At 50.0% G+C, this 72,089-nt stretch overlaps 1 protein-coding gene across 1 annotated transcript; it reads left to right on the top strand.

Moving 5' to 3' along the window:
* Nucleotides 1-37,172: 37,172 nt before the first annotated feature.
* LOC144735650 (P2Y purinoceptor 1-like) lies at nt 37,173-60,347 on the top strand. Its single transcript, XM_078618101.1, has 4 exons — nt 37,173-37,947; nt 48,641-49,500; nt 57,164-57,479; nt 58,730-60,347. Exons 2-4 carry the CDS (start codon nt 48,749-48,751, stop codon nt 59,057-59,059), a joined length of 1,398 nt encoding a protein of 465 aa, XP_078474227.1. The 5' UTR covers nt 37,173-37,947; nt 48,641-48,748; the 3' UTR covers nt 59,060-60,347.
* The last annotated feature ends 11,742 nt before the right edge of the window (nt 60,348-72,089 follow it).

Below are 72,089 nucleotides of genomic sequence, written 5' to 3'. Positions count from 1 at the left end.
GAGTGACAAACAGTGACTCACCAGTGACTCACGGCCTACCCGTACCCGGCCGCACCAGGGTCGCAAACGGGTACCCGTACCCGGCCGGGTACGGGTAGCCAGGTATCGGGTAGGGTACGGGTATCGGGTACCCAGTTGCAACCTCTGGGATGGGGCCATTGAGTAAACACGAAGAGACACACAGAGATGTCATAGAGATAAGTTAAAGATAATCGGTGGTGAGATATCATCTCCCTCGTCTGTGTATGCAAGCAGCCGTCCTCAGGTGGAGAGCAGGACCTGTTCTCCACCTGAGGACGGCTGCTTGCGTTGTGGCCGAAACGTCGTGAGAATTATTTTATTACGTTTTATTTTTATCATTTTATTATTTCCATTCTACGTGACTTTACCGAAAGAACCAAGAATATGGCTATGGCTGTTCCATCATATTTACCGGGCACTAGAGTATTCTGCCGAGTTAATACAGGTAGGAACAACAGGTTCCACACTGCCCGCCAGGGATGATTTGTCTGTCTGCCTGTCCGTCGTGCATGGCCCTGCCCCACCACAGCCGGTGAGGAATCAGCCCAGAACTACACGGGAGGATCTTGTCAATGATCTCAAGGCAGCTGGGACCATAGTCCCCCATATAGCCTTGACAGACTGTAGGGGCAAGTGCTGTTAGCGAGCACCTATGAAGGCCGGCACGGCACACGAGGGGGTGGGTGGCCAACACCACGCCCGGCCGCCTTTGTCTCCCCAGCGGCGATGTTTACTACACACCGCACCAGGTACTCATTTGAGGCTGAGTCGACCTAGGGGAGGCCCAGGACCGGTTCAGATAATCGTCACTTGTGTTAGCCGTGAGCGGGAATCGAACTCGGGTCGCCGGGTTCATAGCGCAGCGTAGCGCTAACCGCTGCACCACCGCTCCAAACCACCAGCACCATCACCCGCCCCCCGCCTCATCCGACCACCACGCGACACGATGGGAACAATGCCAAACCACTGTGGGATGTGTGTTGTGTGTGGTGTGTGTATGTGTGGTGTGTATGGTGTGTGTGTGGTGTGTGTATGTGGTGTGGTGTGGTGTGTGTGGTGTGTATTGTGTGTGGTGTGGTGTGTGTGTTGTGTGTATGTGGTGTGTGTGGTGTGTGTGTGGTATGTGTGTGTGGTGTGTGTATGTGGTGTGTGTGTATGGTGTGTGTATGTGTGGTGTGTGTGTTGTGTGGGGTGGTTTCTGTGTTGTGTGTGTGTGGTGTGTGTGTGGTGTGTGTGTGTGGTGTATGTGTGTGGGTTGTGTGTGTGTGGTGTGTGTGGTGTGAGTTGTGTGTGTGGTGTGGGTTGTGTGTGTGTGGTGTGTGTGTTGTGTGTATGTGGTGTGTGTGGTGTGAGTTGTGTGTGTGGTGTGTGTGTGTGGTGTGTGAGTGTGGTGTGTGTGTGTGGTGTATGTGGTGTGTGTGGTGTGTGTGTGGGATCGAACCCACGACCTCCTGTACACCGGGCGAGGTAGTCAACATCTCCTAGCCACCGTGATGATGAGAGAAACACGCAAACTCAAAATATACATCAGCAAGCGTCAGGGATGGGATCAAACCCACGACCTCCTGTACACCAGGCGAGGTAGTCAACATCTCCTAGCCACCGTGATGATGATGATGAGAGAAAGACACGCAAACTCCAAATATACAGATGCAGGCGTCAGGGTCGGGATCAAACCAAGGACCTCCTCCGTGCCAGGCGAGGTAATAAACATCTCCAAGCCACCGTGATGATGATGATGAGAGAGAGACACGCAGACTCCAAATATTCATCAGCAAGCGTCAGGGATGGGATCAAACCCACGACCTCCTGTACACCAGGCGAGGTAGTCAACATCTCCTAGCCACCGTGATGATGATGATGAGAGAGAGAGACACGCAGACTCCAAATATACATCAGCAAGCGTCAGGGATGGGATCAAACCCACGACCTCATGTACACCAGGCGAGGTAGTCAACATCTCCTAGCCACCGTGATGATGATGATGAGAGAGAGACACGCAAAATCCAAATATACAGCAGCAGGCGTCAGGGTCGGGATCAAACCCACGACGTCCTGCGTACCAGGCGAGGTAGTCAACATCTCCTAGCCACCGTGATGATGATGAGAGAGAGAGACACGCAAACTCCAAATATACAGCAGCAGGCATTGCCAGGGTCGGGATCGAACCCACGACCTCCTGCGTACCAGGCGATGTAGTCAACATCTCCTAGCCACCGTGATGATGATGAGAGAGAGAGACACGCAAACTACATTGTCAGGGTCGGGATCGAACCCACGACCTCCTGCGTACCAGGCGAGGTAGTCAACATCTCCTAGCCACCGTGATGATGATGTGAGAGAGAGAGACACGCAAACTACATTGTCAGCGTCGGGATCGAACCCACGACCTCCTGCGTACCAGGCGAGGTAGTCAACATCTCCTAGCCACCGCAAAACTAGAAACCAACCCTCGTGTTCGCGATAACGGAACGGAATGAGGGTGGGCGGTGGGGGGGGGGATGGGGGCCGCGGCGTTTTGGGAAGTGGCGAGAAAACGAGAGTCTCATCGGGAACTCGGCTGCCTCAATGAAAGTGGCGGTGGGAGATCAACACGCGGGGAAGTTTCACACGACCCCTCGTGTTGCCCACAACCCGGAGCTCTCACGAGATCGGAGCCACATTCCAGAGGGACAGGTCTCCACTCCAGTCCCAGGTTTTCACTCCAGATCCAGGTCTCCACTCCAGATCCAGGTCTCCACTCCAGCCACAGGTCTTCAGACCCAGGTCTCCATTCCAGTTCCAGTCTCCACTCCAGTCCCAGGTCTCCATTCCAGTTCCAGTCTCCACTCCAGTCCCAGGTCTCCACTCCAGTTCCAGGTCTCCACTCCAGTCCCAGGTCTTCACTCCAGTCCCAGGTCTCAACTCCAGATCCAGGTCTTCACTCCAGTCCCAGGTCTCCATTCCAGTTGCAGGTCTCCACTCCAGTCCCAGGTCTTCACTCCAGTTCCAGGTCTCCACTCCAGATCTAGGTCTTCACTCCAGTTCCAGGTCTTCACTCCAGCTCCAGGTCTCAACTCCAGTCCCAGGTCTTCACTCCAGTTCCAGGTCTCTACTCCAGTCCCAGGTCTTCACTCCAGCTCTCTACTCCAGTTCCAGGTCTTCACTCCAGTTCCAGGTATTCACTCCAGTTCCAGGTCTCCACTCCAGTTCCAGGTCTCCAGTTCCAGGTCTCTACTTCAGTCCCAGGTCTTGACTCCAGTTCCAGGTCTTGACTCCAGTTCCAGGTCTTGACTCCAGTTCCAGGTCTTGACTCCAGATCCAGGTCTTCACTTCAGTTCCAGGTCTCCACTCCAGCTCCAGGTCTTCACTCCAGCTCCAGGTCTTCACTCCAGCTCCAGGTCTTCACTCCAGCCCCAGGTCTTCACTCTAGTTCCAGGTCTCGAGTCTAGCCCCAAGTCTCCACTCCAGTTCCAGGTCTCCACTCCAGTCCCAGGTCTCCAACTCCAGCTCTAGGCTCCACTCCAGTTCCAGGTCTCCACTCCAGCTCCAGGTCTTCACTCTAGCCCAAATCAACATCCTTAAATGTCAAATACCCCCCCGATCATCACAGAAACGCAGTTTAGGCTGGAAATCCACAAGTTAAATAGACACCGCGCTCGGCCTCTGTGCATAACGTGAAGACGAACACCGAATCCAGTTAAATATGTGTGCGTCTTCTTCTTGGTTCTTTCGGTAAAGTCACGTAGAATGGAAATAATAAAACAATAAAAATCGATCACAATAAAATAATTCTCACGACGTTTCGGTCACAACGCAAGCAGCCGCCCTCAGGTGAAGAACAGGTCTGTCGAGAAGACAGAGTGTGAATGAAACACCACCAAGCTTGGAGCGACTATTTAAGCTGGGTTGGAGGGGGAAGAGCGCCTTGACAAAAGAATTTGCATATCATGACAGACCTGTTCTTCACCTGAGGACGGCTGCTTGCGTTGTGGCCGAAACGTCGTGAGAATTATTTTATTATGTTTTATTTTTATTATTTTATTATTTCCATTCTACGTGATTACTGTACCGAAAGAACCAAGAAGATGAATCCCTGCAGTCACGAAAGCTTTACATCGAAATTTTATTATGTTTTATTTTTATTATTTTATTATTTCCCTTCTACGTGACTTTACCGAAAGAACCAAGAAGATGAATCCCTGCAGTCACGAAAGCTTTACATCGAAATGTGTGTGTCTGTCTCTCATTGAGGCAAAACGCTTCCTGCCTAAGCTGCGGTTTATTTTGCAGATGTGGTCTTGGGCCTAACCTGCGCAAACGACAGCACCTAGCAACTGCTTGAACCACAGCCACAAACATCGCCCGCTTCCTCTTGAAGGGGGGAAGACGCCGACCCAGTCTGATGGTGGCGATGAGTGGGGAGTGACACCGGCGGTACGATGGAAGCAACAGGAGGCTGCGTGGGTGACGAGCCTGATGGGCAGTGGATCAGATCAGCTCGCTGGTTCCTGTCGTCAATGGCATGGGTTATTACATCACGGTCCCATCACTCTGTAATCCATCGGATACATACTCGTAGGTTTTTTCGGTAAAGTCACGTAGGTAAAAAATGAAATTAAAAGTTAATAATGGAAATAAAATAATAAGAATCACGACGTTTCGGAGGCAACACAAGTCTCCGTCATCAGGTGGGACCGTCACAGCCAGATTAGCTGCATCAAGATGTAGTCATTTTAGCTCAAGTGATGCAGTAAATCTATCTGTGACGGTCCCACCTGATGACGGAGACTTGTGTTGCCTCCGAAACGTCGTGATTTATTATTTTATTTTATTTCCATTATTAACTTTACATTTTTTTTTTTACCTACATGGTGACTTTACGGAAACAACATAAGAGTATGAATCCTTGCAGTCACGAAAGCTTCAAATCTAGAATTAATCCATCGGATGTTCCAGCTTGGACCATGTCGCGTGGACGTGCCGATGTCGGAACAGCGTCTTGGCAATTGCGCAGCTGGTAACTTCCAACTGTTATTGCTCATATTCTTAGTTCTTTCGGTAAAGTCACGTAGGTAAAAAATTAAATTTAAATTAATACAAATAAAACAATAAAATCACGACGTTTCGGAGGCAACACAAGTCTCCGTCATCAGGTGGGACCGTCACAGCCATATTTGCTGTATCAAGTGTTGTTGCTCATCTGCTCAGATCCATGCCTTCGAATAACTCCAGCCCATGTGCCTGTGTCAGGACCCGTTCGGGCATGGCAGTCACGCTTACAGGATGACTCCATCCCGAGGGGCCACTTTAGCCAGCACCTGGGACAGGAATGAGGTCATGGTAGGCGTCTGACTCATCAGCCTTTGCCCGCATCCCTCCGCTGACTTTCATCTTCGGTGGGGGGAGTAAGACGCCACCACCACCGTTTCCCACACATTGCCGCCACGCTCCCACGCTCTGATTAGCACGGTTAGGCTACGTGCGGTGTGAAGGAAGATCAACACACATACATGGTATGCTGTTCAAAAGAAGAGCTGCTCCCCGCTTGCTGTTCGATGTTATTCTGTCCCGGGTGAAGGACTTTCAAACCCTCTTGCCTAGGAGATGTTAACTATCTCACCCGGCGCACAGGAGGTCGTGGGTTCGATCCCGACCCCTTGACGCCCGTTGTATATTTCGAGTTGGCGTGTCTCCCTCTCTCTCTCACCGCTCCAACGGAACCTCCTGTTAACTATCTCACCCGGCGCACAGGAGGTCGTGGGTTCGATCCCGACCCCTTGACGCCTGTTGTATATTTCGAGTTGGCGTGTCTCTCTCTCTCTCTCACCGCTCCAACGGGGACCTCCTGTGTTCCACAGAGACATATGGTACTAGTCCAGCTCCTGACAAGGGAATGGAAGCCTCTCCCCTCGCCCGTCCCAGCGTATGGACGTTCCAAGCGGAGGGAATCTCAGTCTTCTTTTGTGTTGCATTGTTTCTCCTGGAGGGCTTAGCGGAAGTGGTTCTCTAGCCTTCACTGCAGCCTTGCACCCCTTTGGTTCTCAATCGTAATTTTTAAAAAAAAAATTATGAAAATAACTATGTAATAAAGGTCGTGGAAGCGACTTCTGGAATCCGGTCTTTATTTGTCTTTTGTTCACAACACTCCCGTCTTACTCCTTCACGCTGCTGACAGACAGCATGAGGGAGAGAGAGAGAGACACGCGCGGCCACGTGGCAGCCTGGACCACGTGGCAGCCTGGACCACGTGGCAGCCTGGACCACGTGGCAGCCTGGACCACGTGGCAGCCTGGACCACGTGGCAGCCTGGACCACGTGGCAGCCTGGACCACGTGGCAGCCTGGACCCCGCTCCAGCGTGGTCTCACCCTCCGTTCGTTCCAGATCTGACCACGTGTTGTCCGTCTCCACCCCTTTTAACACCCGGGTCACATGGTACCTTTCCACCAATCCTGGTTAACCTCCATGGAATCTTCTAGACTCCATCGTACGATCCCAGGACCACGCCCCTGACTCGTCCCCCCATTGGCTGTGGCTAAAGCCAGCAGAACCAATCCTCTACTTGCAGATGTCACCTTCCCATTACGTCAGGGCCACGCCCCTAGGCTTCCCCCCATTGGCTATGGGGCAGGACCGGTAGAACCAATCATCACAACGAGGTGTGATCCATCAACCACCCGGATATATTCTCACATTACAACTACATAGGGCTTATATTTCGATTTAAAGCTTTCGTGACTGCAGGGATTAATCTTCTTGGTTTTTTCGGTAAAGTCACGTAGAATGGAAATAATAAAATAATAAAAATAAAACATTATTAAATAATTCTCACGACGTTTCAGCCACAACGCAAGCAGCCGTCCTCAGGTGAAGAACAGGTCTGTCAGAAAGACAGCGTCTGAATGAACACCACCAGGCTTGGCAAAATTCCTCTTGATATGCAAATTCATTTGTCAAGGCGCTCTTCCCCCTCCAACCCAGCTTAAGTATACGCTGCCAAGCCTGGTGGTGTTCATTCAGACGCTGTCTTTCTGACAGACCTGTTCTTCACCTGAGGACGGCTGCTTGCGTTGTGGCCGAAACTTCGTGAGAATTATTTTATTATGTTTTATTGACATAGGGCTTGATGAAGTTTTCGATGATTTACCTTCTTAACAAAAAATCTCGCCGTGTCTCGCACCCCACCGGCAAGGACCATCTCGCACCGCCAGGGGCTTGCGTGCACCCCCCAGAGGTTAAGTAGAAGAACCACAGGCTCAGGAGGAACCCCGTGAGAGGTTCCGATTGGCACTCACCACAGACGCTAGCTGCGGATGGGAATCAAGTTCAAGTTCATTGATTAGGTATAGCCCTGTGAGCCATTCGGCTCTTGAATCGGGTGCAACCGCAACAAACAAAAAACAAAAACATGAACAAGAAAACATCTTTAAGTGAATATGTGACCGAGTGCAAACAGAAAATCCAAGAAAAGGCAGCAAAATATTGCAGAAAAAAACACCGTACACCAACGCTGTGTGCAAAAATCCCAGTGGGATGCAAGTCAAACAACAACAACAACAACCACGAGACAACTTAGATTAAGGCCATCAGTCTAACTCCGTACTACAACAAACAAACATGGCCAAACCAATACACTTTTAGAAATCACCAAAATAAAGCGATGAAAGCAATGAAACAGTGATCATATGAACTGTGATGGAATTTTCACAATAAATGACAAACAACATGTACTACCAAAATCGAACTTGGCTCGCCGGGATCGGAGCGGGACACTTCGCTTACGCACGCACACACTCGTACGTTTGCAAGCGAAGCCAATGCACGCTGTTACTTCTGAGCCTTTATTTAAGACGCAATGCAAACTCCAAGGGCTACGTCCTTGATGCGTGGAACTCACCACTCTCTCCCAACGCAACCCTCCCCTCGCACCTTCCGAGCCCCCTCCCCCTTCTCTAGAAGCTTCGCTCGCTCTACTCCCTTCATCCAATCCTCCTCCTCCTCCAACGATTGTCAATCGGTCCTCCCTGCAGTCCACCCTCGCATCCCGCACCCTTTTATTCGCGTTTTGAAATCTCTCCTCCAATCCCGTTGAACTTCGCCTCCCTGCCCACCAATCACTCTCGAGGCCTCCCTGCCCACCAATCACTTTGAGGCCTCCCTGCGCACCAATCACTTTGAGGCCTCCCTGCGCACCAATCACTTTGAGGCCTCCCTGTGCACCAATCACTTTGAGGCCTCCCTGCGCACCAATCACTTTGAGGCCTCCCTGTGCACCAATCACTTTGAGGCCTCCTGCCCACCAATCACTCTCGAGGCCTCCTGCCCACCAATCACTTTGAGGCCTCCCTGCGCACCAATCACTTTGAGACCTCCCTGCCCACCAATCACTTTGAGGCCTCCCTGTGCACCAATCACTTTGAGGCCTCCCTGTCCACCAATCACTTTGAGGCCTCCCTGTGCACCAATCACTTTGAGGCCTCCCTGTGCACCAATCACTTTGAGGCCTCCCTGTGCACCAATCACTTTGAGGCCTCCCTGCCCACCAATCACTTTGAGGCCTCCCTGCCCACCAATCACTTTGAGGCCTCCCTGTGCACCAATCACTTTGAGGCCTCCCTGTGCACCAATCACTTTGAGGCCTCCCTGCCCACCAATCACTTTGAGGCCTCCCTGTGCACCAATCACTTTGAGGCCTCCCTGCCCACCAATCACTTTGAGGCCTCCCTGCCCACCAATCACTTTGAGGCCTCCCTGTGCACCAATCACTTTGAGGCCTCCCTGCCCACCAATCACTTTGAGGCCTCCCTGTGCACCAATCACTTTGAGGCCTCCCTGTGCACCAATCACTTTGAGGCCTCCCTGTGCACCAATCACTTTGAGGCCTCCCTGTGCACCAATCACTTTGAGGCCTCCCTGTGCACCAATCACTTTGAGGCCTCCCTGCCCACCAATCACTTTGAGGCCTCCCTGTGCACCAATCACTTTGAGACCTCCCTGTGCACCAATCACTTTGAGGCCTCCCTGTGCACCAATCACTTTGAGGCCTCCCTGCGCACCAATCACTTTGAGGCCTCCCTGTGCACCAATCACTTTGAGGCCTCCCTGTGCACCAATCACTTTGAGACCTCCCTGTGCACCAATCACTTTGAGACCTCCCTGTGCACCAATCACTTTGAGGCCTCCCTGTGCACCAATCACTTTGAGACCTCCCTGTGCACCAATCACTTTGAGACCTCCCTGTGCACCAATCACTTTGAGGCCTCCCTGTGCACCAATCACTTTGAGACCTCCCTGTGCACCAATCACTTTGAGGCCTCCCTGTGCACCAATCACTTTGAGACCTCCCTGTGCACCAATCGGAGACCTTGGTTGACGGGCTGAGCATCCGTTTGCACGCACGCTCGTGTGTTGGGTGAGTGGTCTGTCTGACTCGGGGTCATGGCACCTTCGCCGCATTTCTAGAGGCCCGCAGTGCCGGATTATTCTCCTCGTAGCAAAAGTAGCTGCACGTGTAGTAGCTGCACGTGTAGTAGCTGCACGTGTAGTAGCTGCACGTGTAGTAGCTGCACGTGTAGTAGCTGCACGTGTAGTAGCTGCACGTGTAGTAGCTACTACATGTGTAGTAGCTGCATGTGTAGTAGCTACTACACGTGTAGTAGCTACACGTGTAGTAGCTACATGTGTAGTAGCTACGGGCCCCGCACTTTCAAGGGCCCCGCGCTGAACGCTTTCAAGCTATCAATTTCGGTTCAGTGATTCTGCACTTGCTCTATTACTATAGTACTATACTGCCTTAAACTTTTATGAACGACTGGGTGTTTAAAGGCTAGCGATTTGTCTATTATCTAGCTGTATAGCAAATGAAAAAATACTTTACTGTGCAAGTTAAAAATGTGTGTTTTAATATTCATGTTTTTTTTTTTATTTAGGGCCTCTTTATAATATAAATATGCTACAGAACCCGCACTAGCTTCGTCCGGCACTGGAGGCGACAGAGTTGACAGCCGGCAGACCCCCACCAATGTAGCAGTTCCACACCCGACCACGATCCCCGCCAACTGCTCACATTGTTTCGAGTATTGAGAAGCCCTTGACTTGAAGCTTTCGTGACTGCGGGAATTCATATTCTTTGGGTCTTTCGGTAAAGTCACGTAGATAGAAAACAGGTCCCTGCGGGGTGGGCTGGTAGGAACGAACAAATGAATGGCTATAATAAAATGAAATGGCGGGGGTACGATACGAAGGGAGAGTTTGAGGCCTAGTTCTAGGCTTTAGGCCTAGCTGTAGGCTTTAGGCCGCAGTGAGTTAATTTTGAATTTAAATGTTTTAATTAAAAACTATCTCAGGGAATTAGAAGGGTATGTTACACTTGTTTAGCCAGGAAAGCCTCACTGAGTCTAAAGGTTTTTGTAGGGTCCTGCCAAGTGTTTGCAGTAGGGGGCGATGTTGCTACACCTAATCGGACATCGGACGGACGGACGATATAATCTATTGTAGGCTGGTTCACTTCGTTCCTACCAGTAAAATAACGAAGAGATCACGACGTTTCGATAGCAACACACTAGGGATGGAATTTGCAAGTGAATGTAAGATCGCAGGGAGGGTAGGGGTGGGTGACCTCAGCTAATCCGAGGAGGGGGGAGGGGAGGCTGCCGCAACGGGCGAGAGGGTGGGGGGTGAAATTAACAGAGGGAACAAAGTGAGAGAGAGACTGACTTTACCGAAAGAACCAAAGAGTATGAATTCCTGCATTCACGAAAGCTTCAAATCACGTAGATAGGTTCAAAGAACACATTGTCCTGCGGAGGGAGCTGGTAGGGACGTTGGGTTGCTCGGTCAATGGCCTGCAGGGTCAACGGCGGCGTGGTGTATTCCGCAAATATGGCCGACTGTGAGGGTGGGCACAAGTGGGGGGGGGGGGGGTGGGGGATGGGGGGGTGGGGAGGGAAGAATCCGGGACTGACTTCTGCAAACCACATGAACTGTCCCGGTCAAACTCGGACGTTTGTTCGACGTAACGTACACAGCGCAAGCCGCCGTTCGCGACGCTTGTGCCAGGCTAGGTGCACGTTGAGGCGGCCAAGTGAAAGTGTGGCAGGAGGTGACGGGACAGACCCAGATGTTATGCATACCTGTCAACCCTCTTGTCAGCGCCTGATCTTGTTACAGACACATTCCGACCTTATTGGTCACCTGGTGCCTTCATAAATCTCAACGTTCATCCTACACAGTCCCAGCACAAGGGAGAAACACAAACAAATAGACAACAACAACATTGTTGTTGTTGTTGTCTATTTGGTTGTGTTGTTGCTGTTGTTGCCCGTATTGAAACTGCTTTGCGCCGTATGGGCCTGAAAACTCAATGTCCGCTGTACAATAATCCGGGGTGGACGCGGTGAATAATGAACGAGTGAAGTGAATTTTGAACGAGTGAAGTAAATTATGAACGAGGTGAATTATGAACGAGTGAAGTGAATTATGAACGAGTGGAGTGAATTATGAACGAGTGAATTATGAACGAGTGAAGTGAATTATGAACGAGTGGAGTGAATTATGAACGAGTGAATTATGAACGAGTGAAGTGAATTATGAACGAGTGGAGTGAATTATGAACGAGTGAATTATGAACGAGTGAAGTGAAGTGTGAACGAGTGGAGTGAATTATGAACGAGTGAATTATGAACGAGTGAAGTGAATTATGAACGAGTTAAGTGAATTATGAACGAGTGAAGTGAATTATGAACGAGTGAAGTGAATTATGAACGAGTGAAGTTAATTATGAACGAGTGAAGTGAATTATGAACGAAGTGAATTATGAACGAGTGAAGTGAATTATGAACGAGTTAAGTGAATTATGAACGAGTGAGGTGAATTATGAACGAGTGAAGTGAAATATGAACGAGTGAATTATAAACGAGTGAAGTGAATTATGAACGAGTGAGGTGAATTATGAACGAGTGAATTATGAACGAGTGAGGTGAATTATGAACGAGTGAATTATAAACGAGTGAGGTGATTATGAACGAGTGAAGTGAAATATGAACGAGTGAATTATAAACGAGTGAAGTGAATTATGAACGAGTGAAGTGAATTATGAACGAGTGAGGTGAATTATGAACGAGTGAATTATGAACGAGTGAGGTGAATTATGAACGAGTGAATTATAAACGAGTGAGGTGAATTATGAACGAGTGAAGTGAAATATGAACGAGTGAATTATAAACGAGTGAAGTGAATTATGAACGAGTGAAGTGAATTATGAACGAGTGAGGTGAATTATGAACGAGTGAATTATGAACGAGTGAAGTGAATTATGAACGAGTGAATTATGAACGAGTGAAGTGAATTATGAACGAGTGAGGTGAATTATGAACGAGTGAATTATGAACGAGTGAAGTGAAATATTAACGAGTGAATTATGAACGAGTGAAGTGAATTATGAACGAGGTGAATTATGAACGAGTGATGTGAATTATGAACGAGTGAATTAGGAACGAGTGAGGTGAAATATGAACGAGTGAATTATGAACGAGTGAGGTGAAATATGAAGGAGTGAATTATAAACGAGTGAAGTGAATTATGAACGAGTGAAGTGAATTATGAACGAGTGAATTGTAAACGAGTGAAGTGAATTATGAACGAGTGAAGTGAATTATGAACGAGTGAATTGTAAACGAGTGAAATGAATTATGAACGAGTGAAGTGAATTATGAACGAGTGAAGTGAAATATGAACGAGTGAATTATAAACGAGTGAAGTGAATTATGAACGAGTGAATTATAAACGAGTGAAGTGAATTATGAACGAGTGAATTATAAACGAGTGAAGTGAATTATGAACGAGTGAATTATAAACGAGTGAAATAAATTATGAACGAGTGAATTATGAACGAGTGAAGTGAATTATGAACGAGTGAAGTGAATTATGAACGAGTGAATTATGAAGGAGTGAGGTGAAATATGAACGAGTGAATTATAAACGAGTGAAGTGAATTATGAATGAGTGAATTATGAACGAGTGAAGTGAAATATGAACGAGTGAATTATAAACGAGTGAAGTGAATTATGAACGAGTGAGGTGAATTATGAACGAGAACGAGTAAATTATGAACGAGTGAATTATGAACGAGTGAATTATGAACGAGTGAAGTGAATTATGAACGAGTGAAGTGAATTATGAACAAGTGAATTATGAACGAGTGAATTATGAACGAGTGAAGTGAATTATGAACGAGTGAAGTGAATTATGAACGAGTGAATTATGAACGAGTGAAGTGAATTATGAACGAGTGAATTATAAACAAGTGAAATGAATTATGAACGAGTGAATTATGAACGAGTGAAGTGAATTATGAACGAGTGAGGTGAATTATGAACGAGTGAAGTGAATTATGAACGAGTGAAGTGAATTATGAACGAGTGAATTATGAAGGAGTGAAGTGAATTATGAACGAGTGAAGTGAATTATGAACGAGTGAATTATGAACGAGTGAAGTGAATTATGAACGAGTGAATTATGAACGAGTGAAGTGAATTATGAACGAGTGAATTATGAACGAGTGAATTATGAACGAGTGAAGTGAATTATGAACGAGTGAAGTGAATTATGAACGAGTGAAGTGAATTATGAACGAGTGAATTATGAACGAGTGAATTATGAACGAGTGAATTATGAACGAGTGAAGTGAATTATGAACGAGTGAATTATGAACGAGTGAAGTGAATTATGAACGAGTGAATTATGAACGAGTGAAGTGAATTATGAACGAGTGAAGTGAATTATGAACGAGTGAAGTGAATTATGAACGAGTGAAGTGAATTATGAACGAGTGAGGTGAATTATGAACGAGTGAATTGTAAACGAGTGAAGTGAATTATGAACGAGTGAAGTGAAATATGAACGAGTGAATTATGAACGAGTGAAGTGAATTATGAACGAGTGAAGTGAATTATGAACGAGCGAGGTGAATTATGAACGAGTGAATTATGAACGAGTGAATTATGAACGAGTGAATTATGAACGAGTGAAGTGAATTATGAACGAGTGAATTATGAACGAGTGAATTATGAACGAGTGAAGTGAATTATGAACGAGTGAAGTGAATTATGAACGACTGAATTACGAACGAGTGAAGTGAATTATGAACGAGTGAATTATAAACAAGTGAAGTGAATTATGAACGAGTGAATTATGAACGAGTGAAGTGAATTATGAACGAGTGAGGTGAATTATGAACGAGTGAAGTGAATTATGAACGAATGAAGTGAATTATGAACGAGTGAATTATGAACGAGTGAATTATGAACGAGTGAAGTGAATTATGAACGAGTGAAGTGAATTATGAACGGGTGAATTATGAACGAGTGAAGTGAATTATGAACGAGTGAATTATGAACGAGTGAAGTGAATTATGAACGAGTGAATTATGAACGAGTGAATTATGAACGAGTGAAGTGAATTATGAACGAGTGAAGTCAATTATGAACGAGTGAAGTGAATTATGAACGAGTGAGGTGAATTATGAACGAGTGAATTATGAACGAGTGAATTATGAACGAGTGAATTATGAACGAGTGAAGTGAATCATGAACGAGTGAATTATGAACGAGTGAATTATGAACGAGTGAAGTGAATTATGAACGAGTGAAGTGAATTATGAACGAGTGAATTATGAACGAGTGAATTATGAACGAGTGAATTATGAACGAGTGAAGTGAATCATGAACGAGTGAATTATGAACGAGTGAATTATGAACGAGTGAATTATGAACGAGTGAAGTGAATTATGAACGAGTGAATTATGAACGAGTGAAGTGAATTATGAACGAGTGAAGTGAATTATGAACGAGTGAATTATGAACGAGGTGAATTATGAACGAGTGAAGTGAATTATGAACGAGTGAATTATGAACGAGGTGAATTATGAACGAGTGAAGTGAATTATGAACGAGTGAAGTGAATTATGAACGAGTGAATTATGAACGAGGTGAATTATGAACGAGTGAAGTGAATTGCAAACGAGTGAATTATGAACGAGTGAAGTGAATAATAAACGACACACTCCCTCTCACCCACTCCCAGTGCCCTCCCCATTCGCCACTAAGTGACGGTGATGTCACCACGGCCGCCCGTGCCAGGCTAGGTGCACTTTGAAGCTGCCACATGAGGGTGGTCGAAGGCTCGCTGCTGGCAGGAGCAGGAGGTCACGGGACAGACCCAACAGGCGGTGCCGTGGGTTGGGGGCCGGCCATAAATGACGTCACGCACCTGGGGGGGGGGGGGGTCAGACACATGTGGTGACCACGCTTCTGCGCTCTTATATATTTACGCGATCTAACAAACCCCCCAAAAGCCCCTCTAGCATGGATGATAGTGGTAGCAAAAGCCTTGCTACGTGTTAAACCGAGCTTAGTAAACAAACGCTTTGGGCCAAAATTGTAATTTGGTTGAGAAACACAACTGGGATATAGAGTGGCCACTCATTGTTGACGATGCCGTTGACGATGATGATGATGATGGTGGTGGTGATGATGGTGATGATGGTGGTGATGATGGTGGTGATGGTGGTGATGATGGTGGTGATGGTGGTGGTGATGGTGGTGATGATGGTGGTGATGATGGTGGTGATGATGGTGGTGATGGTGGTGATGATGGTGGTGATGATGGTGGTGATGATGGTGGTGATGATGGTGGTGATGATGATGATGATGGTGGTGATGGTGGTGATGATGGTGGTGATGGTGGTGATGATGGTGGTGATGATGGTGGTGATGATGGTGGTGATGATGATGGTGGTGATGGTGGTGATGGTGGTGATGATGGTGGTGATGATGATGATGATGGTGGTGATGGTGGTGATGATGGTGGTGATGATGGTGGTGATGATAGTGGTGATGGTGGTGGTGATGATGGCGGTGATGGTGGTGATGGTGGTGATGATGGTGGTGATGATGATGATGGTGGTGATGGTGGTGATGATGGTGGTGATGGTGGTGATGATGGTGGTGATGATGGTGGTGATGGTGGTGGTGATGATGGTGGTGATGGTGGTGATGGTGGTGATGATGGTGGTGGTGATGATGATGGTGGTGATGGTGGTGATGATGGTGGTGATGATGGTGGTGATGGTGGTGATGGTGGTGATGATGATGATGGTGGTGATGGTGGTGATGATGGTGGTGGTGATGGTGGTGATGGTGGTGATGATGGTGGTGATGATGATGGTGATGATGGTGGTGATGGTGGTGATGGTGGTGGTGATGGTGGTGATGATGGTGGTGATGATGATGATGGTGGTGATGGTGGTGATGATGGTGGTGATGGTGGTGATGGTGGCGATGATGGTGGTGATGATGGTGGTGATGGTGGTGATGATGGTGGTGATGATGGTGGTGATGATGGTGATGATGGTGGTGATGATGGTGGTGATGATGGTGATGATGGTGGTGATGGTGGTGATGATGGTGGTGATGATGATGATGGTGGTGATGGTGGTGATAATGGTGGTGGTGATGGTGGTGATGATGGTGGTGATGGTGGTGATGGTGGCGATGATGGTGGTGATGATGATGATGATGGTGGTGATGGTGGTGATGGTGGTGATGATGGTGGTGATGATGGTGGTGATGATGGTGATGATGATGGTGGTGATGATGATGATGATGATGGTGGATTAAGGTGAACTCCCCGCACCAGGTGAGAGGGAGAGGGAGGGGGGGTTGAGGTAGGTGCCTCGATCTGGATGGGAAACCACCCCCAGGTGATTTCCCAGGTGACGGGACGAAAACCGGTCCGGCCAAGGCGTGCGTGACGCTCAGGTAGCCGTGGCAACGCGCACACACACGTGTACACACACACACACGTGTACACACACACACACGTGTACACACACACACACGTGTACACACACACACACGTGTACACACACACACACGTGTACACACACACACGTGTACACACACACACGTGTACACACACACACACACACAAAGATCCCCCGTGTAGCCTTAGCCAGGCTGTTGGGGCAAGGTGCTGTTAGCGAGTAGCACCTATGAAGACCACGCGCGTGTGTGTGTGTACACGTGTGTGTGTGTACACGTGTGTGTGTGTACACGTGTGTGTGTGTACACGTGTGTGTGTGTACACGTGTGTGTGTGTACACGTGTGTGTGTGTACACGTGTGTGTGTGTGTACACGTGTGTGTGTGTGTACACACAACGATCCCCCGTATAGAGTTAACAGACTGTAGGGGCAAGTGCTGCTAGCGAGCACCTATAAAGGCCGGCACGGCACACGAGGGGGTGGGTGGCCAACACCACGCCCGGCCGCCTTTGTCTCCCCAGTGGCGATGTTTACACATCGCACCATGTACTCATTTGAGGCTGAGTCGACCTAGGGGAGGCCAAGGACCGGTTCACATAATCGTCACTGATGTTGGCCGTGAGCGGGAATCGAACCCGTGTCGCCGAGTTCATAGTGTGCACACACACACACGTGTATACACACACAACAACAACCGCCATTCGCCACTAAGTGGCGGTGACGTCACCACGACGCTTGTGCCAGGCCATGTGCACCTTGAGGCTGCCACGTGAAGTGTCGAACGCCCGCTGGCAGGAGGTCACGGGGCAGACCCAGCAGGTGCCACGGGTCGACTGACCGAGATGACCGAGATGACTGGCTGATGCACCTCACCACCACTACTCACCCTCACCACTCACCAGTGGCGGCTCCTGCAAAATCTCTCAGGGGGGGCAAATGTCTGGATGATTTATAAGGATAAGGTCCACCCATGCAAAGGATAAATTAACATCTTAAGCATGTAAAGGCAACTTCACTTCTTTAATATTAATGAAAAATAAAGTGACTCTTACAATACATCTTGTTTGTTTCTATACTCACTATAAATACAATCCACTCAAGTTTCTTTTATTAAAGATTCCACGAGGTGGCGACAAATTATATTGTTGGATGAAACGTGCTTACGTATGATGACGTAAGCACGTTAGTGCGAGCCCTCCCGGAAGCCATAGAGAATGCATTGCAGCGCCCCCCGTTCGAAAAAAAACATCTTTGAATGTAAGTCTATGGGACCACACGGGGCGATTCTCAGCCGGAGTGAAATCGCCCAAAAAGAGGCGGTACTCCACAGAACGTGACATGACGCTGATTGGACTATATCCAGAGGCACAGTGACGGCGAGCGTGACTCTGTGGTTGAATGACATTGGTGGTGCGTCGCCCAATCGCCCTAATGAAGAAACCGCCCCTGCCACTCACCACTCTTCCTCACCACTGACCACTCTTCCTCACCACTCACCCCTCTCCCTCACCACTCACCCTCACCACTCTTCCTCACCACTCACCCCTCTCCCTCACCCCTCTCCCTCACCACTCACCACTCACCCTCACCACTCTTCCTCACTCCTCACCACTCACGCTCACCACTCACCCTCACCACTCACCCTCACCACTCACCACTCTTCCTCACCGCTCACCACTGTTCCTCACCACTCACCCCTTTCCCTCACCACTCACCCTCACCACTCTTCCTCACTCCTCACCACTCACGCTCACCACTCACCCTCACCACCACTACTCACCCTCACTACTCACTAATCACCCTCACCACTCTCCCTCACCACTCTCCCTCACCACACTACTCACCCTCACCACTCTTCCTCACTCCTCACCACTCACGCTCACCACTCACCACTCACCCTCACCACCACTACTCACCCTCACCACTCTCCCTCATCACTCACCCTCACCACTCACGCTCACCACTCACCACTCACCCTCACTACTCACTAATCACCCTCACCTCTCATCCTCACCACACTACTCACCCTCACCACCACTACTCTCCCTCACCACTCACCCTCACCACTCACCCTCACCACTCACCCCTTTCCCCCAATGAACAAGCGAATGCACACTCGATGCTCGTGTATGGGCAGGATCACAAGTCGAAAAAGTAACAGATCACGACGTTTCGATCGCAACACAAGCAACCTGTGTTTATTTCACACCTGATGACGGTCGATTGTGTCGCGATCGAAACGTCGGGATCGAACTTAATTTGGAACTTTCGTGACTGCAGGAATTACTCTTTGGTTCTTTCGATAGTCACGTATAAAGATAAAATAATAAATTAAATACTAGCATACGCCGTTTCGATTGCAACACAAGCAATCATCATCTATGTATCTCTGTGATATCTGTCTCTGCTTAAATGTCTGTCTATATGTCTCTGGTTCTGTGTTTGTCTCTCTCTCAAATTTAGCATTCTCAGGAAGAACGTAATCAACCAGGTAGGTTGTTGACTGTTATGTTATCCGACTCTCTGTTGTAGTAGTGTATAGTGTAGTGTAGTAGTGTGTAGTGTAGTGTATAGTAGTGTAGTATATAGTGTAGTAGTGTAGTGTATAGTGTAGTAGTGTAGTGTATAGTGTAGTGTGTAGTGTAGTGTAGTAGTGTATAGGTAGGTTGTTGACTGTTATGTTATCCGACTCTCTGTTGTAGTAGTGTATAGTGTAGTGTAGTAGTGTGTAGTGTAGTGTACAGTAGTGTAGTATATAGTGTAGTAGTGTAGTGTATAGTGTAGTAGTGTAGTGTATAGTGTAGTGTGTAGTGTAGTGTAGTAGTGTATAGGTAGGTTGTTGACTGTTATGTTATCCGACTCTCTGTTGTAGTAGTGTATAGTGTAGTGTAGTAGTGTGTAGTGTAGTGTATAGTAGTGTAGTATATAGTGTAGTAGTGTAGTGTATAGTGTAGTAGTGTAGTGTATAGTGTAGTGTGTAGTGTAGTGTAGTAGTGTATAGGTAGGGTGTTGACTGTTATGTTATCCGACTCTCTGTTGTAGTAGTGTATAGTGTAGTGTAGTAGTGTGTAGTGTAGTGTATAGTAGTGTAGTATATAGTGTAGTAGTGTAGTGTATAGTGTAGTAGTGTAGTGTATAGTGTGTAGTGTAGTGTAGTAGTGTATAGGTAGGGTGTTGACTGTTATGTTATCCGACTTTCTGTTGTATTACATTACATTTCTAAGTATACTAGATTTGTGATTCTATTTCATATATACCTGATGATGATTGCTTGTGTTGCAATCGAAACGTCGTATGCTAGTATTTAATGTATTATTTTATCTTTATACGTGACTTTACCGAAAGAACCAAAGATGTCGTGATCTGTTATGTGATCTGTTGAATTATTGCCTCACTTGATGCAGCTAATCTGGCTGTGATGGTCCCCCCTGATGACGGAGACTTGTGTTGCCTCCGAAACGTCGTGATTTTTATTTAATTTTATTTTTATGAATTTTGATGTTTTACCTACGTGACTTTACCGAAAAAACCTAATAATATGAATCCTTGCAGTCACGAAAGCTTCAAATCTAGAATGTTATGTTTTTCTCTACTCTACGTGACTTTACCAAATAGAACCAAAGCGTATTGGATTCCTTGCAGTCACGAAAGCTTCAAATCGAGATAGGATCAAAAGTTTTGACCAAGGCTGCTCAAACTGCCGACACGACTTTATTCATTTATTCGTCATCACGTCATGCGTGACACAGTGAAACTGCTCTCTTATCTTCATCATACTGGTAGGAACCTCCTGGTTACACCAGCCCACAGGGGATTATTGTGTCCGTCCGTCGTGAAGGGAGGGGCTGGGTGGGGAGGGAGGGGCTGGGTGGGGAGGGTGGGGTTGGGTGAAGAGGGGAGGGTGGGGAGGGGCTGGGTGGGGAGGGTGGGGAGGGGCTGGATAGGGAGGGTGGGGCTGGGTGGGGTGTAGGAGGGGTGGGGCTGGGTGGGGAGAGTGGGGAAGGGCTGGGTGGGGAGGGGCTGGGTGGGGAGGGGCTGGGTGGGGAGGGTGGGGAAGGGCTGGGTGGGGAGGGGCTGGGTGGGGAGGGGCTGGGTGGGGAGGGTGGGGAAGGGCTGGGTGGGGAGGGGCTGGGTGGGGAGGGGAGGGTGGGGAGGGTGGGGCTGGGTGGGGGGTAGGAGGGGAGGGGCTGGGTGGGGAGGGGCTGGTCACCCCGTGGTGCCCTTATAAAACTCAACGTTTAACCTACTCACGCCGGCTTGTGCCCGCCCTCACAGTCGGGCATATTTGCGGAATACACCACGCCGCCGTTGACCCTGGCCATTGACCGAGCAACCCAACGTTTCGATGTAAAGCTTTCGTGACTGCAGAGATTCATCTTCTTGGTTCTTTCGGTAAAGTCACGTAGAAGAGAAATAATAAAATAATAAAAATAAAACATAATAAAATAATTCTCACGACGCTTCGGCAACAACGCAAGCAGCCGTCCTCAGGTGAAGAACTGGTCTGTCGAGAAGACAGCGTCTGAAGGACCTGTTCTTCACCTGAGGACGGCTGCTTGCGTTGTGGCCGAAACGTCGTGAGAATTATTTTATTATGTTTTTTTTTTATTTCCCTTCTACATGACTTTACCGAAAGAACCAAGAAGAGCAACCCAACGTTCCTACCAGCTCCCTCCGCAGGAATGTGTTTAACAGATGAGATGCGTTTCACCGCTCATTGATAATACTTATCTTGCCCGTGTGCATCTGTGCAGATAGTTTTTTTTTGCGGTTAAGTGCCCACATACCGCTCGTTTCAAGCTGATAAGAGGAGCGGCGACCCACTACTCTGCAAAGTAACATCGGTATAAACGCCTGTTACAATATGAACAGCGCATTGAAAACGCGTACTATTTTACGTACCGTTTACAAAGTGTGTTCACAAATCCACACTCAGAAACACGATGACTGGCAGAGGGGTGTAATTCATTTTTTCGATCGTGTATTTAAATAGAGGTACTGCGGGTAAATAGTTTTAAGTTTTAAAGGCAAAGTTTAATAAATAAAAAAAACACTTGCCACCATCCTTCAAACCCGTTGGTGAAAAAGTGCAACGTTTTTTGTTGATTCTAGATTTGAAGCCTTCGTGACTGCAAGGATTCATATTCTTAGGTTTGTTTCGGTAAAGTCACGTAAAAAAAACGTCGTGATTTTTATTTTTATTTTACTTTTATTAATTTTAATTTTTAATTTTTTACCTACGTGACTTTACCGAAAAAACCTAAGAATATGTTTTTTTGTTGACATTAGAATATAATTTTTATATGCACACACCCATATAAAACACGTTCCTTCGGAGTGGGCAGCTAGGAACTTGGTTGGACAGAGCATTCGTGCACGACAGACATATATGCACGACAGACAGACAAATAATCCCTGGTGGGCAGCAGTGTGGAACCTGTTGTTTCTACCTGTATAGAAGATAACTTGACTTGAGGGAGCCAGGCAGCCAGCCAGGCAGCCAGCCCCCTTGACTGTCGGCCCCTCCCCCTTGCTTAGGCACCTCCGCTTACCCCCCTCCCACCGCAGATTGAATAGCCCACCGTCAAAACGGTTCTGGAATGAGTCTTGCAGCATGGCAGAAAACACCACGCTGAAGAGCGTTGGTGCTAGAACGCAGCCTTGCTTCACCCCGTTTGTGATTGGGAACGGATCAGAGAGTTATTTCTGGTCTCTGACGCTGGCCATCATGCCATCATGGAGTTTGTGCACGATGCCATTGAACTTGTCTGGACACCCAAACTTGGCCATGATCTTCCATAGGCCCTCCCAGCTGACTGTGTCGAATGCTTTCGTTAGATCAACGAAAGCCATATATAGATCAGCATTTTGTACTTGGCATTTCTCCTGTAACTGCCGGGCAGTAAATACCGTGTCAGTGGTTCCGTGGTCTTTTCTGAAACCACACTGACTCTGGTCTAGGTGGACAATTAGGCGGTTCAGAAGGATTATTGCCAATATTTTGCCAGCGATTGATAGTGTGCAGATGCCTCTTAGGTTGTCGCAGGCCTGCCGATTGCCTTTCCTCTTATAGAGATGGATTACAGAGGCATCCTTGAACTCCTGGGGAACTGCTTCTAATTTCCACAGAGACTGGAAGAGGTCGGTCAGTTTCTCGACTAAGCGAGGCCCTCCAGCCTTGTAGATTTCCGCTGGAATGGCATCGGACCCTGGAGCTTTGCCTGATGAGAGGAGGCTTATGGCTTTGCTGGTTTCCTCAATGGATGGTAGAACAGCAAGGGACTGGTTTATTTCAACTTGAGGCAGTCTCGCAATTGCCTCCTCATCTACGCACGATGGCCGGTTGAGGACTGCGCTGAAGTGTTCGGCCCACCTTGCAAGTATTTTGTCCTTCTCTGCGAGGAGTGTTGTTCCATCTGCATTCAGGAGAGCTGAAGTTCCTGAGTGTTGCGGACCATAGACCTGCTTGAGTGCATCATAGAGGCACTTGGTGTTGTCACTGTCAGTGTATTGTGAGGATATATCCGGGTCGTTGACGGATCACAACTCGTCACGATGATTGGCTCTGCCGGTCCTGGTCCATAGCCAATGGGGGGAAGCCTAGGGGCGTGGCCCTGACGTAATGGGAAGGTGACAGCTGTAAGTAGAGGATTGGTTCTGCTGGCTTGGGCCACAGCCAATGGGGAGACGAGTCAGGGGCGTGGTTCCGGGAGCCTACGGTGGAGCCTGGAATATTCCATAGAGGCTAACCAGGATTGGTGGAAACGTACCATGTGACCCGGGTATTAAATAGGGGTGGATACGAACAACACGTGGTCAGAACTGGAACGAACGGAGGGGAGAGGCCACGCTGGAGCGGGGTCCAGGCTGCCACGTGGTCCAGGCTGCCACGTGGTCCAGGCTGCCACGTGGTCCAGGCTGCCACGTGGTCCAGGCTGCCACGTGGTCCAGGCTGCCACGTGGTCCAGGCTGCCACGTGGCTGCGCGCGTCTCTCTCTTTCTATCCCTCTCACGCTGTCTGTCAGCAGCGTGGAGGAGTGTTGTAATGAAATACGAATAAAGACCGGATTCCAAAAGTCACTTCAACGACCTTTATTACATCAGCGTAGGACTGAATCTCCTCGGCTTTTGTGCACAGCCAGGTGTCTTGCACGACTCTGAGTCTCTGCTGGACAACCCTGCGAATGTTGAGGAAGGCAGTTTTCTTTAAGCTTGAGCTGCTGTCATTCAGATAGGCTTCATGCAGGCGATGTTTTTTGTCAAGGAGTGCTTGGATTTCTGCATCGTTCTCATCAAACCAATCTTGACGTGCACGTATGGGAACACCAAGTGACTCAAGGGCTGTAGAATGCAGCACGGTCTCGAGAGCAGTCCAGTCTGCCTCAGCGTCTGTATGCCCGAAGCTTAGAGACTCCAGTTGATGGTCTAGAGCCTCAACAAAGGCCAGTCTGGTGTATGTTCCTGTTGTAGGCGAGTGATGTTAAGACGCTTGACACGTCTCTTTCCTTGTGGGCGTCTGGGAGGCTTAATCCGGATGTTAAGTTTGGAGATGATGAGACGATGGTCAGTCCAACGTTCAGCACCGCACATCGCCTTGGTCACCCTGACATCGTGGCGGTCGCTCCTTCTCATGACGACGTAGTCAATCAAGTGCAAGTGGTGTGTGAACGTGGATGCATCCATGATGTTTTCTTGTGCTTTGGTAGTTGGAATATTGTGTTGGTGATGAGTAGGTCAAATTCAGAGCATGTTTTCAGCAGCAGAAGGCCGTTGCTGTTACATTTTCCAATGCCACGTGCACCGATGACTCCATTCCATAAATGACGGTCACTTCCAACTCTGACATTGAAGTCACCAAGTATCAGGAGATTGTCAGAGCTGACTGTGGCAGCAATAATGACTTCCAGGTCATTATAAAGCTTGGTTTTGATCTCGTCAGAGTCGGTCATGGTAGGGGCATAGGCACTGATGATGGTGGCCTAATTTTTACCCAATACGTGGAGCTTTAGGGTCATTAAACAGTCGTTTATCCCCTTGGGTTGGCTTGCCAGTCGGTTGACCAGGTGTTTTTTTTTACTGCAAAACCAACACCAGCATCACGTCTCTCCTCCTGGCCTCGTCCGCTCCAGAAGAATGTGTCACCTGCACCCACTTCAGTCACCTGTCCAGTATTGGCCAGTCGGGTCTCACTAAGGGCAGCAACATCCACGTTGTATCTGGCCGGCTCTCTGCCCACGAGGGCAGTGCGTCTCTCAAAGTGCGCACATTCCAGGCGCCAAAAGTGAGTGGTGGTATCACTTTGGTCTTTTTCATTTTATTCGTTTTTCGACCGCAGGTATGGGATCCCGACAGCTGCGTTAGGCTGGCCAGGATGTTTTGAAGCAGGCAGTGTTTAGGGTACATTTTCTAACCCTTTCCTCACTACGGAGGTGAGCAGCGTGACCCTGAATAGGGCTACTCAGTCACTCAGGGTAGGCTGCCGGACTTCACTGCTGCTTCGGTCCAGTGAGGTAACGACCAATATCCTGAGCCGCCTGCGTGCTGCTTTGCGGCAACAGCCTCCAGCATATCCGTGCCTGCTGCTTCGTCGCTCGCCCATCGCCACGGGACTTGGATATGACGATGGTAAAAGTGCCATGACTTGGGTTGAAGCGAGGGTGATTTGCGCAAGCGTCAATCCCGCTCTCTCGACCAGCCAACATCTGTACCGAGTGGCGAGACGTAGTCAAGACGACTGGAGATGGTCCTGGTTGCAGTGTAAGGTCCAAAGACCCTTTTGGTGGAATTTCCTCCACCAAGGGTTCCACACGCCAGGGCTCAGACAAGCTGAGTTTGCCGGGTTAGGGAACTGCCGTCCAGGGTTCGGCGTTGGCAGCTGCTGACCAGAGGTCGCAAACGGGTTTTGATTCCTTACCCGTACCCGGTCGCACCAGGGTCACAAACGGGTACCAGTACGGGTAGCCGGGTATCGGGTAGGGTATGGGTATCAGGTAGGGTATGGGTATCGTGTACGGGTAGCCGGGTATCGGGTAGGGTACGGGTATCGGGTAGGGTACGGGTATCGGGTAGGGTATGGGTATCGGGTAGGGTACGGGTATCGGGTAGGGTACGGGTATCGGGTAGGGTATGGGTATCGGGTAGGGTACGGGTATCGGGTAGGGTACGGGTATCGGGTACGGGTAGCCGGGTATCGGGTAGGGTACGGGTATCGGGTAGGGTACGGGTATCGGGTAGGGTACGGGTATCGGGTACGGGTAGCCGGGTATCGGGTAGGGTACGGGTATCGGGTAGGGTACGGGTATCGGGTAGGGTACGGGTATCGGGTACCCGGTTGCGACCTCTGCTGCTGACTGTACCGACTCACCAGGGATGCTGAGCCTGGTGTGCGCCTACGGTATGAATATCTACATACAGTACTAGTGTACACATGACTACTACTATGACCAATATAATGAGACAGTTTGTGTGTAACGCGCGTGACGTCACTCTACATGTCGCACCCCCCCCCCCCCCGTCATGAATATTCACGAGCGGATGACGTCACCCCACATGCCCCCCGTCATGAATATTCACGAGCGGATGACGTCACCCCACATGCCCCCCGTCATTAATATTCACGAGCGGATGACGTCACCCCACATGCCCCCGTCATGAATATTCATGAGTGGATGACGTCACCCCACATGCCCCCGTCATGAATATTCATGAGCGGGTGGATTTTTACATTCATGCAGCAGAAGGTCGAGAATTGTCAATCTCATAAATAAATAATTCTCGACAGCAACAAAGTGGATTTGGTGTCTTGATTTATTTCTTCTGCGCTTGACGCAAACGGCAAGTCTAATTTATGATTCTACCTTATGGTAAAATAGACACTTTGTCGGTGATTTTTACAGATTTTCTATCGAATTCCAATTGATTTCAACCCCAGCGACCGAAAGCAGGAGATAATAAAGTATCAGAGCGGTGAATTTGAACGAATTGAAGGTCACTTATTTACAGTGCAGCAGTGAACTGCAGTGAAATGCCACTAAACTTACACAAGCTACAATTATGCTCAATTGTTTCGTAAATATTACAGCTTCCTTCCTAGGACGGCCAAACAAGCTAGATATAAATAAACCCGTACGTTTCGATTTAAAGTTTTCGTGACTGCAGGGATTCATCTTCATGGTTCTTTCGGTAAAGTCACGTAGAAGGGAAATAATAAAATAATAAAACATAATAAAATACAATTCTCACGACGTTTCGGCCACAACGCAAGCAGCCGTCCTCACCTGCGTTGTGGCCGAAACGTCGTGAGAATCATTTTATTATGTTTTATTTTTATTATTGTATTACTTCCCTTCTACGTGACTTTACCGAAATAACCAAGAAGATAAACCCGTACGTGCTGTATGTATATATTACAACACAATTACTCTATTAATTCACAGATATCTAGACACAAACATTAATAAACACAGACAAACAGAAATATACACCCACGTACTGTACTGTAGAAATAACACAAAGATCCCCCGTGTAGCCTTAACAGACTGTAGGGGCAAGTGCTGTTAGCGAGTAGCACCTATGAAGGCCGGAACGGCACACGAGGGCATGGGTGGCTAGTGCCACGCCTGAACACGTGACACAACACACACCACGTCACACGTCACACACCACGTGACACACCTTCACACGTCACACACCACGTGCACACCTTCACACGTGGCACAACACACACATGCGGGTCGTTGAAACCGCTGTTTTACATTTACCGGTAACCGCATGATAAAACCCACACACGCGTGTATTTATGTACTAACTAGCTGTACTACCCGGCTTCGCCCGGGACTTGGATTCTTGTCTTGGATGAATACACGGCAGAGGTCGCAACCGGGTACCCGATACCCGTACCCTACCCGATACGCGGCTACCCGTACCCGGCCAGGTACGGGTACCCGTTTGCGACCCTGGTACGGCCGGGTAGGCCGTGAGTCACCGGTGAGTCACCGTTTGTCACTCATTTCGGGTAGGGTACGGGTAGGGAACGGGTAGCGTACGGGTACCCGTACCCGGCCGGGTACGGGTACCCGTTTGCGACCCTGGTGCGGCCGGGTACGGGTAAGGAATCAAAACCCGTTTGCGACCTCTGATACACGGCCTACGCGGAGGGTGGGGGAGGGGGATGCGTGACGTCAGCAGGCACACTGCGTGACGCTGCCCCGTGCGGTTGACGTCACAGATGTGACGTCACCGCTCACTTGCCGTGCAAAATATATGCGTTATGGCGCCCACCCCCACCCAAAAAAAATACAAAAGTCTATTTTTATACATTTTCCATGGTGTACAGTCTGGAAAGTACCCACATGGCAAATGTCAAGTGTGTTGCATGTCGGGAAGCATGCTAAACATTTCGAACAGAGAAACATATTCAAAAATGTCCTTTTTCTATATATAGATAAATAATAAAAATATTATAACGTGACCTGGAAAAATCCCAAGCAGCCAATGTGGTGGTGGTGGTGTGTGTGTGTGAACAACTCATCTCGTTTTGCAGGGGGGGTTACATTTTATACGTACGACGTATCTGACAATGCACGGCATTGTCTTCCATTTGTTCGTTGAGTGTAACAACTCGGAACCAGATGGCACCGATTTGATTGACGATCTCCAGGCGTGGCAGCTGTTGATGCAGTGCCCAGCCGTGGGTTTACACCGCAGTTGAACACGCCGTGGTAGTTCGTAGGCTTTCGCAACCCAGTATTAAATTTCGATTTAAAGCTTTCGTGACTGCAGGGATTCGTCTTCTTGGTTCTTTCGGTAAAGTCACGTAGAAGGGAAGTAATAAAATAATAAAAATAAAACATAATAAAACAATTCTCACGACGTTTCGGCCACAACGCAAGTAGCCGTCCTCAGGTGAAAACCAGGTCTGTCGAGGCGACAGCGTCTGAATGAAACAGCACACGTGCTTGGAGCATATATATAAGCTGGGTTGGAAGGGGGGGAAAGAGCGCCTTGACAAAACAATATGCATATCAAGAGGCATTTTATTCATACTTTATGAAGATTTGGTGGTTGGGGAGGGGGGTCGGTAAGGTGGCATGAATATAAATGTGTCGTTGAACCCTCCACCACCCGACACAGCCAACGAGTTAAGGGGCTGCCGCGTCAACAGAGCGTGCCAATTGCTATGCGGTAGTTACTACTAAATAGACGCACACACACAGGTCAAATACACACCGTGACACACACAGGTTACATACACACAATGACACACACAGGTTACATACACACCATGACACACAAACATAACAACCGCCATTCGCCACTAAGTGGCGGTGACGTCACCACGACACTTGTGCCAGGCTATGTGCACCTTGAGGCCACGTGAAGTGTCGAACGCCCGCTGGCAGGAGGTCACGGGGCAGACCCAGCAGGTGCCACGGGTCGACTGACTGAGATGAGTGGCTGATGCACCACCTGTGCCCCCTACTGTGCCAACTTGCTGTGCTTTAGCCACCCGGCGCTCCGCTCGTTGTTGTGAGCGTCGCTCCTCCACCCTCCGTTGTTGTTGGAGGGCGACTGCCTCCAACTGCCCAGTAGCGTCCTTCACGAGCCTCCTCCACTGAGGCCGATCTTGACACCGCTGGTACCAGTCATCGGCAAGTCCACTCAGCTCCACGTCCTCCTGTACCACATCACTCAATCTCTTCTCTAGCCCGTGCCGCGCCTGTTTAGCCCCCTCGATCCGGCCGAACAAAAGCTGTTGAGGCATGCGGTGGCTGGGCATGCGGGCTACATGGCCCAGCCAACGCAGCCTTGCCTGCCGGAGGAGCTCACCGATGGGACTTTGCCCAGACCTTTCAAAGATTTGTGAGCTCCTCACACAATCCAGCCTGGTTAAACCCAGGACGGATCGTAGGCAGGCCAGCCTAAATGTTTCTAACCAGCGAAGATGTTCCATTAGGGGGGTCCACGTTTCGCAAGCGTAGAGAAGGGAGGGAATGACTGTGGCCGAGAAGACCTGAAGCTTCGTGCGGAGCGACAGACCAGGTAGCTTTCAAACAGCGTTACGCAACCGATGAAAAGATAATGCCGCTTGGCTGATTCGGAGTGAGACCTCTGCTGTTAAACCGGAGCCGGTCATAAGCACACTGCCCAGATATGGGAAATTCTCCACTCTTTCCACAACTGCCCCATCACCAATTGTGTTGGCAGGTGCTTAGTTTTGGTGGGGCTGATGGTAAGGCCCCACCTCTTAGTGGCAAGCTCCAATTTTAGCAGCAGCGCCTCCAACTCCTCCTCTGAGTGAGCAGCAATTACCAGATCATCGGCATACATAACATGGTTGAGCAATAGGGAGCCATCCCTTGACCGCACCCGGGCATCGATCAGCCTCCGTACAGCTATTGAAAGTTTCACAAACTACGTGGTCAAAATAGATGTTAAATAATGTGGGAGCCAGAGGATATCCCTGTCGCACCCCAAGGTGTACAGGGAATGGCTCCGACTCCCGGCCACGTAGTTTTACCTGGGCCTGCTCACCATCACGAAGGTCCTTAATGATCGTGAGCAGAGGGTCAGGGACTCCGAAAGCACGAATAACAACCCAGAGCCCAGGCCTACTGATGGTATCATAGGCCTTGACCAGGTCAATAAAACAGAGATGGCATCTGTGCAGGACCGCCCTTTCCTGAAACCGCATTGGTGCTCCGCAAGCCTCTCCTCAGCGTGCCTAGCAAGGCGATGCTGAATAATCCTTGCCAGGACCTTTCCCGGCACACTGAGGAGTGAGATGCCCCTGTAGTTGTTACAGTCTGTGCGGTCCCCCTTCTTAAAGAGGGGGACCACCAGGGCATCCTTCCAGTCCTGCGGAACCCGTCCAGTGGTTCACACTGGTGTTATGATGTCATGTAGGGCAGTCTGTGCACAAACGCCACCCTCCCTCAGCATTTCGTGACACACACACACAGGTTAAATATACACCGTGACACACACACAGGTTAATTATACACCGTGACATACACAGGTTAACTACACAAATGACACACACAGAGTACACACACACCGTGACACATACCGACAGATACACAAAAGACAAAGATCCCCAGTATAGCCCCAACAGGCTGTTGGGGCAAGTGCTAAACCTGACACAAACACAGGTTAAATAAACACTGACGCACACACACAGGTTACACACCCACCGTGACACACACACAGGTTACACACACACCGTGACACACACACAGGTTACACACACACCGTGACACACACACAGGTCACACACCCACCGTGACACACACACAGGTCACACACACACCGTGACACACACACAGGTCACACACACACCGTGACACACACACAGGTCACACACCCACCGTGACACACACACAGGTCACACACACACACACCGTGACACACACACAGGTCACACACACACCGTGACACACACACAGGTCACACACCCACCGTGACACACACACAGGTCACACACCCACCGTGACACACACACAGGTTACACACACACCGTGACACACACACAGGTTACACACACACCGTGACACACACACAGGTCACACACCCACCGTGACACACACACAGGTTACACACACACCGTGACACACACACAGGTCACACACCCACCGTGACACACACACAGATTACACACACACCGTGACACACACACAGGTCACACACACACACACCGTGACATACACACAGATTACACACACACCGTGACACACACACAGGTCACACACCCACCGTGACATACACACAGGTCACACACACACCGTGACACACACACAGGTCACACACCCACCGTGACACACACACAGGTCACACACACACCGTGACACACACACAGGTTACACACACACCGTGACACACACACAGGTTACACACACACCGTGACACACACACAGGTTACACACCCACCGTGACACACACACAGGTCACACACACACCGTGACACACACACAGGTCACACACACACCGTGACACACACACAGGTTACACACACACCGTGACACACACACAGGTTACACACCCACCGTGACACACACACAGGTCACACACACACCGTGACACACACACACAGGTCACACACACACCGTGACATACACACAGATTACACACACACCCACCGTGACACACACACAGGTCACACACACACCGTGACACACACACAGGTTACACACCCACCGTGACACACACACCGTGACACACACACACCGTGACACACACACAGGTTACACACACAACGTGACACACACACACAGGTCACACACACACCGTGACACACACACACAGGTCACACACACACCGTGACACACACACCGTGACACACACACACCGTGACACACACACAGGTCACACACACACCCACCGTGACACACACACAGGTCACACACACACCGTGACACACACACAGGTCACACACACACCCACCGTGACACACACACAGGTCACACACACACCGTGACACACACACACCGTGACACACACACACAGGTCACACACACACCGTGACACACACACACCGTGACACACACACCGTGACACACACACACCGTGACACACACACAGGTCACACACACACCGTGACACACACACAGGTCACACACACACCGTGACACACACACACAGGTCACACACCCACCGTGACACACACACAGGTCACACACACACCGTGACACACACACACAGGTCACACACACACACACCGTGACACGCACACAGGTCGCACACCCACCGTGACACACACACAGGTTACACACCCACCGTGACACACACACAGGTCACACACCCACCGTGACACACACACACAGGTTACACACCCACCGTGACACGCACACAGGTCACACACCCACCGTGACACACACACACAGGTCGCACACACACCGTGACACACACACAGGTCACACACCCACCGTGACACACACACAGGTCACACACCCACCGTGACACACACACACAGGTTACACACCCACCGTGACACACACACAGGTCACAAACACACCGTGACACACACACAGGTCACACACCCACCGTGACACACACACAGGTCACACACACACCGTGACACACACACAGGTTACACACACACACACCGTGACACACACACAGGTCACACACACACCGTGACACACACACAGGTCACACACACACCGTGACACACACACAGGTCACACACACACCGTGACACACACACAGGTCACACACACACACACCGTGACATACACACAGATTACACACACACCGTGACACACACACAGGTCACACACACACCGTGACACACACACAGGTCACACACACACCGTGACACACACACAGGTCACACACCCACCGTGACACACACACAGGTCACACACACACAGGTCACACACACACCCACCGTGACACGCACACAGGTTACACACACACCGTGACACACACACAGGTCACACACACACACACCGTGACACACACACAGGTTACACACCCACCGTGACACACACACAGGTCGCACACCCACCGTGACATACACACAGATTACACACACACCGTGACACACACACAGGTCGCACACACACCGTGACACACACACAGGTCACACACACACCGTGACACACACACAGGTCGCACACACACCGTGACACACACACAGGTCACACACACACACACCGTGACACACACACAGGTCACACACCCACCGTGACACACACACAGGTTACACACACACCGTGACACACACACAGGTCACACACACACCGTGACACACACACAGGTCACACACACACACACCGTGACACACACACAGGTCACACACACACCGTGACACACACACAGGTCACACACACACACACCGTGACACACACACAGGTCACACACCCACCGTGACACACACACAGGTCACACACACACCGTGACACACACACAGGTCACACACACACCGTGACACACACACAGGTCACACACCCACCGTGACACACACACAGGTCACACACACACACACCGTGACACACACACAGGTCACACACACACCGTGACACACACACAGGTCACACACCCACCGTGACACACACACAGGTCGCACACACACCGTGACACACACACAGGTTACACACCCACCGTGACACACACACAGGTCGCACACACACCGTGACACACACACAGGTCACACACCCACCGTGACACACACACAGGTTACACACACACCGTGACACACACACAGGTCACACACCCACCGTGACACACACACAGATTACACACACACCGTGACACACACACAGGTCACACACACACACACCGTGACATACACACAGATTACACACACACCGTGACACACACACAGGTCACACACCCACCGTGACATACACACAGGTCACACACACACCGTGACACACACACAGGTCACACACCCACCGTGACACACACACAGGTCACACACACACCGTGACACACACACAGGTTACACACACACCGTGACACACACACAGGTTACACACACACCGTGACACACACACAGGTTACACACCCACCGTGACACACACACAGGTCACACACACACCGTGACACACACACAGGTCACACACACACCGTGACACACACACAGGTTACACACACACCGTGACACACACACAGGTTACACACCCACCGTGACACACACACAGGTCACACACACACCGTGACACACACACACAGGTCACACACACACCGTGACATACACACAGATTACACACACACCCACCGTGACACACACACAGGTCACACACACACCGTGACACACACACAGGTTACACACCCACCGTGACACACACACCGTGACACACACACACCGTGACACACACACAGGTTACACACACAACGTGACACACACACACAGGTCACACACACACCGTGACACACACACACAGGTCACACACACACCGTGACACACACACCGTGACACACACACACCGTGACACACACACAGGTCACACACACACCCACCGTGACACACACACAGGTCACACACACACCGTGACACACACACAGGTCACACACACACCCACCGTGACACACACACAGGTCACACACACACCGTGACACACACACACCGTGACACACACACACAGGTCACACACACACCGTGACACACACACACCGTGACACACACACCGTGACACACACACACCGTGACACACACACAGGTCACACACACACCGTGACACACACACAGGTCACACACACACCGTGACACACACACACAGGTCACACACCCACCGTGACACACACACAGGTCACACACACACCGTGACACACACACACAGGTCACACACACACACACCGTGACACGCACACAGGTCGCACACCCACCGTGACACACACACAGGTTACACACCCACCGTGACACACACACAGGTCACACACCCACCGTGACACACACACACAGGTTACACACCCACCGTGACACGCACACAGGTCACACACCCACCGTGACACACACACACAGGTCGCACACACACCGTGACACACACACAGGTCACACACCCACCGTGACACACACACAGGTCACACACCCACCGTGACACACACACACAGGTTACACACCCACCGTGACACACACACAGGTCACAAACACACCGTGACACACACACAGGTCACACACCCACCGTGACACACACACAGGTCACACACACACCGTGACACACACACAGGTTACACACACACACACCGTGACACACACACAGGTCACACACACACCGTGACACACACACAGGTCACACACACACCGTGACACACACACAGGTCACACACACACCGTGACACACACACAGGTCACACACACACACACCGTGACATACACACAGATTACACACACACCGTGACACACACACAGGTCACACACACACCGTGACACACACACAGGTCACACACACACCGTGACACACACACAGGTCACACACCCACCGTGACACACACACAGGTCACACACACACAGGTCACACACACACCCACCGTGACACGCACACAGGTTACACACACACCGTGACACACACACAGGTCACACACACACACACCGTGACACACACACAGGTTACACACCCACCGTGACACACACACAGGTCGCACACCCACCGTGACATACACACAGATTACACACACACCGTGACACACACACAGGTCGCACACACACCGTGACACACACACAGGTCACACACACACCGTGACACACACACAGGTCGCACACACACCGTGACACACACACAGGTCACACACACACCGTGACACACACACAGGTCACACACCCACCGTGACACACACACAGGTTACACACACACCGTGACACACACACAGGTCACACACACACCGTGACACACACACAGGTCACACACACACACACCGTGACACACACACAGGTCACACACACACCGTGACACACACACAGGTCACACACACACACACCGTGACACACACACAGGTTACACACCCACCGTGACACACACACACAGGTCGCACACACACCGTGACACACACACAGGTCACACACACACACACCGTGACACACACACAGGTTACACACCCACCGTGACACACACACAGGTCGCACACACACCGTGACACACACACAGGTCACACACACACACACCGTGACACACACACAGGTCACACACCCACCGTGACACACACACAGGTCGCACACACACCGTGACACACACACAGGTTACACACCCACCGTGACACACACACAGGTCGCACACACACCGTGACACACACACAGGTCACACACACACACACCGTGACACACACACAGGTCACACACCCACCGTGACACACACACAGGTTACACACACACACCGTGACACACACACAGGTCACACACACACCGTGACACACACACAGGTCGCACACCCACCGTGACACACACACAGGTTACACACACCCACCGTGACACACACACAGGTCACACACACACCGTGACACACACACAGGTCGCACACACACCGTGACACACACACAGGTTACACACACACACACCGTGACACACACACAGGTCACACACACACACACCGTGACACACACACAGGTCACACACCCACCGTGACACACACACAGGTTACACACACCCACCGTGACACACACACAGGTCACACACACACCGTGACACACACACAGGTCACACACCCACCGTGACACACACACAGGTCACACACCCACCGTGACACACACACAGGTCGCACACACACCGTGACACACACACAGGTCGCACACACACCGTGACACACACACAGGTCACACACACACACACCGTGACACGCACCGACAGATACACAAAAGACAAAGATCCCCCGTATAGCCTCAGCACACTGTTGGGGCAAGTGCTACACCTGTGAAGTGTAATAATACACGCGCACGCACGATGACTCACGCGCTCGTTATTCAAGGAACTCGGCGGTCATCGGCTGTAAATGCGGAACTCGGTTAGCCCTGAACCCTCCCTGCCTCCCTGCCTGACAGATCTGAGTTGTGTCGGGGTGTGTGCGTGGTGGTGTCGTGGCGCGTGTTGTTTGTTTGTTGTTGTTGTGGTTGTGGTGGTGGTGTCGTGGCGCGTGTTGTTTGTTTGTTGTTGTTGTGGTTGTGGTGGTGGTGTCGTGGCGCGTGTTGTTTGTTTGTTGTTGTTGTGGTTGTGGTGGTGGTGTCGTGGCGCGTGTTGTTTGTTTGTTGTTGTTGTGGTGGTGGTGGTGGTGGTGTCGTGGCGCGTGTTGTTTGTTTGCTGTTGTGGTGGTGGTGGTGGTGTCGTGGCGCGTGTTGTTTGTTTGCTGTTGTGGTGGTGGTGGTGGTGTCGTGGCGCGTGTTGTTTGTTTGCTGTTGTGGTGGTGGTGGTTGTGGTGTCGTGGCGCGTGTTGTTTGTTTGTTGTTGTTGTGGTGGTGGTGGTGTCGTGGCGCGTGTTGTTTGCTGTTGTCGGTACAGGTGAATGTTTAAGTTGTCACTGGTGCTGATGATGAATTTGTGTGAGTTGTGAATGATGGTGGAATACAGTTGGCAGAGTTGATAGAGTGACGGTGTTAGTGTCACCATGATTGATACCATGACGGTGGTGGAGGTGGTGGTGGAGGCAGACAGCGGAGTGGCGGATGGTGTCCGGATTTCTGTCGGAGTTGGAAGTGAAAGGTAAGAAGGAGTAGACACGTCCAGCACATAGACACGAACAGCACATAGACACATACACACATAGACACAAACAGCACATAGACACACACACACATAGACACATACACACATAGACACATACACACATAGACACATACAGCACATAGACACATACACACATAGACACACACACATAGACACACACACACATAGACACACACACACATAGACACATACACATAGACACGTCCAGCACATAGACACGTACACACACAGACACGTACACACATAGACACGTACACACACAGACACGTACACACAGACACCTACACACATAGACACTACACACACAGACACGTACACACACAGACACGTACACACACAGGCACGTACACACACAGACACGTACACACACAGACACGTACACACACAGACACGTACACATAGACACACACACACATAGACACACACACACATAGACACATACACATAGACACGTCCAGCACATAGACACGTACACACACAGACACGTACACACATAGACACGTACACACACAGACACGTACACACATAGACACGTACACACACAGACACGTACACACACAGGCACGTACACACACAGACACGCACACACATAGACACGCACACACACAGACACGTACACACACAGACACGTACACACATAGACACGTACACACACAGACACGTACACACACAGGCACGTACACACACAGACACACACACACAGACACACACAGACACGTACACACACAGACACACACAGACACGTACACACACAGACACGTACACACACAGACACACACACATAGACACGCACAGCACACAGACACGTACACACACAGACACGAACACACACAGACACGAACACACACAGACACGAACACACACAGACACAAACACACACAGACACACACACACATAGACACGTCCAGCACATAGACAGGAACACACACAGACACGAACACACACAGACACGAACACACACAGACACAAACACACACAGACACACACACACATAGACACGTCCAGCACATAGACAGGAACACACACAGACACGAACACACAGAGACACGTACACACACAGACACAAACACACAGACACGTACACACACAGACACGTACACACACAGACACGTACACACAGACACGTACACACATAGAGACACTACACACACAGACACAGCACACATAGACACGAACAGCACATAGACACGTACACTCACAGACACGAACACACAGAAACACGTACACACACAGACACAAACACACAGACACGTACACACACAGACACGTACAGCACACAGACACGTCCAACACATAGACACATACACACAGACACGAACACACACAGACACAAACACACATAGACACGTACACACAGACACTTACACACAGACACGTACATTCACAGACACGTACACACACAGACACGAACATTCACAGACACGTACACACACAGACACGCACACACATAGACACGTACACACATAGACTCGTACACACACAGACACGTACACACATAGACACGTACACACACAGACACAAACACACACAGATACGTACACACACAGACACGTACACACACAGACACGTACACACATAGACACGTCCAGCACATAGACACGTACACACACAGACACGTACACACATAGACACGTACACACACAGACACGTACACACACAGACACGTACACACATAGACACGTACACACACAGACACGTACACACACAGGCACGTACACACACAGACACGCACACACATAGACACGCACACACACAGACACGTACACACACAGACACGTACACACATAGACACGTACACACACAGACACGTACACACACAGGCACGTACACACACAGACACACACACACAGACACACACAGACACGTACACACACAGACACACACAGACACGTACACACACAGACACGTACACACACAGACACACACACATAGACACGCACAGCACACAGACACGTACACACACAGACACGAACACACACAGACACGAACACACACAGACACGAACACACACAGACACAAACACACACAGACACACACACACATAGACACGTCCAGCACATAGACAGGAACACACACAGACACGAACACACACAGACACGAACACACACAGACACAAACACACACAGACACACACACACATAGACACGTCCAGCACACAGACAGGAACACACACAGACACGAACACACAGAGACACGTACACACACAGACACAAACACACAGACACGTACACACACAGACACGTACACACACAGACACGTACACACAGACACGTACACACATAGAGACACTACACACACAGACACAGCACACATAGACACGAACAGCACATAGACACGTACACTCACAGACACGAACACACAGAAACACGTACACACACAGACACAAACACACAGACACGTACACACACAGACACGTACAGCACACAGACACGTCCAACACATAGACACATACACACAGACACGAACACACACAGACACAAACACACATAGACACGTACACACAGACACTTACACACAGACACGTACATTCACAGACACGTACACACACAGACACGTACACTCACAGACACGTACACACACAGACACAAACACACACAGACACGAACACACATAGACACGTACACACACAGACACGTACACACATAGACACGTACACACACAGACACGTACACACACAGACACATACACACATAGACACGTACACACACAGACACGTACACACACAGACACATACACACAGACACGTACACACACAGACACGTACACACATAGACACGTACACACAAAGACACGTACACACAGACACGTACACACACAGACACGTACACACACAGACACGAACACAGAGACACGTACAGACACAGACACGTACACACACAGACACGAACACAGAGACACGTACAGACACAGACACGTACACACACAGACACATACACACACAGACACGTACACACATAGACACGTACACACACAGACACGTACACACACAGACACAAACACACAGACACGTACACACACAGACACAAACACACAGACACGTACAAACACAGACACGTACACACACAGAGACAAACACACACAGACACGTACACACACACAGACACGTACACACAGTGACACATACACACAGACACGAACACACACAGACACGTACACACACAGACACGTATGATCTGCCCCTGTTCTACAAAGTGAGTGAGTGGAGTTTGTATGATCCCCCCCTGTTCTACAGAGTGAGTGAGTGGAGTTTGTATGATCTCCCCCTGTTCTGCAGAGTGAGTGAGTGGAGTTTGTATGATCTCCCCCTATTCTGCAGAGTGAGTGAGTGGAGTTTGTATGATCTCCCCCTGTTTTACAGAGTGAGTGGAGTTTGTATGATCTCCCCCTATTCTGCAGAGTGAGTGAGTGGAGTTTGTATGATCTCCCCCTGTTTTACAGAGTGAGTGGAGTTTGTATGATCTCCCCCTGCTCTACAGAGTGAGAGTGAGTGGAGTTTTTATGATCTCTCCCTGTTTTACAAAGTGAGTGAGTGGAGTTTGTATGATCTCCCCCTGTTCTACAGAGTTAGAGTGAGTGGAGTGTGTATGATCCCCCCCTGTTCTACAGAGTGAGTGAGTGGAGTTTGTATGATCTCCCCCTGTTCTACCGAGTGGGTGGAGTTTGTATGATCTGCCCCTGTTCTACAGAGTGAGTGGAGTTTGTATGATCTCCCCCTGTTCTACAGAGTGAGTGGAGTTTGTATGATCCCCCCCTGTTCTACAGAGTGAGTGAGTGAGTGGAGTTTGTATGATCTCCCCCTGTTCTACCGAGTGGGTGGAGTTTGTATGATCTCCCCCTGTTCTACAGAGTGAGTGGAGTTTGTATGATCTCCCCCTGTTCTACAGAGTGAGTGGAGTTTGTATGATCTGCCCCTGTTCTACAGAGTGAGTGAGTGGAGTTTGTATGATCTCCCCCTGTTCTACAGAGTGAGTGGAGTTTGTATGATCTCCCCCTGTTCTACAAAGTGAGTGAGTGGAGTTTGTATGATCTCCCCCTGTTCTACAGAGTGAGTGGAGTTTGTATGATCTCCCCCTGTTCTACAAAGTGAGTAAGTGGAGTTTGTATGATCTCCCCCTGTTCTACAGAGTGAGTGAGTGGAGTTTGTATGATCTCCCCGTGTTCTACAGAGTGAGTGAGTGGAGTTTGTATGATCTCCCCCTGTTCTACAGAGTGAGTGAGTGGAGTTTGTATGATCTCCCCCTGTTCTACAGAGTGAGTGGAGTTTGTATGATCTCCCCGTGTTCTACAGAGTGAGTGAGTGGAGTTTGTATGATCTCCCCCTGTTCTTCAGAGTGAGTGAGTGGAGTTTGTATGATCTCCCCCTGTTCTACAGAGTGAGTGAGTGGAGTTTGTATGATCTCCCCGTGTTTTACAGAGTGAGTGAGTGGAGTTTGTATGATATCCCCCTGTTCTACAGAGTGAGTGGAGTTTGTATGAACTCCCGTGTTCTACAGAGTGAGTGAGTGGAGTTTGTATGATATCCCCCTGTTCTACAGAGTGAGTGAATGAGTGGAGTTTGTATGATCTCCCCCTGTTCTACAGAGTGAGTGGAGTTTATATGATCTCCCCCTGTTCTACAGAGTGAGTGAGTGGAGTTTGTATGATCTGCCCCTGTTCTACAGAGTGAGTGAGTGGAGTTTGTATGATCTCCCCCTGTTCTACAGAGTGAGTGAGTGGAGTTTGTATGATCTGCCCCTGTTCTACAAAGTGAGTGAGTGGAGTTTGTATGATCTCCCCCTGTTCTACAGAGTAAGTGAGTGGAGTTTGTATGATCTCCCCCTGTTCTGCAGAGTGAGTGAGTGGAATTTGTATGATCTCCCTCTGTTCTACAGAGTGAGTGAGTGGAGTTTGTATGATCTCCCCCTGTTCTACAGAGTGAGTGAGTGAGTGGAGTTTGTATGATCTCCCCCTGTTCTACAGAGTGAGTGGAGTTTGTATGACCTCCCTCTGTTCTACAGAGTGAGTGAGTGGAGTTTGTATGATCTCCCCCTGTTCTACAGAGTGAGTGGAGTTTGTATGATCTCCCCCTGTTCTACAGAGTGAGTGGAGTTTGTATGATCTCCCCCTGTTCTACAGAGTGAGTGGAGTTTGTATGATCTCCCCCTGTTCTACAGAGTGAGTGGAGTTTGTATGATCTCCCCCTGTTCTACAGAGTGAGTGGAGTTTGTATGATCTCCCCCTGTTCTACAGAGTGAGTGGAGTTTGTATGATCTCCCCCTGTTCTACAGAGTGAGTGCAGTTTGTATGATCTCCCCCTGTTCTACAGAGTGAGTGGAGTTTGTATGATCTCCCCCTGTTCTACAGAGTGAGTGGAGTTTGTATGATCTCCCCCTGTTCTACAGAGTGAGTGGAGTTTTATGATCTCCCCCTGTTGTACAGAGTGAGAGTGAGTGGAGTTTTTATGATCTCCCCCTGTTCTACAGAGTGAGAGTGAGTGGAGTTTGTATGATCTCCCCCTGTTCTACAGAGTGAGAGTGAGTGGAGTTTGTATGATCTCCCCCTGTTCTACAGAGTGAGTGGAGTTGGTATGATCTCCCCCTGTTCTACAGAGTGAGTGGAGTTTGTATGATCTCCCCCTGTTCTACAGAGTGAGTGGAGTTTGTATGATCTCCCCCTGTTCTACAGAGTGAGTGCAGTTTGTATGATCTCCCCCTGTTCTACAGAGTGAGTGGAGTTTGCGTGATCTCCCCCTGTTCTACAGAGTGAGTGGAGTTTGCGTGATCTCCCCCTGTTCTACAGAGTGAGTGGAGTTTGTATGATCTCCCCCTGTTCTACAGAGTGAGTGCAGTTTGTATGATCTCCCCCTGTTCTACAGAGTGAGTGGAGTTTGTATGATCTCCCCCTGTTCTACAGAGTGAGTGGAATTTGTATGATCTCCCCCCTGTTCTACAAAGTGAGTGAGCGAAGTTTGTATGATCTCTACAGGGAGTGAGTGAGTGAGTGGAGTTTGTATGATCTCCCCCTGTTCTACAGAGTGAGTGGAGTTTGTATAACCTCCCTCTGTTCTACAGAGTGAGTGAGTGGAGTTTGTATGATCTCCCCCTGTTCTACAGAGTGAGTGGAGTTTGTATGACCTCCCTCTGTTCTACAGAGTGAGTGAGTGGAGTTTGTATGATCTCCCCCTGTTCTACAGAGTGAGTGGAGTTTGTATGATCTCCCCCTGTTCTACAGAGTGAGTGGAGTTTGTATGATCTCCCCCTGTTCTACAGAGTGAGTGGAGTTTGTATGATCTCCCCCTGTTCTACAGAGTGAGTGGAGTTTGTATGATCTCCCCCTGTTCTACAGAGTGAGTGGAGTTTGTATGATCTCCCCCTGTTCTACAGAGTGAGTGGAGTTTGTATGATCTCCCCCTGTTCTACAGAGTGAGTGCAGTTTGTATGATCTCCCCCTGTTCTACAGAGTGAGTGGAGTTTGTATGATCTCCCCCTGTTCTACAGAGTGAGTGGAGTTTGTATGATCTCCCCCCTGTTCTACAAAGTGAGTGAGCGAAGTTTGTATGATCTCTACAGGGAGTGAGTGATTGAGTGTTTGTTAGTGGAGTTTGTATTATCTCTCCCTGGTTTACAGAGAGCTTCCTCCGAGTTATCCAGCTTTTCCTGCCAAAAGCTCCAACTTAAACAACCCCCATTCGTAACAATGCGACTGACATTGCCCAAACAACATCCCAATGCCGGACAATGAATTCCACTGCAACTTATCTCCGTTGCGTTCACACATTTCGGAGGAGGAGGAGGAGGAGAAGCAGCATTAACCACCCCTTCTGCAAAAAAACTAAAATCGGCAAGACCCTCTTGCAAATAAGTCTTGAGACTCGGCGATGACTTCCCGGCAAAGCGAGTGTGATCATGCAAAACTTAGCAGTGGATTTTTTTGGGTGGGTGACTGGGTGGGTGGAGGCTGTGGATTTCACTCTTATCGGACATGCAAATGATCCTCGTGCGCGATTATTCCGCGATTATTCATCATGCGAGTAGCAGATAAGGTCGCCGTGGTCTTACAGGACACCGACTAGTTCCACTCACGAAGGCAACAATGGAACCACTTGAAATGTCACGTCGGGGCAATTTTCGAGGTTAACTTTTCCCAGTTGTATTCGCTTGCCGTTAAAACTAAAATTGAAAGACTAAACCACGTGGGTTTTTTTTTACACGCTTTCATTTAACTCACTCTGTCTGTTGTAGTCGTTGTCGTCGTTGTTGTCGTATCGTCAAATATTGTAACTCAATTTTAACCCACTTCCCAATGTGATATCGACTGCAAACTTGGTATACTTATGTCATACTGATGACAATACTATATTATATAATTAAAAATGAAAATAAAAAATTTAAACCATCTTTTTTATATGTTACGTTTCGGCTTGGGTCTAATTGTCCACGCTCAACTGACGTTGGCTGTAAATCACCACGGCCACTTACGTGATGGCAAGCCTCGGGGCCACTTCCTGGAGTGGTGGAGTTCTGCCATTACTCGTACGGTACATTTCATTAAAGCGTGTTTAAAAAAAAAATATGTTTAAATATTATTTATTTTTCGTGCTACCAGGCGTAAGGTCCACCGGGCTGTGTGAGTGGGTGGGTCAGACGCGACACAGACCATCACAAATGATAGCCCAACGAAGTTGGCGCCTTATCGTCGTCATCGCCACGTGGAAATGTATAGCAGCCAAAAACTCTGAACGGTTGATGTTGATTCTAAATGTGGTGGGGGGGGGGGGGGAAATCCACGCGACCACGGGAGAGAGAGACACGCAAACTCCAAATATACAGCAGCAGGTGTCAGGGTTGGAATCGAACCCACGACCTCCTGCACACCTGATCTGACTTGTGCTCGCGGACACGATCAGAAACATGACGTTTCGTTTCTCCAATGTAGCAATCACCACAAATGCAACTCAATTTGTAGACTCCAGAAATATATGCATTATTGCAGTCACGAAAGCTTCAAATCTAGAACCAAAGTGGCCTGGTCTCAGCTAGCTGATGAAAGTTGCAAGCGACAAATTCATCATCGCTTGCAGCTGGGGTTTGCATCGTCCCCCACTCCTCCTGATGTCGAGGGGAAATGGGCTGATGCAGCTGCATTGGCTGCCTTGGGTACACGGTCCAGACCTCACCAGAGACCCTGGCTGACATAGGAGGTGTTCAAGCTGGCTGAGAAAAAGCAACAGGCCCACTCTCATCGTCTATGGCATCCCACAGAGAATGAGGAGGATTACCGCAGCCTTCGCTCAGATGTTCAGAGAGCCATTAGGTGCTGCAAGGATGGTTAGTGGTCACGGATTGTTGAGATGGAGTCTGCCTCAGTGGGCCGCAATCACAAATCACTCTTTAATTCCACACCTATCACCATCATTAGGGGAATAAACGGTGATCCAATCTCCGACCCCCAGGAACAGGTTTGCAGATTTGCTGAGCATTTCTGTGAGGTCCTGGAGGAGGGGAATCCCTCAGCCTGTAAAACAACGTGGGGCAAAGTGGGGATGACCCTGCTGAGGCTGCGATGCCTCGAATATTGGAAGTAATCACCCCCTGTGAGTGGCTGGCTGAGGTGCCATCTGTTGAGGAAGTACTGAACGCGATCCAGAGTCTGAGACCAGGAAAGACACCGGGCAGAGATGATCTCCCAAGCGAAATGCTGAGGAAGGGTGGCGTTTGTGCACAGACTGCCCTACATGACATCATAACAACAGTTTGGGCCACTGGACAGGTTCCGCAGGATTGGAAGGATGCCCTGGTAGTCCCCCTCTTTAAGAAGGGGGCCCACACAGACTGTAACAATTACAGGGGCATCTCACTCCTCAGTGTGCCGGGAAAGGTCCTGGCAAGGATTATTCAACATCGCCTTGCTAGGCACACTGAGGAGAGGCTTGCGGAGCACCAATGTGGTTTCAGGAAAGGGCGGTCCTGCACAGATGCCATATTTTCTGTCCGTCTGCTACAGCAGAGGTGTAGGGAATTCCAACAAGACCTACATCTCTGCTTTATTGACCTGGTCAAGGCCTATGATACCATCAGTAGGCCTGAGCTCTGGGTTCTTCGTGCTTTCAGAGTCTCTGACTCTCTGCTCATGATTATTAAGGACCTTCATGATGGTGAGCGGGCCTGGGTAAAACTACGTGGCCGGGAGTCGGAACCATTCCCTGTTGACCTTGGGGTGCGACACGGATGTCCTCTTGCTCCCACATTGTTTCACATTTACTTCGACCACAGAGTTTGTGAAGCCTTCGATGGCTGTACCGGAGAAATTTCCATCTGGTACAGATACAATGGGAGGCTGATCGATGCCCAGGTGCGTTCAAGGGATGGCTGCCCATTGGTCAACCATGTTACGTAATTTTCTGGTTATTTCCGGTAAAGTCACGTAGATAGAAAAATAATAAAAAAATAAAGTGAATACAAATAATAAAAAACTAAAAACCACTAATTGTAGAGTTTAGCCTGCTTCTTAATCGGAGTGAGTGTACTTGTAGTCTATAATGTGGACTGTAGCAATGGTTATTAGCTGGGTGTGTACTGGCAGTCTTTCATGTAGACTGTAGCCTGGTTCTTAACTTTGGTGAGTGTACTGGCAGTCTATAATGTAGACCGTAGCCTGGTTTTTAAGCTGGTGAGCGTATTGGAAGTCTATGATGCAGACTGTAGCAATGGTTATTAAACTGAGTGAGCGTGCTGTCAGTCTATAATGTAGACTTATTCTTGGTTCTTTCAGTAATTTAAATATAAAATATATATAAATAAAAACAAAAAATACGACGTTTCAATCGCAACACAAGCGGTCGTCATCTGGGAAAAGGGGGGTTAGCCTCTAAAAGCAAACTGTTTGTAAAGGTTTAGAGATGGGCGTAGTCCAAGTGTGTCAGCAGCGTGGGCGGGGCAGCTGATGTTAATGTTGGAGAAAGCAACGCCAATGCAGTGGGTCTACACCAATCAAAGGGCCACCAGGCAATGATTGCACCTCGCTCCATACACCCACACAGCTGACGGTGGAGGTTGACAAGAAAACACAAATCAAGTCATGACCCAAAGTGGTTGATGACATCTTTCCAATGATTGCTGAGTTTATAACCATTCTCTCGGTTGAAATTGTGTCTGTGTCTGTATATATGGATGGCTTCATGAACGAATCTTTGTTGATAGCCAGAAGGCTTGCAAAGTACCATCGTGATACAGTAATTGTTTTTTTACCCTTCTATCTGGCAACAAAACTGACACCTTTTTTTACAAGGAGTCATGTTAACATAGACCACAATACCTGCGATCATAATGCCAACAAAAAACATAACTCTGCATTATGACCGCAGGTATTGTGGTCTATGTAAACATGACTCCTTGTAAAAAAAGGTGTCAGTTTTGTTGCCAGATAGAAGGGTAAAAAACCAAATATATTTTTTACTGGCAAATGAGGTTCTAATGAAGTACCATCGTCTTAGAAAAATTTATTTCGCATGAAGCAGCCACATTAAAATAATGCTCAGCCACGGCAGAGGTATTGGTCCTGCCGTGTTTCCGATCTACCTTGTGTTCACGAACACGGTCCGAGACATGTCACTTAGTTTCCCCAATGTAACTGCTGCCGCAGACACAGCTTAGTTTGTGATATTTCATGTCAGGAATCTTGTCCTTCACAGATGATCTGATCCCATCCGTCACCTGCATCCTCACCACCCCTCACACCTCCCACCAACCCTCACCACCACCACCACCGCACTCACCACCACTCACCCCAACCCTCAGCGATGCCGATGCCTCTCCTCCTCAACGCCGCTTCGAACAGCATCATCAACACCACCATCATCAACAACATCAGCAGCATCACCAGCACCACCATCAGCAACATCGGCAGCGGCATCATCAGCGGCAACATCAGCAGCGGCAACATCAGCGGCATCATCAGCGGCAACATCAGCAGCGGCAACATCAGCGGCCCGGGCTGCCAGGTCGACGGCAACTTCACACCCGTCTTCCTGCCCAGCATCTACGGCGTCTCGCTCATCCTGGGCGTCGTCGGCAACGCGGCCGGCATCTTCTGCTTCTGCCGCCACATGCGGCCCTGGTCGCCGCTCACCGTCTACATGCTCAACCTCGCCGTCTCGGACCTCTGCTACGTCCTCTCGCTGCCCTTCCTCATCGACTACTACGTGGCGCGCACCTGGCGCTACGCCGAGTGGCACTGCAGGGCGCAGCGAGCCACCTTCCACGCCAACATGTACGCCAGCATCCTCTTCCTCACCGTCATCGCCGGCCACCGCTACGCCGGCATCGTCCACCCGCTGCGTTGCCGCGGCGCGCCCCTGGCCGTGTCGCGCCGAGCCAGCGCCCTAGTCAGTGCCGCAGTGTGGGCCGCCGTGGCCGGGCTGGTGCTGCCCCAGGTGTGGTTCGTCCGGCTCGGCGTGGCGAAGGCGGCGGGGGGAGGAGGTGGGGGGGAAGACGTCGTGAAGTGCTACGACACGACCACCAAGGACATGCTGCAAGAGTACCTGCCGTACAGGTGGGTGGGGATGGGTTTGCGTGGGTGGGTTGGGTGGATGGGTTTGGGTGGGTGTATGGGTCTCTGTGCGAGCGAGTCTAGGGTCTCTGTGTGAGTCTGTGGGTCTCTGTGCGAGTCTGTGGGTCTCTGTGTGAGTTTGTGGGTCTCAGTGTGAGTCTATGGGTCTCTGTGTGAGTCTGTGGGACTCTGTGTGAGTTTATGGGTCTCTGTGTGCGTCTATGGGTCTCTGTGTGAGTCTGTGGATCTCTGCGCGAGTTTGTGGGTCTCTGTGTGAGTTTATGGGTCTCTGTGTGAGTCTATGGGTCTCTGTGTGAGTCTGTGGGTCTCTGTGTTAGTCTATGGGTCTCTGTGTGAGTCTGTGGATCTCTGCGTGAGTTTGTGGGTCTCTGTGTGAGTTTATGGGTCTCTGTGTGAGTCTATGGGTCTCTGTGTGAGTCTGTGGGTCTCTGTGTGAGTTTATGGGTCTCTGTGTGAGTCTGTGGGTCTCTGCGTAAGTCTATGGGTCTCTGTGTGAGTCTATGGGTCTCTGTGTGAGTCTGTGGGTCTCTGTGTGAGTCTATGGGTCTCTGTGTGAGTCTGTGGGTCTCTGCATAAGTCTATGGGTCTCTGTGTGAGTCTGTGGGTCTCTGTGTGAGTCTATGGGTCTCTGCGTAAGTCTATGGGTCTCTGTGTGAGTCTATGGGTCTCTGTTTGAGTCGATGGGTCTCTGTGTGAGTCTATGGGTCTCTGTGTGAGTTTTTGGGTCTCAGTGTGAGTCTGTGGGTCTCTGTGTGAGTGTATGGGTCTCTGTGTGAGTCTATGGGTCTCTGTGTGAGTCTATGGGTCTTTGTGTGAGTCTGTGGGTCTCTGTGTGAGTCTATGGGTCTCTGTGTGAGTTTATGGGTCTCTGTGTGAGTTTGTGGGTCTCTGTGTGATTCTATGGGTCTCTGTGTGAGTCTGTGGGACTCTGTGTGAGTCTATGGGTCTCTGTGTGAGTTTGTGGGTCTCTGTGTGAGTCTATGGGTCTCTGTGTGAGTCTGTGGGTCTCTGCGTAAGTCTATGGGTCTCTGTGTGAGTCTGTGGGTCTCTGTGTGAGTCTATGGGTCTCTGCGTAAGTCTATGGGTCTCTGTGTGAGTCTATGGGTCTCTGTTTGAGTCGATGGGTCTCTGTGTGAGTCTATGGGTCTCTGTGTGAGTTTTTGGGTCTCAGTGTGAGTCTGTGGGTCTCTGTGTGAGTGTATGGGTCTCTGTGTGAGTCTATGGGTCTCTGTGTGAGTCTATGGGTCTTTGTGTGAGTCTGTGGGTCTCTGTGTGAGTCTATGGGTCTCTGTGTAAGTTTATGGGTCTCTGTGTGAGTTTGTGGGTCTCTGTGTGAGTCTATGGGTCTCTGTGTGAGTCTGTGGGACTCTGTGTGAGTCTATGGGTCTCTGTGTGAGTTTGTGGGTCTCTGTGTGAGTTTGTGGGTCTCTATGAGTCTATGGGTCTCTGTGAGTCTATGAGTCTCTGTGTAAGTCTATGGGTCTCTGTGTGAGTCTATGGGTCTCTGTGTGAGTTTGTGGGTCTCTGTGTGAGTCTATGGGTCTTTGTGTGAGTCTGTGGGTCTCTGCGTGAGTTTGTGGGTCTCTGTGTGAGTCTATGGGTCTCTGTGTGAGTGTGTGGGTCTCTGTGTGAGTCTGTGAGTCTCTGCGTGAGTTTGTGGGTCTCTGTGTGAGTCTATGGGTCTCTGTGTGAGTTTGTGGGTCTCTGTGTGAGTCTATGGGTCTCTGTGTGAGTCTGTGGGACTCTGTGTGAGTCTATGGGTCTCTGTGTGAGTTTGTGGGTCTCTGTGTGAGTTTGTGGGTCTCTATGAGTCTATGGGTCTCTGTGAGTCTATGAGTCTCTGTGTAAGTCTATGGGTCTCTGTGTGAGCCTATGGGTCTCTGTGTGAGTCTGTGGGTCTCTGCATAAGTCTATGGGTCTCTGTGTGAGTCTGTGGGTCTCTGTTTGAGTCGATGGGTCTCTGTGTGAGTCTATGGGTCTCTGTGTGAGTTTTTGGGTCTCAGTGTGAGTCTGTGGGTCTCTGTGTGAGTGTATGGGTCTCTGTGTGAGTCTATGGGTCTCTGTGTGAGTCTATGGGTCTTTGTGTGAGTCTGTGGGTCTATGTGTGAGTTTATGGGTCTCTGTGTGAGTTTATGGGTCTCTGTGTGAGTTTGTGGGTCTCTGTGTGATTCTATGGGTCTCTGTGTGAGTCTGTGGGACTCTGTGTGAGTCTATGGGTCTCTGTGTGAGTTTGTGGGTCTCTGTGTGAGTCTATGGGTCTCTGTGTGAGTCTGTGGGTCTCTGCGTAAGTCTATGGGTCTCTGTGTGAGTCTGTGGGTCTCTGTGTGAGTCTATGGGTCTCTGCGTAAGTCTATGGGTCTCTGTGTGAGTCTATGGGTCTCTGTTTGAGTCGATGGGTCTCTGTGTGAGTCTATGGGTCTCTGTGTGAGTTTTTGGGTCTCAGTGTGAGTCTGTGGGTCTCTGTGTGAGTGTATGGGTCTCTGTGTGAGTCTATGGGTCTCTGTGTGAGTCTATGGGTCTTTGTGTGAGTCTGTGGGTCTCTGTGTGAGTCTATGGGTCTCTGTGTAAGTTTATGGGTCTCTGTGTGAGTTTGTGGGTCTCTGTGTGAGTCTATGGGTCTCTGTGTGAGTCTGTGGGACTCTGTGTGAGTCTATGGGTCTCTGTGTGAGTTTGTGGGTCTCTGTGTGAGTTTGTGGGTTTCTATGAGTCTATGGGTCTCTGTGAGTCTATGAGTCTCTGTGTAAGTCTATGTGTCTCTGTGTGAGTCTATGGGTCTCTGTGTGAGTTTGTGGGTCTCTGTGTGAGTCTATGGGTCTTTGTGTGAGTCTGTGGGTCTCTGCGTGAGTTTGTGGGTCTCTGTGTGAGTCTATGGGTCTCTGTGTGAGTGTGTGGGTCTCTGTGTGAGTCTGTGAGTCTCTGCGTGAGTTTGTGGGTCTCTGTGTGAGTCTATGGGTCTCTGTGTGAGTTTGTGGGTCTCTGTGTGAGTCTATGGGTCTCTGTGTGAGTCTGTGGGACTCTGTGTGAGTCTATGGGTCTCTGTGTGAGTTTGTGGGTCTCTGTGTGAGTTTGTGGGTTTCTATGAGTCTATGGGTCTCTGTGAGTCTATGAGTCTCTGTGTAAGTCTATGGGTCTCTGTGTGAGTCTATGGGTCTCTGTGTGAGTCTATGGGTCTCTGTGTGAGTCTGTGGGTCTCTGTGTGAGTCTATGGGTCTCTGTGTGAGTCTGTGGGTCTCTGCATAAGTCTATGGGTCTCTGTGTGAGTCTGTGGGTCTCTGTGTGAGTCTATGGGTCTCTGCGTAAGTCTATGGGTCTCTGTGTGAGTCTATGGGTCTCTGTTTGAGTCGATGGGTCTCTGTGTGAGTCTATGGGTCTCTGTGTGAGTTTTTGGGTCTCAGTGTGAGTCTGTGGGTCTCTGTGTGAGTGTATGGGTCTCTGTGTGAGTCTATGGGTCTCTGTGTGAGTCTATGGGTCTTTGTGTGAGTCTGTGGGTCTCTGTGTGAGTCTATGGGTCTCTGTGTGAGTTTATGGGTCTCTGTGTGAGTTTGTGGGTCTCTGTGTGATTCTATGGGTCTCTGTGTGAGTCTGTGGGACTCTGTGTGAGTTTGTGGGTCTCTGTGTGAGTCTATGGGTCTCTGTGTGAGTCTGTGGGTCTCTGCGTAAGTCTATGGGTCTCTGTGTGAGTCTGTGGGTCTCTGTGTGAGTCTATGGGTCTCTGCGTAAGTCTATGGGTCTCTGTGTGAGTCTATGGGTCTCTGTTTGAGTCGATGGGTCTCTGTGTGAGTCTATGGGTCTCTGTGTGAGTTTTTGGGTCTCAGTGTGAGTCTGTGGGTCTCTGTGTGAGTGTATTGGTCTCTGTGTGAGTCTATGGGTCTCTGTGTGAGTCTATGGGTCTTTGTGTGAGTCTGTGGATCTCTGTGTGAGTCTATGGGTCTCTGTGTAAGTTTATGGGTCTCTGTGTGAGTTTGTGGGTCTCTGTGTGAGTCTATGGGTCTCTGTGTGAGTCTGTGGGACTCTGTGTGAGTCTATGGGACTCTGTGTGAGTCTATGGGTCTCTGTGTGAGTTTGTGGGTCTCTGTGTGAGTCTATGGGTCTCTGTGTGAGTCTGTGGGTCTCTGCGTAAGTCTATGGGTCTCTGTGTGAGTCTGTGGGTCTCTGTGTGAGTCTATGGGTCTCTGCGTAAGTCTATGGGTCTCTGTGTGAGTCTATGGGTCTCTGTTTGAGTCGATGGGTCTCTGTGTGAGTCTATGGGTCTCTGTGTGAGTTTTTGGGTCTCAGTGTGAGTCTGTGGGTCTCTGTGTGAGTGTATGGGTCTATGTGTGAGTCTATGGGTCTCTGTGTGAGTCTATGGGTCTTTGTGTGAGTCTGTGGGTCTCTGTGTGAGTCTATGGGTCTCTGTGTAAGTTTATGGGTCTCTGTGTGAGTTTGTGGGTCTCTGTGTGAGTCTATGGGTCTCTGTGTGAGTCTGTGGGACTCTGTGTGAGTCTATGGGTCTCTGTGTGAGTTTGTGGGTCTCTGTGTGAGTTTGTGGGTCTCTATGAGTCTATGGGTCTCTGTGAGTCTATGAGTCTCTGTGTAAGTCTATGGGTCTCTGTGTGAGTTTGTGGGTCTCTGTGTGAGTCTATGGGTCTTTATGTGAGTCTGTGGGTCTCTGCGTGAGTTTGTGGGTCTCTGTGTGAGTCTATGGGTCTCTGTGTGAGTGTGTGGGTCTCTGTGTGAGTCTGTGAGTCTCTGCGTGAGTTTGTGGGTCTCTGTGTGAGTCTATGGGTCTCTGTGTGAGTTTGTGGGTCTCTGTGTGAGTCTATGGGTCTCTGTGTGAGTCTGTGGGACTCTGTGTGAGTCTATGGGTCTCTGTGTGAGTTTGTGGGTCTCTGTGTGAGTTTGTGGGTCTCTATGAGTCTATGGGTCTCTGTGAGTCTATGAGTCTCTGTGTAAGTCTATGGGTCTCTGTGTGAGTCTATGGGTCTCTGTGTGAGTCTATGGGTCTCTGTGTGAGTCTGTGGGTCTCTGTGTGAGTCTATGGGTCTCTGTGTGAGTCTGTGGGTCTCTGCATAAGTCTATGGGTCTCTGTGTGAGTCTGTGGGTCTCTGTGTGAGTCTATGGGTCTCTGCGTAAGTCTATGGGTCTCTGTGTGAGTCTATGGGTCTCTGTTTGAGTCGATGGGTCTCTGGTGAGTCTATGGGTCTCTGTGTGAGTTTTTGGGTCTCAGTGTGAGTCTGTGGGTCTCTGTGTGAGTGTATGGGTCTCTGTGTGAGTCTATGGGTCTCTGTGTGAGTCTATGGGTCTTTGTGTGAGTCTGTGGGTCTCTGTGTGAGTCTATGGGTCTCTGTGTGAGTTTATGGGTCTCTGTGTGAGTTTGTGGGTCTCTGTGTGATTCTATGGGTCTCTGTGTGAGTCTGTGGGACTCTGTGTGAGTCTATGGGTCTCTGTGTGAGTTTGTGGGTCTCTGTGTGAGTCTATGGGTCTCTGTGTGAGTCTGTGGGTCTCTGCGTAAGTCTATGGGTCTCTGTGTGAGTCTGTGGGTCTCTGTGTGAGTTTATGGGTCTCTGCGTAAGTCTATGGGTCTCTGTGTGAGTCTATGGGTCTCTGTTTGAGTCGATGGGTCTCTGTGTGAGTCTATGGGTCTCTGTGTGAGTTTTTGGGTCTCAGTGTGAGTCTGTGGGTCTCTGTGTGAGTGTATGGGTCTCTGTGTGAGTCTATGGGTCTCTGTGTGAGTCTATGGGTCTTTGTGTGAGTCTGTGGATCTCTGTGTGAGTCTATGGGTCTCTGTGTAAGTTTATGGGTCTCTGTGTGAGTTTGTGGGTCTCTGTGTGAGTCTATGGGTCTCTGTGTGAGTCTGTGGGACTCTGTGTGAGTCTATGGGTCTCTGTGTGAGTTTGTGGGTCTCTGTGTGAGTTTGTGGGTCTCTATGAGTCTATGGGTCTCTGTGAGTCTATGAGTCTCTGTGTAAGTCTATGGGTCTCTGTGTGAGTCTATGGGTCTCTGTGTGAGTTTGTGGGTCTCTGTGTGAGTCTATGGGTCTTTGTGTGAGTCTGTGGGTCTCTGCGTGAGTTTGTGGGTCTCTGTGTGAGTCTATGGGTCTCTGTGTGAGTGTGTGGGTCTCTGTGTGAGTCTGTGAGTCTCTGCGTGAGTTTGTGGGTCTCTGTGTGAGTCTATGGGTCTCTGTGTGAGTTTGTGGGTCTCTGTGTGAGTTTGTGGGTCTCTATGAGTCTATGGGTCTCTGTGAGTCTATGAGTCTCTGTGTAAGTCTATGGGTCTCTGTGTGAGTCTATGGGTCTCTGTGTGAGTTTGTGGGTCTCTGTGTGAGTCTATGGGTCTCTGTGTGAGTCTGTGGGTCTCTGCGTGAGTTTGTGGGTCTCTGTGTGAGTCTATGGGTCTCTGCGTGAGTCTATGGGTCTCTGTGCGAGCGAGTCTGTCTCTGTGCGAGTCTGTGGGTCTCTGTGTGAGTTTATGGGTCTCTGTGTCAGTCTGGGTCTCTGCGTGAGTTTGTGGGTCTCTGTGTGAGTCTATGGGTCTCTGTGTGAGTTTGTGGGTCTCTGTTTGAGTCTTTGGGTCTCTAAGATCTCTGTGTGAGTCTGTGGGTCTCTGTGAGTCTATGAGTCTCTGTGTGAGTCTATGGGTCTCTGTGAGTCTATGAGTCTCTGTGTGAGTCTGTGGGTCTCTGTGTGAGTCTATGGGTCTCTGTGCGAGTCTATGGGTCTCTGTGCGAGTCTGTGGGTCTCTGTGTGAGTCTATGGGTCTCTGTGAGTCTATGAGTCTCTGTGTGAGTCTATGGGTCTCTGTGAGTCTATGAGTCTCTGTGTGAGTCTGTGGGTCTCTGTGTGAGTCTATGGGTCTCTGTGCGAGTCAGTGGGTCTCTGTGTGAGTCTATGGGTCTCTGTGAGTCTATGAGTCTCTGTGCGAGTCTACGGGTCTCTGTGTGAGTCTACGGTTCTCTGTGTGAGTCTATGGGTCTCTGTGTGAGTCTATGACTCTTTGTGTGAGTCTATGTCTCTCTGTGTGAGTCTGTGGCTCTCTGTGTGAGTCTACGGTTCTCTGCGTGAGTTTGTGGGTCTCTGTGCGAGTCTATGACTCTCTGTGTGAGTCTATGTCTCTCTGTGTGAGTCTATGTCTCTCTGTGTGAGTCTATGTCTCTCTGTGTGAGCCTATGTCTCTCTGTGTGAGTCTGTGGCTCTCTGTGTGAGTCTACGGTTCTCTGCGTGAGTTTGTGGGTCTCTGTGTGAGTCTATGTCTCTCTGTGTGAGTCTGTGGCTTTCTGTGTGAGTCTATGTCTCTCTGCGTGAGTCTGTGGCTCTCTGTGTGAGTCTACGGTTCTCTGCGTGAGTTTGTGGGTCTCTGTGCGAGTCTATGAGTCTCTGTGTGAGTCTGTGGGCCTCTGTGTGAGTCTATGTCTCTCTGTGTGAGTCTGTGGCTCTCTGTGTGAGTCTATGTCTCTCTGTGTGAGTCTGTGGCTCTCTGTGTGAGTCTACGGTTCTCTGTGTGAGTCTGTGGGCCTCTGTGTGAGTCTATGGCTCTCTGTGCGAGTCTACGGCTCTCTATGCGAGCAAGTCTGTGTGGGTGGTCATCGATCCACGTCGCTAGTGGACACGACACGAACCCTCCCCCCCCCATGCCCCCCCTCCCCCACTGCCCCTCCGACTTCCCGCAGCTTCGTCCTCTCCGTCCTGGGATTCTTCGTCCCGTTCTGCGCGATGCTGTTCTTCTACGGCTCCGTCGTTTGTGCCTTGGCCGGCACCTCCGACGGCCGCTGGGGAAGAGGAGGAGGGGGGGTCACGGGCCAGGCGACGGCGTGCGCCGTGACCCCCGCCGACCGCCGGCGCACCAAGCGCATCGTGGGGGTCACGCTGGTGCTGTTCGCCGTCTGCTTCCTCCCCTACCACGTGATGCGCCTGTGGAACCTCCTGGTGAGGCTCTACCCGCCCGAGGAGTGCGCCACCTCCACCAACGTCTACCTCACCTACCAGGTGAGCTGTGGCGGGCGGGCGGGCGGGTGGGTGGGTGAATGGGTGGGTGAATGAGTGAATCGGTGGGTGAATGGGTGGGTGCATGGGTGGGTGAATGAGTGAATGGGTGGGTGAATGAGTGAATGGGTGGGTGAATGAGTGAATGGGTGGGTGAATGGGTGAATGGGTGAATGAGTGGGTGAATGAGTGTATGGGTGAATGAGTGAATGGGTGGGTGAATGAGTGAATGGGTGGGTGAATGAGTGAATGGGTGGGTGAATGGGTGAATGGGTGGGTGAATGAGTGAATCGGTGGGTGAATGGGTGGGTGAATAAGTGTATGGGTGAATGAGTGAATGGGTGGGTGAATTAATGAATGGGTGAATGAGTGGGTGAATGGGTGGGTGAATGAGTGAATCGGTGGGTGAATGAGTGTATGGGTGAATGAGTGAATGAGTGGGTGAATGAATGAATGGGTGGGTGAATGAGTGAATGGGTTGGTGAATGGGTGGGTGAATTAATGAATGGGTGGGTGAATGGGTGGGTGAATGAGTGAATGGGTGGGTGAATGGGTGAATGGAGGGCTGGATGAGTGAATGGGTGAATGGTGACTGGGTGGGATAAATTGGTGGCTGGGTAGGTGAATAAGTGAATGGGTGGGTGAGTGGGTGCTGTATTGTTGGGTCGGTGACTTGGTGGCTGGTTGGGTGAATGGGTGGTTCGGTGGGTGAATGAGTGGGTAGGTGAATGAGTGGCTGGGTGACTGGGTGGGTGAATGGGTGGGTGAATTGGTGACTGGTTGGGTGAATGGGTGGTTCGGTGGGTGAATGAGTGGCTGGGTGGGTGAATTGGTGGCTGGGTGGGTGAATTGGTGGCTGGGTGGGTGAATAAGTGAATGGGTGGGTGAGTGGGTGCTGGGTGGTTGGGTGGGTGAATTGGTGGCTGGGCAGGTGAATGGGTGGTTGGGTGGGTGAATTCGTGGGTGGGTGAATGATCAGCTGGGTGCCTGGGTGGGTGAATGGGTGGGTGAATGGGTGGTTGGGTGAGTAGGTGGCTGGGTGGATGGGTGAACGGGTGAATGGGTGGCTGAGCGTGTGGCTGGGTGGGTGAGTGGGTCGCTGGTTGGGTGGGTGGCTGGGTGGGTGAATGGGTGGCTGGCTGGGTGGCTGGCTGGGTGAGTGGCTGGCTGGCTGGCTGTGTGTCTGTGTGTGGGCAAATGTTGTGGCTGACACACCCCCCCCCCCGCGTCTCCCCCCCCTTCTCCGCGGCTAGGTGACGCGCGGCCTGGCCAGCCTCAACAGTTGCCTGGACCCGGTGCTCTACGTGTTCGCTCGAGGCGGCGTGCGCTCGGCTCTCCGAGAGAGCCTCCGCTCCGTGAGCCGCTCCGAGCTCAGCCGCCTCTCCCTCCGGCACCTCGACCGCATCACCGCCCTGGGGAGCACCGGCGGCGGTGGGCCCGGCGGGGAAGGGGCGGCCACGGGGGAGAGGGACGGTGCCGGGGGCTGTGCGGGCGACTGGGAGAAGCTGGGGGGCGACGTGGACGGAGACCTGGGGGAGGTGTTTGAAGAGGCAGGGCGGACTACGAGGACGAAGCATCGGTGAAGGGGCTCCCCCCCCCACCCACTCCCGACCCAGAAAGGGAGGGGGAGGGGGCGGTGGACAGACGCGAGGGAGGGAGTTACGGGAAGGTCCGTCGTTGATTCCGCCCGGTGTTCTTCATCGCAAGGCCCATACCCAGGGCGGACTACGACAACGTCGTCGATTACGAAGACGACGAAGCATCGGTGAAGGGGCTCCCCCCCCCCACTCCCGACAGCAAAAAGGGAGGGGGAGGGGGGCGGTGGACAGACGCGAGGGAGGGAGTCACGGGAAGGTCCGTCGTTCATTCCGCCCGGTGTTCTTCATCGCAAGGCCCACCGCGGGGGGGGGGGGGGGGGGGGGCGCTGCCGTGCGGGCCCTGCTGGTGGCCTTCAATGCGGCCCTCTGACGTGCAGCCCTGGCCCACCCCCCCCGGCCCAACAGTGCACAAAGAGTGGAGACCACCACCAGCATCATCATCATCGTCCTCGTGCTGCTGTCAAAACCCCCAATGGTGTTTCAAATGTTGCGGCAGAGGCCCTAACACACACACACACTGATGATGGTGATGTCTTATCGGCGAAAGTGTCCTCCCTTACGAAAGTTTGGCGAAGATCACTGCCTTAAGTGAACACGGTGGCACCTTTTCGCGAGTGAGTTGAGACTCGGGGTGAGAAAGATGTACGTGTATGTTTTTAATGTACGTTAAATTTCTTTGGCACCGTCCGTAGTCAACCGCGCTAATCAGACAACAACAACAAGCAGTTCCAAAGAAATGCGTTTGTCAATCTGGACGATGACTTAAAAGTGCACAGCATAGCTCCCAGCGCCTTCCTAATATCGTAAATGAAGAGAACGTTCCAGACGGCCACAAGCGGCGCGTCCGAGAGCGCTGCGCGATTGCGTTGACTGCCCTTCCTTTGTCCGACGGCCCGGCCATCGGAGGTGACGAGAAGGCCACGGAAAGATCCGTCCTTCGTCTGAACCACAGGAGCGAAGCCGACCTCCAAGGGTGACCTGGAAGGGCACTTTGACAGGGAAAAGAGAGAGACCTGGGGCAAAAGAACCGCAGCTCCGCACCTTTGTAGAGACCGAGATTTTTGCCAAAAAATAATGTACATTTTTTTTTCTACCAGGTCGGAAGGTCCCACTTACACTATGGGAACCTCATTTGCCAGTAAAAATATGATAATTGTTTTTTTACCCTTCTATCTGGCAACAAAACTGACACCTTTTTACAAGGAGTCATGTTTGCATAGACCGCAATACCTGCAGTCATAATACAAACAAAAGACGTAACTCTGATAATGTGCACTGTCCTTGAAGTTGATTGGTCCACACCCGAGACAGCTTTCCTTAGAGCCTAGTCTCACATGGGTTGGCGTCATCTGGTCCAACCCATGTGAGACTAGGCTCTAAGGAAAACTGTCTCGGGTGTGGACCAATCAACTTCAAGGACAGTGCACATACATTATCAGAGTTATGTCTTTTGTTTGTATTACGACTGCAGGTATTGCGGTCTATGCAAACATGACTCCTTGTAAAAAGGTGTCAGTTTTGTTGTCAGATAGAAGGGTAAAAAAACAATTATCAGGTCCCACTTAGCTGTGTGTCGCTCTATTTGAGAAGCGGCCCTGGCTGTCACAAATGATAGCTCAACGAAGTGGGATCATCATCGTACTCTTTGGTTCTTTCGGTAAAGTCACGTAGATAGAAAATGAATAGATCACGACGTTTTGATCGCAGCACAGAGAGCACCTCAGCTCTGACGTGGGAGAGAGAGAGAGAGAGAGCTGCGGTCGAAACGTCGTGATCTGTTAATTTTCTACTCTACGTGACTTTACCGAAAGAACCAACGAGTATTGATTCCTGCAGTCACGAAAGCTTCAAATCAGGATTGGGATCATCATCATCAACACGTGCAGATTTATATCAGTTGCCAAATACTCTAAAAGCATGTTGATTCTATATGACTATCTTCAAACTATAATTATTTTTCGATTTAAAGCTTTCGTGACTGCAGGGATTCATCTTCTTGGTTCTTTCGGTAAAGTCACGTAGAAGGGAAGTAATAAAATAATAAAAATAAAACATAATAAAATAATTCTCACGACGTTCCGGCCACAACGCAAGCAGCCGTCCTCAGGTGAAGAACAGGTTTGTCGGAAAGACAGCGTCTGAATGAACACAGCGTCTTTCCCACAGACCTGTTCTTCACCTGAGGACGGCTGCTTGCGTTGTGGCCGAAACGTCGTGAGAATTATTTAATTATGTTTTATTTTTATTATTTTATTATTTCCCTTCTACGTGACTTTACCGAAAGAACCAAGAAGATGAATCCCTGCAGTCACGAAAGCTTTAAATCGTCATCTATATATATAAAATCGCAAATCTGTCTGTCTGTGTGTGTGTCTGTGTGTGTGTCTGTCTGTGTGTCGCCGGACCATACGCAGTTTCATTGGACGAAATGTGAGGGATTTGCGAGACACGATTGGTCCGTTTGGTTTTCCACGGCGGTTGCCCCTGGCAACGGGTAGCGACGCATTCGCTGCGGGGTGGACGCCATTTTTAATTCCCGTTAAAAATATGCGCACGCATTAACACGCGACTCTGAGGTAAATTCATCAAAGTTTCACGTCCTCTTCACTCCCCCCCCACCCCAATGTGTGCAATTACAATTATAGGGTCGGTAGATAATAAAATTATAGCGATTAGACAGTATTATTATAGCGCGGGGGGGGGGGGGGGGTTACCGGCCCCTGTACCCAGCCTCAGCCGGATGGGCAATTTAGGCGAGGCCGGAGGCTCTGCACGGTACTAGGCCTCGACACCCCATCACACTATAGGCCGTCGATATTACTGCACAGCGGCCCAGGAGATCGTGGCTGGGGGGGGGGGGGCAGGGGTAGCAGCCCATCTGTGTATATATGTAAGGTTATTAAGAAATATATTTTTCACCCGGGCAACGCCGGGTACTTATGCTAGTTCTAAATATTGGAGGGAAATAACCGCGCAACCACGGGGAGAGAGAGAGACACGCAAACTCCAAATATCCAACAGGCGTCGTCGGGATCAAACCCACCATGATGATGATGATAGAGAAAGAAGCAAACTCCAAATATACAGCAGGCGTCAGGGTCGGGATCGAACCCACGACTTCCTGTATACCAGGTGAGGTAGTTAACATCTCCTAGTCAACTTGATGATGATGAGAGAGAGAGAGATGCAAACTCCAAATATACAGCAGGCGTCAGGGTTGGGATCGAACCCACGACCTCCTGCACACCAGGCGAGGTAGTCAACATCTCCTAGCCACCGTGATGATGATGAGAGAGAGAGAGAGATGCAAACTCCAAATATACAGCAGCAGGCGTCAGGGTCGGGATCGAACCCACGACCTCCTGTAGACCAGGCGAGGTAGTCAACATCTCCTAGTCACCGTGGTAAAGGGGGACCCTGTTTGTGACACTTGTAGATTGGGACCATGGGAGGTGCGGGGGGGGGGGGTGGAATTATTGTCCACCACCTATTTGTTTAGACACCGCAGCTTGCATATTTCGCAAAAAGGAGACCTGGGTTAAAAAAGTGAATGTGTTGTATCAACCGAAGGCCGTGCCCTTAATGTAACCACTGAGAGGCGTTTATTGTTATTGTCGTTGTTGTTGTTGTCGTCGTCTTCACTGTTGTTGTCGTTGCGAGGGTGAACACTTTGCCAAGGTGTCACACGAGTGATCTGGATTGGTAATCTGACATCACGACACCGTCTCTCGCTTACGAAGGGAACCCGGCTCAAGTGTCTATTCTCAACTCCATAATCCTTTATTTAACCACGCAAGACGCGACCTGGGGCTTGGGCCGATGTCGGATGGACACAGCGCTTGTGCCCAAGGGAGACCTGGGATGGAGAGACACAGAGAGTGTGATTACTTATCAGCTGGAGATCCGTCCTTTATTTAACCATGTGGGCGATGGACACAGCACTTGTGCCCAAGGGAGACCTGGGATGGAGAGACACAGAGAGTGTGATTACTTATCAACTGAAGATCCGTCCTTTATTTAACCATGTGGGCGATGGACACAGCACTTGTGCCCAAGGGAGACCTGGGTGGAGAGACACAGAGAGTGTGATTACTTATCAACTGAAGATCCAGCCTTTATTTAACCATGGGGTGATGGACACTACACTTGTGCCCAAGGGAGACCTGGGTGAGAGACACAGAGAGTGTGCCTACTTCTCAACTGAAGATGCATCCTTTATTTAACTATGGGGGCGATGGACACAGCACTCGTGCCCAAGGGAGACCTGGGGTGGAGAGACACAGAGGGTGTGCCTACTTCTCAACTGAAGATCCATCCTTTATTTAACCATGTGGGTGATGGACACAACACTTGCGCCCAAGGGAAACCTGGGGCGGAGAGACACAGAGAGTGTGCCTACTTCTCAACTGAAGATCCATCCTTTATTTAACCATGGGGGCGATGGACACAGCGCTTGTGCCCAAGGGAGACCTGGGATGGAGAGACACAGAGAGTGTGATTACTTATCAACTGAAGATCCATCCTTTATTTAACCATGTGGGTGATGGACACAACACTTGCGCCCAAGGGAGACCTGGGATGGAGAGACACAGAGAGTGTGATTACTTATCAACTGAAGATCCATCCTTTATTTAACCATGGGGGCGATGGACACAGCACTTGTGTGCAAGGGAGACCTGGGCTGGAGACACACAGAGAGTGTGCCTACTTCTCAACTGAAGATTCATCCTTTATTTAACCGCAGTCGGACTCTTTTTTTACATGACGTACACGGTCTATATATATCTAATATAAAAAAAGATGGACACTTATAAATGGCTGTAATTATGTTTGTGCGTTTCGCGACACGAGGCGTGCGATCAGAGCAGAGACATTCAGATGTAGATCAGAGCAGAGACATTCAGATGTGAAAAAGAGCTTAATAGCTCATCGGATTCCTCCAGTAATGAATACTTATTCTGATATGTAGAATAGAGCTTTATAGATCAGCGGATTCCTTCCCTAAACACATTCCTGCGGAGGGAGCTGGTAGGAACGTTGGGTTGCTCGGTCAATGGCCAGGGTCAACGGCGGCGTGGTGTATTCCGCAAATATGGCCGACTGTGAGGGCGGGCACAAGCCGGCGTGAGTAGGTTAAACGTTGAGTTTTATAAGGGCACCACGTTGTGACCAGCCCCTCCCCACCCAGCCCCACCCCTCCCACCCCCCACCCAGCCCCACCCTCCCCACCCAGCCCCTCCCCACCCTCCCCTCCCAGCCTGCCCACCCAGCCCCTCCCCACCCTCCCCTCTCCACCCAGCCCCACCCCTCCTACTTTTGGATACACGACAGACGGACGGATACAATAATCCCCTGTGGGCTGGTGGAACCAGGTGGTTCCTACCAGTATAAACACATGCTGATCTGTGTTAAAGAGCTTCATCGCCCGTACGATTCCTCCAGGACTCAATGCGCATTCTGACTCTGGTGATTGATTTCGGGGGCAGGTGACGAGGAGGGAGAGTCGGTGAGTGTCTGGACTTGGCCGTGCAGCGCTGCCTGAACGAGGCCACGCGCGTGCCCTCCCCTCCCCCTCCCACTCTCTCTCCTCTCTCTCTCTCACATTCCTGACGCGTGAGAGCGGCTCCTGCCTGTCCCCTGCCTCGGGACAAGCCACTCCGCGCGACTCTCCGTTCGAGTCGCGTTCCAGACAGAGAATCCCAAACAATGATTTGCGCGCGTGTTTTTTAACGAGGGGAGCGGTGGTGCAGCGGTTAGCGCCACGCCGCGCTACGAATCCGGCGACCCGAGTTCGATTCCCGCTCACGGCCAACACCACAGTGACGATTATCTGAACCGGTTCCTGAGCCTCCCCTAGGTCGACTCAGCCTCAAATGAGTACCTGGTGCGGTGTGTATTAGACATCGCCACTGGGGGAGACAAAGGCGGCCGGGCGTGGTGCTGGCCACCCACCCCCTCGTGTGCCGTGCCGGCCTTCATAGGTGCTGCTCGCTAACAGCACTTGCCCCAACAGTCTGTTGAGGCTACACGGGGGATCTTTGTCTTTGTGTTAACGAGGTAGGGACGGAGATGTAACGGAGGTGCTAGTGACTATTTAGTAGCTCCGAGTCTCGATCATTGATTCTTAACTCTCAGTCACGGTGATAATAGCGCTGCTGAGCATTGTAAACTATCAACATTTTTTCTTTGTATTTCACCAGGTTAGGCCAACCGAGCCGTCTAGCTCTTCTTCAGAAGCTGCACGGCCACAAAATGGAATAGCTCACCGAAGTGGCTTAGCACGTGGACGTTTATAGCAGTAGCAACATACTCGTTTAAAATGTGGAGGGGAAAACCGGAGGACCCGGAGAAAAATCCACGCGACCACGGGGGGGGGGGGGGAGAAAGAGAGAGAGAGACACGCAAATTCTAGATTTGAAGCTTTCGTGACTGCAAGGATTCATATTCTTAGGTTTTTTTCGGTAAAGTCACGTAGGTAAAAAATGTAATTAAAATTAATAAAAGTAAATTCAAGTTATTTATTAATTAAAAATGTTTTCCCTACGTGACTTTACCGAAAAAACCTAAGAATATAGAGACACGCAAACTCCAAAAATACAGCAGCAGGCGTCAGGGTCTGGATCGAACCCACGACCTCCTGTATACCAGGCGAGGTAGTCAACATCTCCTAGCCACCGTGATGATGATGATGATGAGAGAGACACGCAAACTCCAAATATACAGGAGTGAGACTTGGTGATCGAACCCACGACCTCCTGTACACCAGGCGAGGTAGTCAACATCTCCTAGCCACCGTGATGATGATGATGATGAGAGAGACACGCAAACTCCAAATATACAGGAGTGAGACTTGGTGATCGAACCCACGACCTCCTGTATACCGGGCGAAGTAGTTCACATATCTTAGCCACCCTGATGATGATGATGAGAGAGAGAGACACGCAAACTCCAAATATACAGGAGTGAGGCTTGGTGATCGAACCCACGACCTCCTGTATACCAGGCGAGGTAGTTAACATCTCCTCTCCACTGTGATGATGATGATGAGAGAGACACGCAAACTCCAAATATACAGGAGTGAGACTTGGTGATCGAACCCACGACCTCCTGTATACCAGGCGAAGTAGTTCACATATCTTAGCCACCCTGATGCTGATGATGAGAGAGAGACACGCAAACTCCAAATATACAGGAGTGAGGCTTGGTGATCGAACCCACGACCTCCTGTATACCAGGCGAGGTAGTTCACATCTCTTAGCCACCCTGATGATGATGATGAGAGAGAGAGACACGCAAACTCCAAATATACAGGAGTGAGGCTTGGTGATCGAACCCACGACCTCCTGTATACCAGGCGAGGTAGTTAACATCTCATAGCCACCGTGATGATGATGAGAGAGAGACACGCAAACTCCAAATATACAGGAGTGAGGCTTGGTGATCGAACCCACGACCTCCTGTATACCAGGCGAGGTAGTTCACATCTCTTAGCCACCCTGATGATGATGATGAGAGAGAGAGACACGCAAACTCCAAATATACAGGAGTGAGGCTTGGTGATCGAACCCACGACCTCCTGTATACCAGGCGAGGTAGTTAACATCTCATAGCCACCGTGATGATGATGAGAGAGAGACACGCAAACTCCAAATATACAGGAGTGAGGCTTGGTGATCGAACCCACGACCTCCTGTATACCAGGCGAGGTAGTTCACATCTCTTAGCCACCCTGATGATGATGATGAGAGAGAGAGACACGCATACTCCAAATATACAGGAGTGAGGCTTGGTGATCGAACCCACGACCTCCTGTATACCAGGCGAGGTAGTCAACATCTCCTAGACACCGTGATGATGATGAGAGAGAGACACGCAAACTCCAAATATACAGGAGTGAGGCTTGGTGATCGAACCCACGACCTCCTGTATACCAGGCGAGGTAGTTCACATCTCTTAGCCACCCTGATGATGATGATGAGAGAGAGAGACACGCAAACTCCAAATATACAGGAGTGAGGCTTGGTGATCGAACCCACGACCTCCTGTATACCAGGCGAAGTAGTTCACATCTCCTAGCCACCGTGATGATGATGAGAGAGAGACACGCATACTCCAAATATATAGGAGTGAGGCTTGGTGATCGAACCCACGACCTCCTGTATACCAGGCGAGGTAGTCAACATCTCCTCTCCACTGTGATGATGATGATGAGAGAGACACGCAAACTCCAAATATACAGGAGTGAGGCTTGGTGATCGAACCCACGACCTCCTGTATACCAGGCGAAGTAGTTCACATCTCCTAGCCACCGTGATGATGATGAGAGAGAGACACGCATACTCCAAATATACAGGAGTGAGGCTTGGTGATCGAACCCACGACCTCCTGTATACCAGGCGAGGTAGTCAACATCTCCTAGACACCGTGATGATGATGAGAGAGAGACACGCAAACTCCAAATATACAGGAGTGAGGCTTGGTGATCGAACCCACGACCTCCTGTATACCAGGCGAGGTAGTTCACATCTCTTAGCCACCCTGATGATGATGATGAGAGAGAGAGACACGCAAACTCCAAATATACAGGAGTGAGACTTGGTGATCGAACCCACGACCTCCTGTATACCAGGCGAGGTAGTCAACATCTCCTCTCCACTGTGATGATGATGAGGATGAGAGAGACACGCAAACTCCAAATATACAGGAGTGAGACTTGGTGATCGAACCCACGACCTCCTGTATACCAGGCGAAGTAGTTCACATATCTTAGCCACCCTGATGCTGATGATGAGAGAGAGAGACACGCAAACTCCAAATATACAGGAGTGAGGCTTGGTGATCGAACCCACGACCTCCTGTATACCAGGCGAGGTAGTTAACATCTCCTAGCCACCCTGATGATGATGAGAGAGAGACACGCAAACTCCAAATATACAGGAGTGAGGCTTGGTGATCGAACCCACGACCTCCTGTATACCAGGCGAAGTAGTTAACATCTCGCCTGGGCAGCACCCTGATGCCTGTGGTCATGCTCATGGAGCCAATGATGGTGGTGATTGTGTCGTAACTGATTCCATTTCCGCGGGTTGCTGAGGAAATGGAAACTGCCTCAGTTAGGAAAAAATAAAAACTGTTGCTTTTCACAACGCCATCCGAAAGAAGCACGCGAGAACACAAAGTAACCTGCAGCGTCACACCGATCACCATCCTGAAGGAAATTAACGGTAATCCGACCTCTGACCCCGATTAACGAGTTCGTAGGGTTTGCTGAGCATTTCGACTAGGGGAAACCCTTCGGCTTTACACAATGTCATAGGGCAATTCTAGATTTGAAGCTTTCGTGACTGCAAGGATTCATATTCTTAGGTTTTTTCGGTTAAGTCACGTAGGTAAAACATTAAAATTAATAAAAGTAAAATAAAATAAAAATCACGACGTTTCGGAGGCAACACAAGCTTCCGTCTTCAGGTGGTACCGTCACAGCCATGACAGCTGTATCAAGTAAATGAGAGATTGCAAGAGCTACCACTCCGTATATATAATGGTTGGAGAGGGGGGAAGGGCCAAGTACGGCACACTTTTTATTCATATGGTAAGGTGAGGCTTAAGAGGGTGAGCCTTTGTTATGGAGAGATACGGTTTGTGTCATAGGGCAAGGCGGGGCCGGCCCTGCTGGTGTTGCCGTGCCTCAAATATTGGAGGAAGCGGTCGCTCCTTGCGAGGGGTTGGCTGATGTGCCATCTGTTGGGGGAAGTGTGAAATGTGATCCAGAGTTTGAAAGCAGCTAACGCGTCGGGTAGCGATGACCTCTCAAGCAAACTGCCGAGGGAGGGTCGCGTTTGTGTGCAGACTGCCCCACGTGACATCATTACAACCGTCTGGTCCACTGGATGGGTTCCACAGGAGCCCTCCTGGTGGTCCCCATTTGTGAGAAGGGGGACCGCACTGATTGCAAGAACTACTGGGGCATCTCCCTCCTCGGTGTGCCGGGACAGGTCCTGGCAATGATTCTCACCTGAAGACGATTGCCTGTGTTGCGATGGAAACGTCATGATGCATTAGTTTTCTATCTACGTGACTTTACCAAAAGACCCAAAAAGTAATGATTATATAATTCAACATCCCCTTGCCAGGCACGCTAAGGAGAGGCTTTCGGAGCCCCAATGTGGATTCAGACCAGGGCGGTCCAGCACAGACGCCATATTCTCTGTTTAACACGTAGGCTTTCGCGACCAATATTATTATGGGCATATTCTCTGTCCGTCTGCTACATCAGAGGTGTAAAGAATTGTAACAGGATCTATACCTTTGCTTGATTCACTCGGTCCAAGGCCTATGATACAATCAATAGCTCAGGGCTCAGGGTTAATCTTCGTACTTTCGGAGTCCCAGACCATTTGCTCACAATAATTAAGAACCTTTGTGATGGTGGACAGGCCCAGGTAAAGTGACTGCCCGGGTGTCGGAGCCATTTTCTGTTCACCTTGGGGTGCGACAGGGATGTCCTCTGGCTCCTAAATTATTTAACATCATCTTCGACCACGTAGTTCGAGAAGCTTTCCATGGATGTGTAATAATGTTCCAGGAGACTTGGACGCCGGGGTTGGAGGCACACGTATTTATTCTGTGTCGGGTACAGCACAACACTGGACATACAACACTGGAGGGGTATCGGCCCCCTCACCCGTCTAACTGGGAATACACCCTCTAGCTACGCCTAGCCTACCTCTTGGTCCTCCACTAACGGCTAGGGGAGGCTAGCTAGCCGACACTGGTAAGTCGGGCTCACGGTACCCGGAGTCCCAGACCAGCTCTTACAAGAGCACCGGCTCTGGCTCTCGGGACCACGCCGCTGGCTCGATCCTGTTCGGCCCTGACAAGGGCGGCGATCCAGGGGAGTCCAGGGCTCTATCTAGACGACCTTCTGTCTTCACTGGTTAGCTTCAACTTCTCTCCCCGAGCCCTCCGGCTCATCCCCTTTTATACCAAAACCCCCGCTGAGGGGTGGGGCCCTGGGGGATCCCAGCTCCGAGTCAGCCCCCCAGGCTGCCCGATGCGGACGTCGCTGGGAGCACCTTCCCGTGCACCGACATAGCCACGCCCACTGTGTTTCTTTCCCGTGTGATCCCATTCTATAACAGCCCCTCCGTAACACCCCTACAGATGTACCGGTGGAAAGTCCATTTAGTACAGATACAGTGGGAGGCTGATCGCTGCTCAGGTGCAGCCAAGGGATGGCCCTCTATTGATCAAATATTTTATGTATGCTGATGATCTGGTGATTTCGATTTAAAGCTTTCATGACTGCAGGGATTCATCTTCTTGGTTCTTTCGGTAAAGTCACGTAGAATGGAAATAATAAAATAATAAAAATAAAACATAATAAAATAATTCTCACGACGTTTCGGCCACAACGCAAGCAGCCGTCCTCAGGTGAAGAACATGTCTGTCGGAAAGACAGACCTGTTCTTCACCTGAAAGACAGCGTCTTTTCGACAGACCTGTTCTTCACCTGAGGATGGCTGCTTGCGTTGTGGCCGAAACGTCGTGAGAATAATTTTATTGGTTTATTGTTATTATTTTATTATTTCCATTCTACGTGACTTTACCGAAAGAACCAAGAAGATGGATCTGGTGATTGTTTCTCACTCTGAGTAGTTGAAGGCACTGCTGCTTGACCTGGAGCGTGCTACTAAGAGGTGAGGTCTTCTTACCATCAGCCCCAAAAAAACGCAGCACCAGCCTGGGTATTTTATGTCATCAAATACTCCCCTCCCTCATCTTCCAATGAGCGATGGGGCAGTTGTGGATGGAGTGGAGAAGTTTCCGTACCTGGGCAGTGGGTTTATGCCCAGCTCTGGGTTGGCTCCAGAGGTCTCACTCAGAATCAGTCGAGCGGCATTATCTTTTCATCGGCTGCGTAACGCTCTGTGGAAGCTACCTGATCTATCACTCCATATGAAGCGTCAAGTTTTCCCGGCCACAGTCATGTCCTCCCTTCTCTACGCTTATGAAACTTGGAGTCCTGTAAACGGACGACTTGAAACATTCATGCTGGCCTGCCTACGATCCATCCTGTGTTTAACCAGAATGTATTTTGTGAGGAGCTCACAGATCCCCTGAATTATTTTGATACAGTCCCATCAGTGAGCTCTCCCGGCAAGCGAGGCTGTATTGGCTGGGTCATGTAGCCCACATGCCCTGCCTCCGCATGTCCAAGCAGCTTCTGTTTTGCCAGATTAAACTAAACCATGGAACTATTTTTCGATTTTAAGCTTTCGTGACTGCAGGGATTCATCTTCTTGGTTCTTTCGGTAAAGTCACGTAGAATGGACATAATAAAATAATAAAAATAAAAATAATAATTCTCACGACGTTTCGGCCACAACGCAAGCAGCCGTCCTCAGGTGAAGAACAGGTCTGTCAGACACTGTCTTTCTGACAGACCTGTTCTTCACCTGAGGACGGCTGCTTGCGTTGTGGCCAAAACGTCGTGAGAATTATTGTTTTATTATTTTATTATTTCCATTCTATGGAACTATTTTTATTTACCAGGCAAGGCCTACTGAGCTGTATAGCTAATCGGTACATGTTATGGTGCCATTGACAAGAGAGGATATGGAACAGTGCGGTATCTTACACAGAATCATTAATCTCCATCGGCCATGCGTCTGGCTCTAATCAGCCACAACAACACCACGTGACCACCTCGTGCTGTTAGCGAGCGCCTATGAAGGCTGGCACGGCACACGAGGGGGTGGGTGGCCAGCACCACGCCCGGCCGCCTTTGTCTCCCCCAGTGGCGATGTTTACTACACACCGCACCAGGTACTCATTTGAGGCTGAGTCGACCTAGGGGAGGCCCAGCACCGGTTCAGATAATTGTCACTGTGGTGTTGGCCGTGGCCGTGAGCGGGAATCGTAAGGTTAAAGATTTTAGTTTTGTCTATCCATAATCTATCTAAACTATCCATAATACAGGAGAAATAAATACCTGTATTATGGATAGTTTAGC

The sequence above is a fragment of the Lampetra planeri genome, chromosome 56, assembly GCF_965212315.1.
Source record: "Lampetra planeri chromosome 56, kcLamPlan1.2.h2, whole genome shotgun sequence".
Lineage (NCBI taxonomy): Eukaryota > Metazoa > Chordata > Hyperoartia > Petromyzontiformes > Petromyzontidae > Lampetra > Lampetra planeri.
The sequence above is the reverse complement of the archived record's forward strand: the minus strand, read 5'-3'. Positions and strand labels throughout refer to the sequence as shown.

Excerpts from the sequence above, each read along its gene's own strand:
- LOC144735650 (XM_078618101.1), top strand. The coding sequence starts at position 48,749 with ATGCCGATGCCTCTCCTCCTCAACGCCGCTTCGAACAGCATCATCAAC. Across the intron at positions 49,501-57,163 it reads CAAGAGTACCTGCCGTACAG|CTTCGTCCTCTCCGTCCTGG; the intron begins GTGGGTGGGGAT and ends GACTTCCCGCAG. Across the intron at positions 57,480-58,729 it reads ACGTCTACCTCACCTACCAG|GTGACGCGCGGCCTGGCCAG; the intron begins GTGAGCTGTGGC and ends CTCCGCGGCTAG.